Source organism: Calonectris borealis, chromosome 19, assembly GCF_964195595.1.
Source record: "Calonectris borealis chromosome 19, bCalBor7.hap1.2, whole genome shotgun sequence".
In the NCBI taxonomy this organism is placed as follows: Eukaryota; Metazoa; Chordata; class Aves; order Procellariiformes; family Procellariidae; genus Calonectris; species Calonectris borealis.
Window position 1 is genome coordinate 13235550 of NC_134330.1, and position 68648 is coordinate 13304197.

At 53.8% G+C, this 68648-nt stretch overlaps 4 protein-coding genes and 2 long non-coding RNA genes across 7 annotated transcripts in view; 3 read left to right on the forward strand and 3 right to left on the reverse strand.

Annotated features, from left to right (window-relative positions):
* Window positions 1-2106: 2106 nt before the first annotated feature.
* On the reverse strand, window positions 2107-6896 carry LOC142090735 (fibrinogen-like protein 1-like protein). Its single transcript, XM_075169093.1, has 3 exons — window positions 6765-6896; window positions 4631-4693; window positions 2107-3525 (listed from the first exon to the last, which is right to left on the reverse strand). The coding sequence occupies exons 1-3, from the start codon at window positions 6793-6795 to the stop codon at window positions 2897-2899; spliced, it is 723 nt and encodes a 240-aa protein (XP_075025194.1). The 5' UTR covers window positions 6796-6896; the 3' UTR covers window positions 2107-2896.
* LOC142090737 (fibrinogen-like protein 1-like protein) lies at window positions 2252-16195 on the forward strand. The gene is made up of 3 exons (XM_075169096.1): window positions 2252-2293; window positions 14247-14366; window positions 15466-16195. Exons 2-3 carry the CDS (start codon window positions 14309-14311, stop codon window positions 16098-16100), a joined length of 693 nt encoding a protein of 230 aa, XP_075025197.1. The 5' UTR covers window positions 2252-2293; window positions 14247-14308; the 3' UTR covers window positions 16101-16195.
* Window positions 16196-17288: 1093 nt separating this feature from the next.
* LOC142090780 (fibrinogen-like protein 1-like protein) lies at window positions 17289-23342 on the reverse strand. Its single transcript, XM_075169140.1, has 5 exons — window positions 23300-23342; window positions 20544-20666; window positions 19996-20034; window positions 19333-19464; window positions 17289-18383 (listed from the first exon to the last, which is right to left on the reverse strand). Exons 1-5 carry the CDS (start codon window positions 23340-23342, stop codon window positions 17755-17757), a joined length of 966 nt encoding a protein of 321 aa, XP_075025241.1. The 3' UTR covers window positions 17289-17754.
* A 1258-nt stretch (window positions 23343-24600) lies between these two features.
* SPACA6 (sperm acrosome associated 6) lies at window positions 24601-30233 on the reverse strand. Its single transcript, XM_075169141.1, is given in 9 exon segments — window positions 24601-24742; window positions 26984-27152; window positions 27486-27639; window positions 28135-28238; window positions 28503-28580; window positions 28667-28690; window positions 28918-28986; window positions 29321-29395; window positions 29960-30233. Coding segments are annotated over 9 exon segments (1089 nt in total).
* Window positions 30234-42884: 12651 nt separating this feature from the next.
* Window positions 42885-43870, forward strand: LOC142090398 (uncharacterized). The gene is made up of 3 exons (XR_012676518.1): window positions 42885-43008; window positions 43337-43494; window positions 43765-43870. It is a non-coding gene; the product is annotated as an uncharacterized LOC142090398 (long non-coding RNA).
* Window positions 43871-44072: 202 nt separating this feature from the next.
* The window catches only part of LOC142090795 (uncharacterized), a 25725-nt gene continuing 1149 nt past the window's right edge, over window positions 44073-68648 (forward strand). Inside the window, exons 1-4 of one of the 2 annotated variants that reach the window (XR_012676634.1) lie at window positions 44073-44218; window positions 44694-44831; window positions 45006-45130; window positions 45429-45539. This is a non-coding gene — a long non-coding RNA (uncharacterized LOC142090795). Of the gene's footprint in view, window positions 44219-44693; window positions 44832-45005; window positions 45131-45428; window positions 45906-68648 lie in introns of those variants that run through there. The other variant, XR_012676633.1, reaches the window with a different exon arrangement.

The window sequence follows — 68648 nt, forward strand, 5'->3', positions numbered from 1 at the left end:
ACTAAATGTTTGCAGGGATTCAGAGACACAAAAGAAAAATTCAGGGAGCAGAAACCTGCCTGGGGACTATATCAGCTCTGCTTCAGAATATCTCTGTGCTGGAACCTCTCCTTGTATCCTTGCCCTGTTCTTACTCTTTAAGTAAAAGACGTGGCGGAGAAGCTGAGGAAAAGTAGCAAACGAGGAGCTCATGGAAGGTGGGGATTACTTCCCGGGGAAGTTCTACCATAGTGGAAAACCACAGCTGCAGGGAGAGCCATGCACTGCCACTTGGGCAGGGACTGCTCTGTCCTGGCCAGGACATTTCCATGGAGCAAATATCCGTGGGAGACAGCATTTAATGTCCACTGCTTGACTTCGGGTGTCACCTCAAACCAACACTGGCTGCTGGAGCTGAGTGAAGGGAAGCTGCCAGGGAGCTGCTGGTGGCTGGAGGTCACTGCTATTGGGTGGCCAAGAGCCTGTCAGGATTTAGGAAACATTTGGATGGGCAGCTTGGAATAAGGGGCTGTGTGGAGCTGGTGCTGTTGTAGGAGAGATGAGAACCTGTCTGTACACTGGGATGTGCTGTGGTGGAGGGACTAGACAGTAATGCAGAGACACCCACTCGATGAACCCATCCTCCTGGACCGGTGGGTGCCAGCCCTGTTGTACTGTGAGGATATTTTAGGATGCTCTCCTGCATCTCCTGGCCGGTGTCTCTCCACTGCCTTTGGAGAGCCCTAGCAGAAGACAGCACTGCTGGGATGAGGATCATTTGCTCCTTAGTCCGGCAGTACAAATGCAACTCCCAATTTTGCCTGTCACTTGGAAACCCCAGAGGCCCAGGAGCGGCAGCAGTGTCATTTCACAGTCTGCCCAGTGCCACCTGATGTCATCGAGCCTGCTGACTTTGGAAGCCAAATCCACTCTGGGGGCACCAGGGGTGGGGTGGGGGCACCTTCTGACAGCCATCCTCCTCACCTGGTGCTACCATCTCATGCCCCTGGTGCAGGAGAGCCTCTCTTCCAGCCAATGTCAAGTCCATCATGGAGCTGCCTTGTGCCCCTCACCTCCGCCCCCGTGCTGTAGTGCCCATTGCAATGCAGACATGGCTTTTGCTCAGGCTGAATGACCCTCTCTGTCTTAGAGGATAACTAGTGTTGGGAGAGGCACTTCTGGGATTTCTAGTGCAACCTTTGCATGGCAGAGTTGATTCCAAAACCAGACCAGGCTGCAGAGGGCTATGTCTCATTGAATTTGGGTTGCCAAATTCACCACGAAGGCTGGAGATACTCCCATGTCTGGAGAGGGCCATCTCTGCAGAGTCCCTGAAGGGACAACTTCCAAGGCCAAGTGGGGACTCCAGCCAGAGCAGGAGACTCTGGCATGGGCTATACTCTGAGGTCCCACCAGTCCTCTGTGCTCTGGTTTGGGGGGGCTCAGTGCTTGGTGCTGGAGGCTTTCAGGAGAGCGAGTGCATCCTGCTTCACCTGAGAGCTGCTTTCTGTAGAAGTAGCCCTGAGCTCTCTTTTTCCTCAGACATCCCTAAGTGCAGGTGCCCCCCATGCTGTGCAGTGCTGAGGGCAGTTCTCTGGAGCAGTGTAAGGTACTTTCTGGCTTGGAGATCCTCCACTGCTCACTTCTTTCAGTATTTTCTAATTTCTCAAACCTTTCTGGATGGCTCCCAGTGGGCACTGAGCTCTGCAGCTGGCAGGTGAGGGCTGGGTTTTCCCTTAGCTGTTGGTCCTGGAAGTGGAACTCACTGCTGGTGCTGTGCTGCCCCAAGACAAAGCCAGAAGTGGTTTATGAAGGTGAAAGTGCTTCTCAGATAATCTGTCCTGGCAGTGCCAGAGTGTTGTGGGATGGAGGAGCTGTAGGGGCCTTGTCCTGCAGCCTCACAGCATCAGCTCTGTCTGCACTTTTCCTGGCAAAGATTCATCTAAATTGGTCTCAGAAACCTGGATATGGTGAGCCCATTCCTGTAATGAGCTCTTCCCTCATTAGTGTCTCCTAATTCAAGTGCTTCCTAACCTACTTCTCTTTTGTTTCCATTTAAGTTCACTGCTTCTGAGTCAGAGCAGACAGATCTACTGATGACTTTGAAATCATGTTTCTGCAGGATCAAAGCATGACTGTGCAGACGACAGATAGCCAGGAACAAATCCTGACAGACGCAGCCTCCCAGCAGGAGCGGGACCTTGGCACCAGGACATTGCCACAGCTTTTGACTCTGTACTGTGAATGTGGTGATGATGTGGGAGGAGTTCTCCCACTGACAGGTCCCTTCTGAACCCTCCTGTGCAGATCACAGGTCCTTTATCTCAGTATAACTGGTTTAATTTTCTTACATCCATTCCTGTGAGAACCACTCAAGGCTTTTTTCCTCCATATGCCCCAAGACTCCAGTCCTAGCACCTGACATGGGATTCCTTGGGTCTCAGTGGGAGCACATCAGAGATGCAGAACAGACGTTCATTAATGGAGAATGAGCTCAAGGAAGCAAATTTATTGGGATGCTTTACCAGACACTGCAAAGAGGCACAGAGTATATGGAAATTTGTGACGTAGCTTTTTTGCTTGCTGTGAGTTCTAGAGGTAGCTAAGAAACTCTGATGAAAAGTCACTCCAGGGCTGAGTGTCTTCCTCCCGCAGGGAAGGTACATGAATCCACAAATTTCACAAGTGATTTTTTTATTCTTGATTATGAACATAATAACAAGGAATCATTGGCAAGCACAGGGGAAAAGAGCTGAGCAGAGGGGGAGCCTGCACTCAGAGAGGGGAAATGCAAAGTGGCATTTCACTAAAACCCTACTACCTTTGGGTTCCCCTCTTAGCTCCAGAAAGGCTCAAGCTCTTTGGCCATGCAGAGCCTTTGCAGAGTGTCCAGTGTGGACAGGAGGGGGAAGAAGCACTAACAATACGGAGCTGGTTTGATGAGGATAAGGGAGGATTTGCAGTTCCCTTTGCACAGGCTGCCCCATGTCATGCCGCCCTTGAAATTCAGCCGTACAGAATAACATGCCGAGTACCACCACCCGCCCTCATAGCTGTAGGCACAGTTCTTACTGTAAGTGTCCTGATCCCGATCCTTTGTGGAGAATTTCATGTTGTCATGCATGGTGTTGGGATTGTCTGAGGTCATGGCATCCCCCGCCGTCCCTGTGTAGGAGCCCAGCCTCAGCCGGTAGCCGTGGGACTCATCTTCCACACTGAAGAGGTTGTAGTCTGCAAAATTGGTGTTGTCTGTGGAGTCCTGGATGATAAACCTGACCTGGTAGACCTTCTGCTTGGCAATCTGATGGATGTACTCAGTGCCCAGCCAATACTCGCTGCGCACATTCCCAAAGCCGTACTTGTAGGTGCTCCAGGACTCGGCCCAGGTGACTGGTGTGTCTTTCTGGTTCCTCTGGATGACCGTCCAGCCCCCGTTTGTCACATTCATTTCACAGTACACCACGAGGTGGTGGAGCCCTTTCGGCTGGATGATGTAGACACCACTGCGGCTGCCAGCGGGGATCTCGCTGCAGTCCTTGGGCCAACCTGGGGCAGGAAACAGAGACGGTTATTAAATCCCACACAATGAGACACTGAAAGCACCTGATACTTCTTTTGTGCCTATATCCTATTGCACACACATTCTTGGGCTGCATTCCTGCCATGTGCTCACAGGAGTAAATCAAAGTCTTGAAATGATCTATGTAAGAGTTGGGTTTCATATCTTCCCAAGACAGGATTCAAACTGATGGGGACACACTGCCAAAATGTCTTGGCCTGGTGAGACCAAGCCAGACATTGCCTTCACCCAGCACACAATGCACCCTAGCCCAGGCTGGATTCAGTCTTGCAGTGCTGTGGTGATTTGCCTGTAGCATGCAGGTGATGTATCACCACACAGACAAATGCATATCTGGGTTATAAAGCCATTTGCTGTTACAGCATGGAGGCTTAAGAGCTTTATAGTAATCTCAGAAACCCTGGAGAGAGTGTGATCAAGACATCCATATTGCTAATAATGAAATCAGCCCTTGTGATCTCAATAGGGCAAATCCATCGGTTTTCTCTGGGCTTACCTGAGTAGCTCTTCAGAGACTTCCTGACTTGTTTGATTTGATTATGATATTTCCATGCTCTAGAGTGTCAGCCCCTTATACAACAAACAGCTGAATGTACCTACACACTTCTGGGAATGGACTTGCTCCGCTCCCAGTACCTCTGCTACTGGTTATTCCTACACAGATAGGAACTATCTTGTGGTCCTATGGGCTAATGTTGACTCAGTCAGTTCAGTAACACAGTCAGTCCCTGTCTTACAGTCTTCTCATCAACTGTATAGTGAAAATAGGAAAATAACCAATCACCACTTCCCAAAGGCCAATAATGAATCATCACTTTCCAGTTTGGGTCTTTAGGTGGAAAATTCCCCATGCTAAAGATCCTCATCAACTACTGAGATCAGGACATGGCTGGTAATAGAGTCCCCCCGAGGTTATGAGCTGTGGCATGTCTGCAGCCTATCAGAAAATCGACATTTTTCCTGGGAGGAGCCAGTGCACATGCAGGACATGGACTGAGATGGCTGAGAACTCTATGAGCCCAGCAACGGTGAAACCTTATGAGCAGATGTTCTCCTTGAGAAGCGACTTACCATGGCCTGCCGGTGGGTGGGGGGCAACGTCTCTGACCTGTCGAACATGTTTGCCACCATTATCTGAATTAACAAGAACAGAGGAGACAGGAGTGAGTGTTGAGAGTAGACATGTCAAATGCCTGCTGGGAGAGCATGACCTTCTCCAGATGATATTCCTGTTTTTCTGTTGTTGCTCCTAATTCCAGAGGGACTTTGCCATTTCAGATATCAGCCAGTTGGTAGTTTAGGGAAATTTACATGGTGTTAGAATGGGGCAGATGCTTCCTTGGTGAGAAAGATTTGGGCACACTGTGTGGGGGAAAGACCCTGAATGGTGGTGGCAACACTGGAAAGATGGTTGTTGAAGTGTGGTAGAAGGGACTCAGGAAGAAGAGGGATTAGAGGGGGAAGAAACGTGAGAGCAGACACAGGTGCAGGTATCAGGAGTTGGGAGAGAGGCTCTGCTCAGCTGGGTCAGAAGGGAATCTGAAGTGTGTTGTTGGAAGAGAAGATGGTTTAGAGTGAATTAATGCAATTCTTTTACAAGGACATCTTCTGTGTATCCACTGATGGGTATAAAACAGAGGAATGAATCACAGGTTTATGGAATCACAAAAGTCATTCCTGTCCCCTCTCTGAAACAGCCACCTAACCCTGCAGCCGCTGCTCTCTGACATCCTCAAATATCTGCTCCCTGCTTTCACTCTCAGCTGGTGCTTTCCTATCCCCTCCCTTATGAAGTGCTTAACTTAAGCCTCTTGCACTTTGTATAAATCCATTCCTTCTCTTGCTACACCCAGAGTACACTTTTTCCTGCACACAGACTGTAATATTGCTATCACTTCCTCCTCCGTGGTCTTCTGATTTTGGGGCTAAACCATTCCGTTCTTCAGCCTTTCCTGACACAGTCTACCTGCCAGATTTTTGACCCCTTTCCTTTTGACTCTCTCCAAATGTGTCTCGAAGTCCGCCAGTGAACGTGGTGGTTGGCCTGAGCCACGAGTGTGGGAAACACTCATGTAATGTGGTCTAGAGGACTTTCCTACCATGGTATTTACTTTTACTACAGCCATATGAAGCTGTTCACGCATGTTCGTTTTGTAAGCCACAGTCTGCCCCTGCTCCTTTCTGCCTTCTCTTCCCATCCATTTGGAAGCACTGCTCCACAAGTCAAGACTTTCAAATGTTAGCCTGTCTTCTCTGGCATGCCTCCCTGCTTACCCATCTCGCATTCATATTGCTCATGTTTTCGGAGCACCCTACCAGTGGTCTGCGTGAGAGATGAGTGTGAAGCCCAGAGCACACCCCCTTTCTCTACTCAGACTTGCAGTTCTTGGTGAAGCCCAAGCTCTTGTGTCATTCATGGGTGCTCCCTGTGTTGGCAGTTTCCTGACAGCTGACCTTTGCAGTGAAGGCTGATATGAAACCAGCGTCAAACACTTGGACCTTGAGCTTTTCTGCCAGGAACTCTCCCTCCTCCCTTGGAAGGGAACCAGGTCTTTCTGTCATGTCATGTCCCACCTGCAGCCCCCAGTTTTATTCCAGGAACATTTCTTGGAGGCTTCCTCATTGCTCCAATATACCCTGGTATTTGTAGGTTACTCTGTGCCATCATCTGGCTGATTGCTTTGTGTCAGTGCCACTGCTTAGACTCTCTGTATTAACCTCACTTAGTTCCCCTTTGTATTCACTTCTTTCTTGAATTCAGTTCTCCACTGACCTTGTGATTTCCAGAGGCTACTGTTCTCCACGTCCTCAAAACACACTGTGATTTTTTGCCTTAGCATCTTTAACACTGCTTCTCCAAGGAAGAGCCCATCGCTCACAACGCCCTTGGCTTGGCCTTGCTGCCAATGAGACCAAACCTGTCCCTTATCCTGGGATCCTGTGAACTCTGGGCTTTGGACTATTGGACTCACTTATGGGCAGAAGAACTTCATGCCAGACAGGAGGAGAGACGGCAGCAAGCAGAGGAGGACTCTGAGACGATTCTTGCTCCAGTAAGACATTGCATTGACATTGCCCACACATAGAGCAGTGTTTAGTCCTTCCTCCATGTTACAGGGGTGTGGTTAGGCTGGTGAGGAGGTCTGTGTAGGATCTGACTGAACGTGACCTTTTTTGCCTCTCCCTATTGTAGTGGTATACTTACCGAGCTGGGAGGACTCTGGGGGAACATTCATAATTTCATCCAGCGTGCCATTGAGGAGATGCACGTTTTTTATGTCAAAGGCAGGAAGAGATGCTGCAAGGGCCAGCAGGCAGGTGAAAAGCAGGAGACAAAGGTGCTGGGTAGCTGAAATGGGAAGAGATTGGAAAAAGAAGAAAGAGATCATAACTCTTCCGTTAGAGAGCCATGAATCCCACTTGACTCCTTTATTTGCAGAGTAAAATAAGAAAATAAAATTCTTTATGTGTAGAGGTCCCTCTTGGAGCCATAAGTCCCAGTTCACTCATTTAGATGAGCTGTCATATACTCATTGGCAGGAGTCATTACTGGTGGCACCTGGTGTTGGTGGTTTTTGAGACAGAAGAAGTGCGAAAACTTTGTCCAAACCCAAAGCGACTGTAATGAGAAATCCCTGTAAAAACCAAGTCTAGGGGCTGGAGATAACAAGCAGGGTGAGCATGGAGGGAGGAATCCCCTTTTCTCCCAGGTCCCATCACACTCCCGTGACACACTCACATGGTGTAAGCTGGGACTACACCTACCTCCAATCCAGGTTTGTGGGCAGTAAGAACCCAGATGTCTGGGTGGGAACAAGCCCCAGGCAGGGTTGTGTGTATTTCTCTGCTCTTCATGAAAGCAGCATGACTGAGAGGGGCAGCACAAACTTTCAGGAATTAGTGCCTGGCTGGTGCAAATTATGTCCCTTATATAGTTACATGGTTACTTCAAAATTTCCATATGTAGCCAGTTGCTCTGGTTTATTGTTCAGAGCAGCTAGGGAAACCCCCACACTTTTTGCAATATTAAATCTAAATAAAACAATAGAAAGTTTATCATGATTCCTAGAGAGTGGGGCATTGTGGAGACACCTGCCCATGGGGAAATCTGTTCATGTTATGATAGATGTAGCTCATCCTGGCAGATTACCAATGTGATCCCTCCACTGTTCAAAAAGGAGCAGAACCAAACCTATTGCACTGCCCTAGGATACCTGGGTTTGGCACCGTTCCCATGACTGAGATGACTCAGAAGGAAAACAACCAATGATGCTGGCCTGGAACCGCTGTGTGCGATTGCAGCCACCCTAGAGACAAGCACCCCTTTCTGGGAATACTCAGAGTCGTCCCAATCATTTGTGCTGGTTACAGCTTTACAGCAAAGGTCTTTTAAACACACTTCAGTTCAACTGATTTGCTTCTCAATTCCTACATAACATTTAGTGTCTTGATACACTTGTTTTTAAAGGCATGTTTAGAGATGTCTCTTCTTTAGGCCACCAGAGAAGCAGTACTCCCTCCACTGCTGGCCCATTCCCCCATGAATGGTCATGAAAGGTCTGGGTAGGAAGGAGATGCAGAGGAGAGGATCAGTCTCTCCTGGGTGTTCTTCTGGAGACAGCAATGTGCTTTTGAGCATCTAACCTCCAGATCTTGATACCTGTTCAATATCGCTCCTTAAGCAAGAATATCTAAAAAATCCGTTTTCTATTCTAGGGTATTTAATACTTTTCTTGGAGAACTGAAAATTACAAAGAATGTTTGGTAAATATGAGGCTTGTAAAATGGACTATCTGGCACTCCAGGGCTACACTGGTACAGCCTGAAAATAGCAGAACATGCAGACTCCTGCTCCAGTTCCCAGCCCAGAGCACAGCAAGCCCAGACAACATAATGGACTTGGTGCTGGGATAGCTGGGGTGTGGGGAGAAGGGAGCCCTGCAGAAGACAAAGTGCCAAGATGCCCTGTGACCCACAGCCACACGCAGCAGTGCCGACCCCTCCCATCCCAACCCACACTCACCCATGCTGTCTCTGTGGGGACCCTGCGGAGCGGGAAGCTGAGCGGGTTTGGAGGGGTGTCCAGCCGGAAAGTTATAGGGCTCAGCAGGTGAGGGGGTGGAGGCACGAGACCCAAACCGCAGCACTTGTCCTCTGGTTGGCAACAAGACTAGTGGTTTACAGCTTATTTGCTCTTCATCATTAAGTGATATGTCCTCAGACAATGAAGCCTGTGTCTCACAAAGGTGAAGAGCTTTCTTCAGAGGCAAAGCAAATAATTTGGTGCCAATAAGCAAATGCCTTAAAACCACCATGATTTACAGTGCCTGGCTGCCTCTCTCCCCTGGCAGAGTTTCCCCAGGGAACGGCATCCTCTGGGCACCTCTGCACATTTCAACTCGTAAGTAAATATCCAGATGACATTCCCCTTCCTGGATGGAAATCAAACATCAGTCATAAATCACTCTCTCCAGAGCAGGCATTGAGCCCAACAGCCGTTGGGGACCCCATTATACTCTTCAGGGAAGAGGTACTCTAGTGTTCCTGGCAAATTGTGCACCGAACTTCAGAAAGTGCCACTCCAGGTGCCTCCTGACGTGCCTGGCCTGCCACCACCACGCTGCCTCTTGTGCAACGTGCACTGTGGTCTCCCCTGGCACCGCAGCCCTTGCAGCAGTCACAAGGGGGTTTTGGGAACCATGACGTGACACTGATGTAAAATGGTCTCACTTTAGGCCCCTCTCTGCTACTAGGAGTGCTTACACCATGGATTTCTTACAGAAAATGCCAGACCATCCTTTTCCTAGGGATTGATACCTGCAGTATCCTGAGTTATGAGGACTCCTGTACCCCAGCATCCACCTTGTGCTGGACAGCACAAGATGGCCATAGCCTGCGGAGGAGCAGGCTGGGCTTTTGTCACAGGCTGTTCGCTTGCACTGTGGCTGCCTGGTCATGGAGGCTCCTGTGCATGCCCTGCTGTGCTGCTGCTTCTACTCAACAGCAGATGCAAGCAAAGGCAGGCAGCAACCCTCAGCAGAGCTTCACCAACAGCTTCCAGTCCCCAGCCAGTTTTTCCAGGAGGCTGTGGCTGGTGTTTGGGTTTGTGCAAAGCAGGCAGGGGGAAGGCCATAGAGGGGATTTCTCTGAAACCCCAGCTGTGTCCTGGGGCCCAGCCTGTGCTCAGTATATGTTTGATATTGAAAGAGCCACAGTTGGGGCACAGATCTGTTTATTGCTGCATCGTGGGCTGCATCTGGAAAAATGCAACAAGGAGGGTGAGGGAAGGGATAACTCACTTCCACGACAGCTGGAGTGCTGTGTCCTGTGTGGGCCTCCCCTGTACACAACAGCGATTAAAGCTCCAGAAGGAGTCCAGCTAAGACCACCAAGACAATAAGGCAGGAGCACATGACATATGTGGACAGGCTGAGAAAGATGGGCTTGTTCAGCCTGGAGAAGGGAAGGCTGAGATAGGATCTTGTTGCTGCCTCCAGCTACCTGGTGGGAGGGTGGAAAGCAGACGGAGTCAGGCTCCTCAGAGCACTGTGTCTTGTTTTGGACCCCTCATTACAAGAAACATGTTGACAGACTGGAGCAAGTCCAGCAGAGGCCACCAGACTGGTCAGGGGCCTGGAGCTCAGGATGTGTCAGGAGACTGAGAGAACTGGGCTTGCTCCACCTGGAGAAGAGCAGGCAACAGGGAGGTCTTATTGCTGACTACAACTACCTCATGGGAGGATACAGAGAACATGGAGCCAGAGTGTTCAAGGGGGTGCATGGTGGTGGGATGAGAATCAAGGGATCTAAGTTGGAACATGGAAATTCCAGTTAGAAATAGGGACTTTTTTTAACATGAGGTTGGTCAAATACTGGAACAGGTGCCCAGAGAGGCTGTCGGATTTCTATCCTTAGAGGTGTTCAAGCCTTGACGGGACAAGGATCTGCTTTGAGCAGGGATTGGACTAAACGGTCTCCGGAGGTCCCTCCCAGTCTAAATTATTCTATAATCCTATGATTCTATGACTCTCCTTGGAGGTGCACAGGGATAGGATGAGAGGCAACGGACATAAGGGAAGGGAGGGAAATTAGAATTAGATAAAAAAAATTTCAGCCTGAGGGTGTTCAAAGACTGGAAAAAAAAAAAAGAGAAGTTGTGGGGCCTCCATTCCTTGACATATTCACAACTGACCCAAACATGACCCTAAGCAACCCATTCTAAGTTGTCCCTGCTTTGGCCTTGAGATCAGACCAGAGACATTCAGAGGTCCTCCTGGTCTCGGTTGCCCTATGTTTCTCCGGTTCTCTGAAGAGCCCTCTCCCCAACCCTTATGCATCTGTATTTCTGCAGGAGCACAGCCATGGTGCCAGGCCTTGTGCAAGACACAGAGCTGGCCGCAGCGGAACGTGCCTTGAGAAGCCACTTCATAAGCCCAAAGAGCTATAGCAAAAGCCTGAGGACCTATGGAGCATGAGAGACCCGTAAGCCAGCCAGGTCGGTGTGATTTGCTCTTTCAGGATTAACTGCTACTGTGATGGCCCTGAGTGTACCAATAGGCCTTAATGGCTGGTGACCAGTGCTACCTGGGACCTTCGCCTGGGCCCATGAGGCCTTCTTTCAGCTCGGTCCTGGGCTTTCAGTCTTAACCTGAGCCACACTGTATGAGTACTGATCTCCAGTCCCCTCTCTGGCCTTGTTTTCTGGATGGATCTTAAACCTACACTGTAGATGATAGCTTATTTCCTGGATGGACCACTCAGGTCCGTGTTGTAGCTTATCTCCAGCCCTGCCTTTTGCACTGTGTTCTTTTGTCCAGGATCTTGGGCCCAGTTGACTGCTTGCCTTGCTTGGAGCTGTTGCCAACACCCATCTCTGCCTGCTGTGCTCAGACCCGGCAGGACGGAGCCCCACCAGCAAGGGCGTTGCCTCCTGGGGGTCCACCCTTGGCTTCTGACTTGCCTGCCCGTGGGGAGCAGCCAGCCTTTGCTACTCCCAGAGAGCTGGCTCATGCCTTCATTCTCCTCCCTTGAGTCCTGCACGGTGCCCCCTGCTCTGCCTCTCTGGAGTGCAACCACTGGTGTTGTCCTCAGCTCTGCTTCCAACCTGTATCTGCTCAGAGGTCCTCTTGCAGCTGTCTTCTTAGAAAGAGGTCCCACATCAGCATGATTTAGAAAATCACCATCAACTGGAATATTTGAGCTAAAGTCAAAACTGGGGTCTCTGCTGGACTGTAGATAAGCTGTCCTGTTGACACACTGTTTCTTTGAAGGAAATACCATTTGCATCCATTCGGAGCAGCCCAGTGGAGCCTGATGGGGCAGGGGAGGACTTCCTCTCCATGACCTGTGGGGCCCATGTTCCCCCTGCATCTGGCAGCCCTGTTACCAGCAGTGACCCCAGTGATGGCTCACCAGCCGCAGCCTGCCTGCCAGCCCTGGCACAAGCACCCCACCATGCCCCGAGGCGTTGCATTGCTCAGTGCTGGCATTGGCTCCGGCAGCAGCCCATGGGAGACCCTAAGCCACCCACTTCCTCTGCCCGCAAAGAAAGGGGACATGGCCCCTCTGCTTGGGGTCCTTCTTTCCAGGGCAGCTTGGGCCCTCCTTCCTGCATAGACTTGGGAGTGCTGCTTTTATGATTCCCCCAAACTAAAAAAGGCTGCAGACAAGGGCTCCCAACCTCTAACCAAGCAAGCAGGGGTTACATCTAAGGGTGCAGGTGGAAGCTGATCCAGGGATCCCTTACCTCAAGAGGTCTGGATGCCACAGGTAGCACTGCTTGATGTGAGGTACTGCAGTATGGAAAGTTTGGTGGGAGCCTCAGCTTGGCACTGGCTTGCTGTGAACACCAGGTTTAAAGCTGTGCCATGAAGAAGACATCTGGTCAGTAGGCTATTAAAACCAACACAGGAGAAGAAAGTTGAAGGGCCACATCTTTATCCTCTTAAAATTGGCTTGACAAAGTGATGAAGCTGTCTGCACCTTCTGGCACCAAGAACAGCCCTCCCAAACAAGCTGTCCTGAGAGCCTTTTGCTCCTGTAGAGGGGCCAATCCCTAGTCGACATTGCTGGGTCTGGTGGGGGATCTACAGGGTCTCACCAGGCCAAAGACTGGGATTGGGAAGGAGAATGGCAAAGGGACCCACAGGCACCTGCTTGTTACCTGGAACTCTTGCCTTCTACTCAGAGTGTGCAGATTGGGGTGCCAGGGGACACTGAGTATACAGTGACTTCTGGCTGCTGGACACTGGTTCCAGCCCAATGACTTAACTCATAGATCCTGAAAGCTGCCAGTGGAGAGTTATCAAGCAGGCACATCTCTTGAGGACCTGTCCTCATCTTTCCAATCTCCATCTCCATCTCCACCTAATCTCTCCTCCTTTGCTAGTTTCTGTGTGTATGTCCTTAAAAAGCTGGGTCTCTCCACTTCAGTTTGTTCATGGCTCTCCAGAATTTGCTCCGAGCGGGCAATTCACAGGTAGTGTTTGTGTAGCTGAGAGAGTCAATAATTGAAAAGGGGATTATTTTGTACTTCTCTGGCTGGAAAGGCATGCCTCTCTCCCCTCAGGGTGTTTAGTTGTGTTGTCATGGGATCTGAAATCTGCAAGTGCCTCCTTGTGCCTCTACAAATTACAAGTGTGAACACAAGTGGGTGTATGCAGTGCCTATAAAGTCACCATGGAAAGCTCAGCATGGGAGGGTGCACCACTGGGTTCCTGCTCTCTGCTCAGCTGTGCTGTTGTGATGGGTGAGTTATCTTCCCAGCGGCACACTGCATTTATGTGTGGTGCTGGGCTCAAACAAGACCTGACTGGGGTGAGTATACAAAGGCACAAGATGATTAGCAGGACAGCAGCCATGATCTTGCCTGGGTGATGCACGCTGCCAGGCACCCTGGTAGCAGAAGGGACGCAAGACAAAAGCACCAAACAACACACATGCTTGGTGCCAGCCTATGCTTTCCCCAGGCTACCTATGCCCTGTATTCCCATGTCCTGTCAAGGGAGGTTAATGTGGAGACCTAGATTTCAACTTGGTCCTTTCCCTTCCTGACCAATGCATGTGGCACAGGGGCCCTTCCCCAAGCATGATGGCATCTCCCCCAGTAAGTGAGCTAGTGCAGGGTGTAGGGTGTGCTGGTGGCCAGCACAGAGGGTTTGGGCTTGTGTCACTGCGTGGGCCCAGGAGACTTCCTCCTGTCTGCTTGGGAGCTGGTATCTGTGCAATAGGACCCATCCTTTGGATCTGGTTTCCCACCAGCTGTCATTGGGTTGGAGTGGCTTATATAAAAGGCTTAAGCATGATTACTTCAAAAAAACCTGGTTTTTGTGATCCCTCCACTCCTGGCAAACTACTCTCCCCAGATCTAGCTGTATCATTGTCCTCTCCTAGCTATTCTTGGGCTGTAGGTTCTGAGAACAGATCTGCAGATTGCTGTCTGGTGCAGGGAAGGGGCTCATCAGGAGGGTGACAACGCCAGTTCTCACCTTACTTCAGCCCTGCGGGGCAGAGCCTGCACCGAAGCTGCAGCTCCCACCACCCTGGGGAGCTGTAGCTCCTCGCACCACAGGCTCCTGCCTGTACCGTGTGGCTCTGCCTTCCCTGGTCTGAGCTCCTCAGGGGCCGTCAGCAGGGACAGAGGGGACTGCCCAGGGATCCTAATGGTGCTGGGCCCTTTCCTCCCCAGGGCTCCAGGCTGGGACAAGTTGGCTCCGTGGGGACCTTGTCCTCCTACCCACAGTGGTGGCGATGCTTCTCCTCTGTGCAAGTGCTGGCCCAGCAGTACCCACTGCCAGCTCCCGGAGTGGTGAGTATGGAGTGGATGGGGGGCACTGGCTGGGCACCAAAGTGCAGAGCAGGAAAGCGTCTCCCTAGCTCAGCACCGACTCTCAGGTCAGTGGAGCCTGGAGCTAGGAAGTGCTAGGAAGGCCAGCTAGGAAGGCCAGCATGCACTCAGGTTGATGCATAAAACAAGAGCTGCTCACACACACAAACCCCTGGGCCATGGCTTGTAAGGTAAGCAGCGTGACACCTGCCAAGCCATCCTCACTCCCTTGGTGGCTCCATGCTGAAACCGAGAGTGTTTCTGCCAAAATACCATAACTTGGCAGGATTGCTCTGTAGTGCTGGTGTCTTTTTACACTTCAGTTCTAGGAGAGATCCTCCCAGCACTTTTTTTTTTTTTTTTTAGCTCTTGTGGGATTAGGAGTAGTCCCTTCCTCCCTGCAAGGAAGGGTTACAATCCCTGCAAGACCTGTGTGCTCAAGACAAATAGAATTTCATGGGCTGAATCAGAATTACCCACAGCAGATTGTCCCTCATCAGACACAAAACAAAAAAAAAAAATTAGGCAGCAAATTAGTTTGGCAAGTAAGTTATCAGTCCTGCTAACAGATAAACTGCAACAAGCTGGGGGAAGAGATCACTATGAGATCAAGATAGAACTTAGCGTTCTTTTGCAATGCCATGACCCCCAGGGAAAACATAAATTTTCATTACATATCCTCATCCAGTGGATCATTTTGGACACTTCTGATGCTTGCAAGAGCTGCAGCTCAATATATCCAGGGCCTTGTGTGAGAGCCAGATATACTTGGAGGACATCACTGGCATCTGGAAGATTTTTTTCCTCTCTTTTCTTAGCCAGATGCATTAGAAGGCTCCAAATGAAATAGCAAGACATGAGAAATAGATCCTAGGGCTCTTACCAGGGCCACTGTCTTAGAGAGCTTCAGTTGCCCTGTGGACGAGTCAGTGGAAAAGCCACTCTACACTGTGGAGTAGACTACAGATAAAACCAGCCCTTTTTGTCCTGAGTTCTCCCCTACAGAAGCAATTTGCTGCCCTGACAGACTCATATGATCCTTCTCTCTCCCACCCTGTGTCTGCCACTGCTACTGTCACAGGGTTCCCCGCAGACTGCAGCCATCTCCGCAAGACCAGCCCCAGCGGGGTGTACGTCATCCAGCCGGCAGGGTCACCCCCACGGGTGGTGTGGTGCGACATGGACACCGAAGGCAAGGGCTGGACTGTTGTCCAGAGAAACTCTCATGACACTGAGATCACATGGAAGCAATCCTGGACCACCTACAAGTACGGCTTCGGGAACGTGCGGGGCGATCACTGGCTGGGCACCGAGTACCTGCACCTGCTGACGCAGCAGGGCACCTACAAGGTCCGCTTCATCGTGCGGAATAAAGCCAACGTCACCCATTACGCTGAGTACGACATCTTCAGGGTGGAGAGTGAGGCTAGTGGGTATCCGCTAAGGCTGGGCCGGTTTTCTGGTGATGGGGATGACTACCTGACCAGCTATCACCCCAAGAAGGGGGGCATACATGACAACATGAAGTTCAGCACAACTGACAGGGACCAGGACCAGTACAGCGGGAACTGCGCCAACAGCTACGGGGGCTGGTGGTACGACAGGTGCCAGAACGTTCTGCTCAATGCAAAAAAACACATCCTTTGGCCAGGATTCTGCGATAATGGTGACTGCACGTCCTCCCTCATCCTGGTCAAACCCACAGACGTGTGCTGACCGTGCCGCAGTGCCCAGCCTCCCAGGAGTTTGTGAGAGTGCCACCGTCCCCATCTCAGTGCTCTGCTCCCGTGCCTGCCAACAGCCCTGTGCCATCTCCGGTGCACGTCCTGCACTACCCACAGCTCCCGCACCATCACCAGCTGAAACACAGCAGCTCTGGGGCTCAGGAGCAATCGCTCGGAGCCCCGGGCACGTGGGCAGCTTTGCCCAGTACCGTGGTGCTGGTCGGCACTGGGACACAGGCACTGGTTTGGGGTGGGTGCTCCCTCTCCTGTCCTGGGGAGGGGGAGACAGTGCAAGTTCCCTTCCCTGTGCAATTGGTGCACCCCTGCTTTGCTCAGGTCCTGCTCCTTCCCTGGGCCCCATACGCCCCACAGCTCCGCTACCCATGGTGGGAGAAATCAGCTGCAATAAACCCTGAAGCCAGACTTTGCTGCCTTGTGTCTACCTGCTGCCGCAACACTGCACATAAGTGTGGGGGGATCACTCTGTCCAGTCTCCGGGGTGGTGGACCTGGGGGAAAAGTAGGTGTATTATGCAGGTCCCCTCCTGGGCAAGGGGAGAGACCTGCGCAAGGGATGACAGCTCTCCCTGGGACATGCAGAGCTCACCTCCCCCAGGTGGCTGCTGGGTTCAAGATGATTTGCTCAGGCAGTGCTGGGCCAGCTCAGCTGTGGAGCAAGCCCATATGGACCCAAGCTGATCCAGGCTTCTTGAACTTCTGGGATCCCTGCCATGACAGGCTGCCTCAGCTCTTAACCCTGCCCGAAATATCCCAACCATGCAGTGCTGTGTAGCCTTGCAGTGCCATTGTCCCTTTCTTCCCTGTCCACTCTTCCAGTTACCTCCCAAGGCCTGGGCCAGCATTCATAAGGTTAACAAGGCAGGATGATGCTGGCCTGGCCTGCTGTCTCTGGTTAGCTCCAGGTCATGGCTGGTAGGGCTGAACTGTGCTTGCTCTTGGCCCTGTGATACTGCATTCCCTTTGGAAAGACCCCCACCTTGAAATCCAACTCTCCTCTTTAAGTGAAAGTTTTGTCTTTAATTCCTCATTTAAGTCTTATGAAAAGTTTTCCTTTTGGACGTTTTTTCTTACTGCATCAGGAGCCTCAGGTCTGCTCCTGGCAAGAAACTGGCAGCAGTTGCGAGAAGTTCCCAAACAAATGAAGGACATTTATGCATGTCTGCACAGGTTCTGAAAGCAACTTTATTCTGCAGGATGAACACAGACGACAACAGGGATATGGTGCGTACATGGCCTGCCTGGGCTTAGAGAAGCTTAGATCAGGTTAGCTAGTGATGACTGATATTTTTCTGCTGAAGTCATCTATACCCACGAAGCAAAAAGAGAATAAGATCTTGCTGGATCAGGAGGGTTTTAGGTTTCTGAGCACAGTTTTCTCCCCAGAAGGAACATGCTTGGAAACCGCAGCATTTATAAAGACCTGTTCCAATAATGATCCCTAAAAACCCACCACAAGTGAAAGGCCAGAGACAAAGCAGGGAGCTTTGCTACTTTTCAAGAGAAGAGGAAAAGAAAACAGCTCTTGATATACAGGAACAACCCTATTCACCCCCAACCAGCAAAATGGGCCCCAGCAGGGCACTGGTCTGGCCATGTGCCCAGTGCAGACAGGAGGGAGAAAGAGAACTAATGGTACAGAGCTGGTTTGATAAGGATGGCAGAAGCTTTGCAGTTCCCATTGCACAGGCGGCCCCATGTTATGCCCCCCTTGACGTTCAGCCGTACAGAATAACACGCCGAGTACCACCACCCACCCCCAGAGCGGGAGGCACAGTTCCCTCTGTAAGTGTCCTGATCCTGATCTTTTGTGGAGAACTTCATGTTATTGTGCACATTCCTGGGATTATCTGAGTCCATGGCATCCTCCGCTGTCCCTGTGTACGTTCCCAGCCTCAGCCGGTAGCCCTGGGACTCATCTTCCACACCGAAGAGGTTGTAGTCTGCGAACTTGATGTTGTTTGCAGCATCCCAGATGACAAACCTGACCTGGTAGACCTTCTGCTTGGAGATCTGATGGATGTACTCGGTGCCCAGCCAATACTCGGTGAGCACGTTCCCAAAGCCATACTTGTAGGTGCTCCAGGACTCAGCCCAGGTGATGTCCGTGCTCTGCCGGTTCCTCTGGATGACCGTCCAGCCCCCATCGGTCACGTTCATTTCGCAGTACACCACGATGGGGTGCAGTCCTGTGGGGTAGATGACGTAGACACCACTGGGGTTGCCAGCAGAGACCTCGCTGCAGTCCTTGGGCCAACCTGGGGCAGGAGAGAGGGTGGTTTAACAACAGCCTGTGCAACAGGACAAGAGCATGTTTCACCTTGTGGCAGGATAGAGGGACATCTGGCCAGAGTACTGGGTGATACTCAGCTGTCCCAGCCCAGAGAGGTCAATGTGTGCTTGGCTGGAGGTGAGAGAGGGTTGGCCTCAGCCCTCTGCTTCTTTTCCATATGGGACACCTAACAGGAGGCAGCCCCAGTGAAAGGCCCCAGACCCACTGGGCTATGCTGGTTTCAGGCCAGGAGACTGATAGGGACACTAGTGGGCTCATTTGGGTCCCCTGAAAAAAGGGGTTGTGTCACTAAAACAGGGTCGCTGGGGAGGAAGGTGAAGAGGACCTTGCCCCTGCCTGTGACTGGGGGAACAGGTGAACAATGATGCCTTCAGGCACAAAGACACCCTTATCAGTCTGCATGGTGCGCGCACACACACACATGCACACACACAGCACTGCAGCCTGCGTGGGTACACCTCCTCACATCCACCATCCTCCATCTTGGAGCAGGGCCAGGGCTAGGGACGGTGTAGGACCCTTCCCCACCCGGAGCTACCCGTACATGAGCATACAACACTGGATCCCCCCTGTGCTAGCAGGTGTGGTCTCCCCATGCCTTCAGCTCGCTTGCTGCAGGACCTCCACTGCAGTTGAGGTCATTCTGCAGGATGGGCAGAGCTCCTCTCCCCAACTGACCAAGGTCTGGTGTTGATGCCGCCTCTCCCCAGCCCGCCTGCCTGTATACACTATGGAGGTGGTTTTTGGATCTGAGGCATCATAGCACACCCTCTCCCAAGTGTCATTTTACCAAGCCTCCACTGGCCCAGAGCATGGGCTGGGGCTGTTCACCAGCCAGGGCTGACCCAGATGAAGGAACTGAAAGGGGTTGGTAAGATGTGATGCCCATGGGATGCCCATGGGATGCTACATACTGGTTTTCTTCAGAGCACTCGCCGAAGCATTGGAGGGAGATTTCTTGAAGATGTTTAGGGTTTGTATATGCATGGAGTGGCCTGGGGCAGCCAAGACCAGCACACAAGCAAGGAGTAGAAGGCACTGGGCTGCTAGAAAGGGAAAAGATGGAGAAAAGATGAAATGTGACCCTCCCTCCAGAGAGGCGGGAAATCCCATGGCTCCAGCACTGCACAGTGTAACATGACCATGTGAGATGCAGGAGTGCACCAAGCATGTTGGGCAGCATCATGCTGGTCTGTGCAAGCTGGAAAGCTTGCCAAAAGGCCTCAGCTCTTTTGCCCAAGGGGTAGACAACCTTGCCTTTTCCCCTTGACCAGCTCCCAAAAAGTCATGCATGACATAGTTTTGGATGGAGCAAAGCACCCAACAACCGACTGAGCCAAGTTTCATCCCTGGCCCCTGAAGCAGGGGACTGGCTGGGATAAGCCAGAAGGCAGGGCACAAGCTGCTGGTGTTCGAAGGGGTGGCAGGTGAGTATGCCCTCAGAGGGCACCAATGCCACTGCTCCCCATTGGTGTGCTAGGACCAGTGCACAGTGCCTCTCCCTATTGCTGGGCTGCCCTACCTGTGCTCCTCCCATTGCTAGCAAGGAGCGCCCCGCTTCCCAGCCCAGTACTCACCCATGGCGTCCATGCGGGAATGCCGTCTGGAGCACAAAGCTGTGGAGTGGGAGGTCTCACAGAGGCATTTGTAGTGCCCTCTGCAGTGGGCGGAGTGAGTGGGTCCTACCCCCCCACCCGGATTCCTTTCTCCTGGAGGAGGAAATCAGGCTGGGAAACCCAGCTTTTGTGCCCTTAGAAAAACCAAGCCGTGATGAAGGTGCCTGTGGTTCTAGGTGCATAGCTTCCTGAGCTGCAAAGAAAATAACCCCCGTGCCAGCAAGAGTCCTTGAAATGGTCTCTTCTGTGAGTGCTTATCTCCTTGGATGGAATTTCCCCTGGGAACAGCATATTTGGGAGCTTTGAAGAGTGCAGCTCAGTAAATAAACACTTGAGTGCCCGTCACAAACCAATGTGGAGAGCAAACACTGGGGATGTCCCCGCCTCCCACCATTACCGCAGGGTGCTGCCAGGTCAATTGGTTCTTGTTTAATGTGCTTTTGACAAGCCCAGCCTAGCTCTTGGTGGGGAAGTCAGAGCAGCCCCCAGAGACTCCCAGAGAGACTGACTCTTGTGGGAGCAGCTGATGTTTTCTGGACTGCTTGACAGCAGGCAGAGGGTTGTGGCAGAGGTGATCTCCATCTGGGGGAAGCAGGAGAGATCTCTATTCTCCAGCGGGCCACAGTCCTGATCTGCAAGGACACAGCTGTATGGGCCTGCTGAAAGACACTGGTTAAAAGGTTTCTGTAGGCCAGCTGAGACAGCTGTGGTCTCTGGGGCACTGGGTTTGAGAGACTAGTCATGCAGGATGGATGGCTACAGAGGAAAGCAAGTGTCTGCACAGGAATGGAGCAAAACTGGGTGGATGGAGGGCAGCAACGGGGATCTGAGCATGTACAGAGGAGAATGGAGGAGTCTGAGTGTGCACAGAGGGGAAAGCAGAAAGCCTGACCCTGTGTGCATAGAGAGGGAATGGAAGGGATCTGAGTGTGCATGGAGGGAAAATGGAGGGGAATTGAGGGTGCACAGAGGGACTGGAAGGGATCTAACGGCGGAATCCATAGGAACCGAGCACACACAGAAGGGATGGGTGGGATCTGAGTGTCGATGGAGGGCAACAGTGGGAATCTGAGGGCACTTGTCATGGAAAAGAGGGATGTGAGTGTGCACAGAGGGGAGAAGTCAGCACTGAAAGGAACAGAGAAGATCTGAGTGTTCAAGGAGGGGAACAGAGGAGATCTGGGTGCATACAGAAGGAAATGGAGGACACTTGAGCGTACAAGGAGGAGAATGGAGGGGATCTGTTTGTACAAGGAGGACAACAGAGCGGTTCCAAGAGAGCACAATGAGGGGGACAGAGGAGAACTGAGTGCATACAGAGAGAAATGGAGGACACTTGAGCGTACAAGGAGGGGAATGGAGGGTATCTGTTTGTGCAAGGAGGACAACAGAGGGGTTCCAAGAGAGCACAACAAGGGGAACGGAGAGGATGTGAAAGCAGCTGGATAGGAATGGAGAGCATCTGAGAGTGCTTGGAAGTGAACAGAATGAGTGTGAGGGGATCTAGAAGCACCCAGAAGGGAACAGAGGGAATTTGAAAGCATGTAGAGGGGGCATGGTTTGGATGTAAGGCACTTGGAAAGGATGGCAGGGACTGGAGAGTGCACAAAGGGGAGTGGAGGAGATCTGAGCATGTGTGGATGGGAACTGCAGGGTTCCAAGGCACAGGTAGGGAGCAGAGAGGATCTACAAGCACTCAAAAGGGAATGGGGGGTAACTGAGGGGAACAGGGGGAGCCTGAGCACTCATAGAGAAGAATGGAAGGGACCACAGTGGCATGTCAGGGAATAGAGAGTGCATGGAGGGGAATGGAGGAGATCTGAATGCACACGGAATTGAATGAATGGTTTTGATGTGCCCTCTGATGCTCCCCAGGGTCTTTTATTTGCCCTCTGGTGCAATGCAGAGGTTTCCATTTGGTCCTCTCATCCCCTAAGAACCACTCCGTTTGCCTTTTGGTGCACCCAAAAGAAGGTGCACCTTCAGAGGCCTCTGATTTCCCTCCTGTACACCTCAGATGCCTCCATTTGCCTTCTGGTGCCACCTAGAGCCCCCCATTTTCTCTGCAGTGCATCCAGTGTCCTATATTTGCTTTCCTTTTCATGCCAGAGCCTTCCTAAGCCCTCAGGTGCTCCCCAAGCCCTGCACGGCCTTCTCATGCACCCTGTTTCCCTTTGCAAATCCTGTCACCCCAGAGGCCCCAGCAGGGTCCTGGGCAGCAGGGACCTCTTTGTGCAGGATGTTCAGTAGAAAGTCAGGATAAAAATCCAGTCTGGAGATAGGGAGAATCCATTGCTTGCTGGGGCCACAGACCCAGCATGTCTGCAGAGATGGGGAAGGTCTGAGGTCAAGCGTGGAGGCCAAGTCAGCCGGTCCCATCAGGGGCAGAACTGGAGGAATGAGACTGGGCGCAGACGTAGCTGCTGCGCAGCTGCCATGTAGCCAGTGGTAAAGGCGCAGCTTAAAAGCAGCTCTCCAGGGGAAGGAGGAGCAGGCCCTCACTTCTGGCTTTTTTCACAACAGCCCTTTTCAGTGAAGGAGCTGACTTTGGACGTGGCCAGCTGAACTCCTTAACTCAGCAAACTACACTCTGAGAAGCGGGAAAGGACTCAAGGGCGCTGGCATCGGCCCGCCCTCACAAGTAATAATATGGGAATCTCTGGAACAGCCCATCCAGAGCCCTGTGGTAGGGCTCCTGGGGCCAGCTCCTGCCTCGGGATCTGCGTCTTTCCTTCCCACAAGGAACCACAAGGATCCCAAGTGCCAGTTAAAGACAGGTTTGTGCTTCCTTAACTAGGGCCAAAGGACAGAGTCTCTGGGTGCCCAAGTACCACGGTTACTCTAAGGTCTCTTGGGTTACAGCTCCACCATGTCAATTTGTGTATGTCAATTTGTGCCCATTGCCTCTTGTCCTGGCACTGGGCACCACTGGAAAGAGCCTGGCCTCCCACTTCTTTGTTCTGTCCCTTTAGGTATTTATATACATTGATAAGATCCCCCTCTGAGCCTTCTCTTCTCCAGGCAGAATGGTCCCAGCTCTCTCAGCCTTTCCTCAAAGGAGAGATGCTTCAGTCCCTTTGTGGCCCTTTGATGGACTCTCACTAGTATGTCCATGTCTCTCTCGCACTGGGGAACCCAGAACTGGACTCCAGGTGTGGCCTAACCAGTGCTGAATAACGGGAAAGGATCACCTCCCTCGACCTGCTGGCAACACTCCTCCTAATGCAGCCCAGGATGCTGCTGGCATTCTTTACCATGACCATACATTGCTGGCTGATGGTCAGTTTCTTGCCCACCAGGATCTCCATGTCCTTTTTCACAGACCTACCTTACAGCTGGGTGACCCCAGGATTGACTCTGGGAGTACACCACTGGTGACTGGTGTCCAGCTGGACTTTGTGCCACTGATCAGCACTCTCTGGGCCTGTCCATTCAGCTGGTTTTCAGTCCACCTTCCTGGTCACTTATCTAACCCATATTTTGCCAGTTTGTCTGTTAGGATGTTTTGGGAGACAGTGTCAAAAGCTTACTAAAATCGAGGTAAACAGTATCCACTGCTCTCCACTGCACCCATCATGCTAGTCCCTCATTGTAGAAGGCTATCAGGTTACTTAAATATGATTTTCCCTTTGTAAATCCATAATGACTACTCCAGATCATCTTCTTGTCTTTCATGTGCCTGGAAATGGTTTCCAGGACTAGCTGCTTCATCACCTTCCCAGGGATTGAGGTGAGGCTGACTAGCCTGTGGTTCCCTGGGTCCTCCTTCTTGCTCTTGAAGACAAGAGTGACATTCACTTTCCTCCAGTCTTCAGGCACTTCTCCCAGTTGCCAGGATCGATCAAAGATTATTGAGAGTGGCCTTGCGATGATATTGGCCAGTTCCCTCAGCACTTGCAGGTGCATCCCATCAGGCCCCATGGACTTCTGTATGTCCAGTTTGCTTAAGTATTCCCTAACCTGATCCTTTTCCACCAAGAGTATGTCTTACTTGCTTCAGACTTTCCCCCTGATCTCTTGAGCCTGAGATTCCTGAAAGTTGACCTTCCCAGTAAAGATAGAAGTGAAGAGGTCATTGAGTACCTTAGCCTTTTCCATGTCCTGTGTCACCAGGGCCCCTGAATGGGGATTCAGCAGCAGACCCACATTTTCCCTAGTATTCCTTTTGTTTATGTACTTGTAGAAATCTTTCCTGCTCCCTTCACATCCCTTGCCAGATTCAACTCCAGACCAGCCTTGGCTTTCCCAATGCCATCCCTGAATGATTGGACACCATCTCTTTATTCCATCAGCCATCATACCCTGCTTCCATCTCTTGAACACTTCCTTTATATGTCTGAGTTTAGTCAGGATCTCCCTGCTCATCCACACAAGCCTTCTGCTACTTTTGCTTGATTTCTTGCTTGTTCGCAGGAAATATGTAAGAAAAACATAATGTAAGCATATATAATACAAACATGTCGCCTGTCTCCATCTACATTTTTGCTTTTGGGGTGAGGAGTGTCCCCCACTTCCATGGGTTCCTCTGCTTGGGGTGGCAAAGTAGGTGGTGCAGAGCATGACACTTCACCTCTGAGGATACTGGTACACTCTCTGATGCACTGCCAGCCTCCTCTCCAAAGTGATAGTCAGGCCTGAGAGCTGCCTCAGTCTCTGGGGAGGGGCCACTCTGGCCGTCTCATCACTGAGACCCTCAGTCAGCCCCAACCTACAGTGGGCCATAAGGGCTCATTCCCCTGGGTCAATCCCTTTGGACAGTCTCAGGAACTGGATTTTGTGCTTGGCAGCCGATGGCTTCTGTGCTAGAGCTCCAGCAAGGCTGTCTGAGCTGCTGCTGTACCACTGAGCCCCCCGCCGAATGGCGGGAGGAGTCAGGGTCCTGGAGGACAGGGTCACTGCACTCCATGTAGCAAATGACCATGTAGCAAGCCCTCCACTGCAGCAAACCAGCTCCCTTTCTGCCCTCGGCTGCTCCATGCCATGCTGAGCCCCTCCAGCGCTCACTGTGGCCTGCGGCAGAGACAAGAAAAGAGCCCAAGAGGTCTGAGAGAAAGGGAGAGCCCGTGCTCAATGGCTGCATCTTTCTGTCACCCTCCTTTGCCAATTGCGTATGCTCCTGTCATCAGCATTCAGGATGGGAAAAGTTCCATCCCCTTCCCTTTGCTTCACACAGCCATCCACCTGATGGAAACCTGTGACTGAAAGGAGTATGATTTCCACCCCCAACCCCCCTAGTCCACTTGCTAGCAGCAGCAGAAATAGGCAGGGATCACAAAAACACAGGGTGTTCCTAATGGGAAATGTTATTACTACTTGGATGAGAAATGTGAGCTGCAGCCTCCAGGATGAGCACAACGGTGGCTCTGTTGTGTTGCTAGATGACTGCAAGAGGAGAAGGTCCTTGCTCAGGTCAGGACCGGCCTCTGCGTGATGGGTGAGCACAGGCTGGGGCTTCAGCCCAGAGATTGCAGCTCAGGCTCCTCAACCATAACCAGCACTGACAGCACCGCAGATTTAAATACAGCTGGAATGTCAACCCAGGTGATGGAAGCATTTTACCAATTGCCTGGGGCCAAATGCACCAAGGGATATGGGCATACTCTGCGTGTACTGCGTTTGCAGCCTGTTTTGTCATATTTTTCTGGTAGTTGTTTTTTCTAACATAAGTCTAGGTACATTTAAAGGCAACATAGAGCACTGGAGATACCGTGATCACAGTCTTAAGGGTTTGGGTTTTTTTTTTAAATCACTTCTTCAAGGAATCATATAGCATTCTTCCTCTACTGTTTGTTTGTTTTGTAATAGATATAATGTCTAAAAAATTTGTAGCAGCAATTTATCTAAATTACCGAATTGAACTTGTATAACCAACTGGGTTATACAGTGGTATAAAAGTAAATATGTGATAAAATGCTTTTAGGCAAACAATCAGAGGAGAATGTAACTTGGCATTTGTAGTGGCCATGACATATAAAGGTATTATTATACCTGAGTATCTTTGATACAGCAGTATCAAGAGAAAGCTTTCCTACAGGTAGTAGTCTGACCTTCCCTTAGTGCTAGCTGTTGAAATGCAGGGTCAGGAGTGTCAGAACTATATTTTGAACCGGTTATGCGCTGCCCGGTACCCAGTTTTTCAGTATGCAAGCCCAAGACCCCCAGATCTCTATCTCCAGCATAATCCAGATTTTTAGAACTCTGTGATTCTGTTTTTAGACTCTTCCCATTTGCACATGCCACCCCCAAGGCAAGAAAAGCAATTGCAGAAATTTTGGTCCTCAGGGATGGATCCACGTGTCAAGCTCCCTAGGGTGAATCCAGGCATCTGGAATCCCCTGGGGGACACGGTTGTCCAGGACTGTGGGGTGTCCAGGGGTCACTGAGGGCTGGGAGGCTCCGACATTTCCAGGTGGCCCTGGGAGGCAGAAAGAGGAATGGAGAAAGAGGAGGAGGGGGGAGGAGACCCTCTATCCCCATCTGGGGTGGGGGGGATCATGGGGCATCTGGGGGACCCAAGGGACAACTGGGGGTCCTGGGAGCAACTGATGGGTCTAAGGGTGAAAGAATGGGACCCTGGGGGCAACTGGGGGCAACTGGGTCAACTGACTGTAACTGGGGCCCCCAAAGGGAGAGTGCGGGTTCTGGGGAAAATGGGGGAAAGTGGCAGGGTCTCAGGGAATTAGGGAATCTGGGGGAAGCAAGGCAGCCTGGAGTGGTCCTGGGAGCAAGGGAGGGGTCCCAGTATGGGCCAGAGGACAATAGGAGTCCCAGGGGGAAATAGGGGGCCCTGTGAGTAGAAGTCCCGGCAGTCTATGGCCCCCCTTGGACACCCAGGTCCCCTCGTATTTGTAGGGAATCCTGAGGGACTGAGGGTCCAAGGGGTGTTGGGAGCCCCCTGCTGGTCTGTGGGGAGCCCCAGAGGCATGGGGGTTTTGAGGGTGAGGTTTACCAGGTCAGGAGGACTCACACCAGCAGCAGCATGAGCGCCATGGAGCCAAGTGCCAGCCCCAGCCCTAGCGATGCCATGTGGTGCAGGGGGGTCCTGCCATGGTGCCAGTGCAGCACAGCTCTGAACTGAGCCTGGAGTCCCTGCTCTGCCTCCACGCTTCTCCCTGATACTGTGGGGACCCAGGCATCTTGGGTCATGGGTCACTGCCCCCAGGGACCAGGTGTCCCTGCAGCACCTGCTCCAGCCACAAACCTCACTGCCCCCAGGGACCCAGGCATCTGGGAGTCCCTGCTCCACCCCACGTGCCCCACTGCCCCCAGAGGAGCCAGGCATCAGGGAACACTTGCCCCACTCCACCTGTCCACCATGGACCCACATGTCCTGGCACCCACCCATGCTCACACGCCCATGCACCCCCCCCTCCCATGGACCCAGGTGTCTGGGGTCCCACTCCACCCCACACTGCTCACTGCCCCCAGGGCACTCAGGTGTCTAGGCGCACCATTGAGGTAGAAGTACTTGCGGACCAAGGGCTCAGAAAGGACCCCCAGGCGACAGGCGATGGTTCCTGGAGTGAGGTCCTGGAGGGTCAGACTGAGAGGTCCCTCCACACTCCCCTGCAGCTCCTCAAACAGCGCCAAATCCTGCGTGCGCAGCTGGGGCATGGGGGAACACATCAGTGCAGCCTGGTCCACCAGGTACATGAAACAGTATACATGTGCATGCAAAGGCACTCGTGTCCTGCACATGCTCATCATGTCCCCTTCATGCTTCTTGTACCCTTTGCTCATGCATGTGCATGCACCTCATGTCCCACATGTGCTCCTTGTGCCCTGTGCGTGTGCACACAGGGATGCACAAGCAGAGCATACGCAAAAGTCTCTTCCTTCACACACATGTGCACATGAATCTGCAAACACACGAGTGACCTGCTTGCGTGCACCCTTCACATGGGTGAGCACTTGCTTGCATCCTATGCATGCTTACACCCATGCTACTTACAGCGCACATATCTACTGTATAAGTAATACCTGTATCTATTGATAGTCCTCATGCCAAGCGCACAACTGTGTGCATGCAGGCCTTGCTACCCATGCCCAGTTCTCTCATGAATGTCTATGTACACCCTTGCACATGCATGTGCAACTCACATCCTTGGCAAACATCCAGGTAACGGGCAGGTCAGGGGGGGTGACAAAGGGCACATCGCAGTGCAGTGTGATGGCTTCATCCGCATGGGCCCACATGTCCTGCACTGGGAGCATTGACATGCATGTGAGTTCACATCTGCTCATGCACTTACAGAAATGATTGCGCTCCTGTGCGCCTGCACGTCCTTATGTGCTCGCAGTGGGGATGGGTAGGCATGCACCTTGGCACGCTCTTGTGCGCTCATGGTAGGCCCAGCAGGCGTGCCCACATGTGAGAAATGAGGGTTGCCCCCAGAGCCCTGGAGGCACCCAACGCCGGGGCAGGGCTTAGCCCAGCCTGGATGCCTGGGTCTACCATGGCCGCATACCTGGGCAGTCCAGGGGAAACTGGCAGTCCATGAGGCGGCAGGTAGCACACTGGAAGACGCGGGCAGCTGGCTGGTACCCTGGGAGGGAGAGACTTGGTGGTCCCAGGGGGATGGGAGATGTACTAGGGGACAGAGGGTGGCAAGACAGAGGGATGGGCACTCACCACAGGGGGGGATGCAGGCTGGAGCTGATGGGGAGGAAGCAGCATTAGACTGGGGATCATTGGGGATCCACATCCCTGTGATGAGCTGTCAGGGCTCAGCCCTTGTCCAGCCCAGATGGGGGTGCCCAGGGTGGGGGTCCCTGGGGTGCAGATGTCCAGGGTGGGGGGTCTCTGTGATAGTTCCTTGAGTGGAGGTCCCAGGGATTCACCAGGGTGGGAGTCCTGGGTGGGTGTCTCCACTGGCCTCATACCTTCCTCCATCTGGCTCAGCTTCACCCAGATTGTGTTGATGGCTTCCTGCAGAGACACCTCAAAGGGCTCTGGGGTGTCCCAGATGTCCAGGTGAGACAACGTGCTCTCCTCCGATCCCTATAAACCCTCCCCGGACCCCACACATCCCCTATACAACTCACCTCGACCCCATATATCCATCGTGGAGTCCAATATATCCCCAAATACCCCCTCAAAACCTCCCAGAAGCTGTATAATTTGAAGCCTGTATTCCCTCAGGATTCCCCAAATATCCCCTTACAGTCCCCACACCTGCATATATCATGTATTTCATGACACCCCCTATTCAAGGCCTCCACATCCCATCCCCCATACCCCATGTCCTGGCCCTACCCCCTCCCATGTCCCATATCCCCTGCTCACTCATGTCCCTCTGCTTCTCCAGAAAATGCAGAGCATCCATGATGATCTCCCGAAGTGCCTCGCGCTGCCCCGACCCTGGGACCAGTACAGGGGCACTGGGACCAGTACAGGGTTGGGGTTGGAGGTTCAGGGATGGGACAGTCCAGTAAGGGCTGGGGGTTTCCGGGGGTTCCTGCGGTCCTGATCAGGGTTTAGGGATACTGGGAAGGGTCAGGTATCCCTGGGGATTCCTGAGGTCCTAGGTAGGACCAGGGGGTCCCAGGGAGTCCCCAGTGTGTCCCTGATTGGGGTTGGGTGATTCTCAGGGTCCCAAGCAGGGCTGGGGTTCCCAGAGGTCCCTGGGGTACAGGTCAGGACTGGGGAGACCTCAGCATGGTTGGGAGTCCCTTGGGTGCTTGCCTGGGTTGGGTCCCTGGGGTCCCTGTTTAGGAAAGGGTCCCCAACTGCTCAGGATCCTGGCAAGTGTCAGTGTGAGGGCCTTGGTTGAAGTGGGGAACCCCAGAGGGCTCTGGGGTCCTATTCAGGGTGGGGGTCCCCCTTGGGATGGAGGTCCCTGGTAGGATGGAGGTGCCAGTCAGGATGGGGGTCCTTGGGCAGGGTCCTTCTTGGGTTGGGTGTCCCTGGGGTCCCATGACGCACCCACAGTGACAGAGGCGAGTGGCACAGCAGCCTGGACAAGGGCCTCAAGGCACTGTTGATGTCGGGGGTCGTTAAGGGGGGCCCCAGTAACGTCACGGCAGAGCCGTGCCCGCTGAAGGGGGGGTCCAAAGCAGAGCAGGCAGGGGTGCACCCCAGGGAGCCAGGACGCCAGGGCTACCCAGTGCCACAAGCCAGGTCCCCCTGCCTGGATGCCTGGGTTTCGAGGGAGGCAGGGGGCCAGCACCAGCGTCAAGGGCACCCACCACCACCCCATGGCCCCAAAGCATAGCAGCCAGATGCCTGGGTCTCTAGGGAACAGCAGGGTTGCTAGGTGGAGCCCGGGCGCCTCGGTCCCCAGGGAACAGCCGGGTTCCTAGGCAGGTCCCAGATGCCTGTGTCCCCTCTTGAGAGGAGTGGGGATACCCAGATACATGGGTCCCCTAGGGTGTATGGGCTGGAAAAGGGGCTCCCAGTCCCTCATTTTGGTCTCCTCAAATCCTCTACCTTCAGTCCCTGCCAGTCACATTACTTGGTGTCCCCAAATCCCCTCTATTTAGATGTCGAATTCCTCGCCTTCACCCCCTATAATTCTGTCCCCAGCACCCCCAGTCCAGTCTCTTGCAATTCCCAAATCCCCTGCCTTGAAACCTACGCAAGGCTTCTCCTTTTCATTCCTTCATATCCCATCCCATGAATACCTCCATACTCGCCCACCAACGCAAGCCGCCCCAGAGCCAGCCCAATCTGCAGTGGAGCAGCAGATCTCAGTGCACAGAGGGGTTTCCTGCGGCAGGGAAACACCAGGGCAGTGGAGAGACCCACCAGGAGCCAGTGTTTATAATCTACTTGGGATTATAAAATGTCCTCAGTTATATATATATATGATTTTTAATGAAAATTAGACTGGCAGGGGATTGTTCAATTTTTATTTGCATCTAATTACTTTGGGTTTCTGTGGTATGTTTAATGAAAGAATATTTGTTTTACTGGTTCTGGTAAGTCAGAAATTATATATCATGCCATATCAGTCAAGCCATAGCTCAGTCTAGCTCAGCTTCTTACCATTGATGCCTCTCATTTTTGTTGGTAAGTTGAGGCAAAGTAACTTATGATATACTTAAAGGAATGCAGATGGCTTTTCAGAACCAAAATCCACATTATAAATGTGTCAGAGTGCTATCAAATCACCTAATCAATCAATAAGTACACAAGTTAGAAAGGGCTATGGCTTATATATTCTTCCATATTATCCAAACAAATATTATGTGAATTGCAATGGAAATAAGACCACTCCACAAAGAAGAGCTATAGAAACGGAGCCGCAATTGTATACCCCTGTTAAAAATCTGAGCTTCTGTTTAGTTGCTCAGCTTCAGAAAATTCACAAGCCATATTGATCATCTGCTTGAACAGGAGGGACTTTTTTGTTTCTTACGGGTCTTTCTTTCATATACCATATTTTAAAGCCCGTGCCAGCTCTATTCTGAAGTGTGGTCAGCAGAGCAGAGACCCCAGCATGTATTCAAAAATATCATGCATCCAAGTGTGTTCATACGAGTCTAGTCCTTTAATATTTCAGCTACACTTTGAACCACCTCCTCACCACCTGCACTCTGACATATGAAAAGCATTTCCATCTATTTATGAACTTCTCTGTTCACAGTAGAAAATTGTGATTTGGCCTTTAGCTTGGGCTGACAGCACAGGCTTGGTAGAAGGGTTCTGAAACAAAACAACATTTCTTAGTAGTTAGTTTCACACTGCGACTTGCTTAACATGTGCTGCCTGGAGCCATCCTACAGGACAATACAGTGGCTGTATGCTTTGTTTTCATTTAAGTAATATGCCAGTCCCTCACTCTGGCTCATTGCACATCTCCCTTTGATGGCAAAATATTTTTTTGTCCTTCTAGCATTCGTGATCAATTTTGTTAAATAATCCAATGATAGGATTTGACTTTGGGAACCTGTCAAAAAAAAAAGCTGTGGTATGCAGCACCATCATCTCAGTTTCCCTTTCTATTTATACTAAATGGACACAGAGGCACTGAAGTGACACAATTTATTTCTTAGGAACATAAACGTTGCTCATAATTAATTTTGTAGATGCTGACACAGAAATTTCAATCTGGCAATCATTATTGGACATTTTACATCCAAACATCTACCTTATTCACCTACGGGTTCAGTCACCTTGTAGTAATAGATTTCTTTTTTCTAGTATCCTGTACCCAAGCAAATACGTAACATGATCTTTAAGAAGTTTGCCTGTGCACTGGAAGAAAAGCAGCAATAGACAGGTTAAACTGTTTTTTTCTGACTGGTAATGATTGGCTTGGATCCCCAAATTGCGGCCAAGCAATGAGAGAGCACAGATTTGCTATGCTTGGATTGATGATTTCTCAGTTTAGACAGCAGCATTTGAAGCTGCATTGTCAGTGGAGAATACAAAAAGCTTAACTCGAAAAGTACTGAGCCCTTTTAATGAGCCCTCAAAGATGTCCAGCATTTTTTGTCCAGTTCTCAAGTGCACACTCTGACATGTCTAAAAGCTGTTACTTTTGTCAAAACAGTCAACTGAAGTCCCCATGAGCCTTTCATATCACAATGTCAGTGCTTAGCTCCAAGTATGCAGGAGCTGCCATAACACATCAAACACGGGGTCCGTCTGGTCCAACAGCCTGTCCCCGGCACTACCTGGCACCGAAGGCCTCAGAGGAGTCTCTGTAGCGGACAGTTATCAGTAACCTCTCCAGCAGGGGCCTTCAGACATTTAGTGACTACTTGTGCATGAGTGACTATTATGGACCACACACAGAATGAGTTTGAGGTTTGCTTGTTCTTTTAATCTCCTCTAATGCAACTTGTGGATCTCTTCATTGTTCTTATAATAGAAATCTTTTGTTTTGTTCTCTTGTTTCTAAATAAGTTGTGTAAGTGCCTGAACATTTGGCAAAGAGTTCATGGAACAACTCTGTTCAGTTTGCTAGTTTTAAACTATCATGTTTTATTTTAGGGGAAGGGAAATATCTATATCCTATATGCCATCCTTTATTATACAGTATGCCTTTGTTCAGCCTTCTCACATTTGCATACTGTATAATAAAGGATGGCATATAGGATATAGATCAAGTTTGCTGCATTTCTCAATATTGTTTTAATTTTAATATCTTACTTGCTTTTTTTATAGAATCATAGAATCATAGAATCATTAAGGTTGGAAAAGACCTCTAAGATCATCGTGTCCAACCGTCAACCCAACACCACCATGCCCACTACACCATGACCCTAAGGGCCTCATCTACACGTCTTTTAAATACCTCCAGGGATGGTGACTCAACCACTTCCCTGGGCAGCCTGTTCCAAGGCCTGACCACTCTTTCATACTTGCTTTTTTTGTTTGGATTTTGACAATGTGACTAGAAGTCAGCAGAATACTTGGGATGGCTTAAGCAGGAATGATGAAGTGCATGGAGCTATACATAGAGCTAACTTACAGAGGGAGATAAATTTCATAATTTAGCTGATCTGAAAGAAGAAAAGGAATCGTCCAGTCTGTCTTCACAGATGCTTTTATTCGTGTTCCTCACATTGATGGTCATTCTTTCTTACTCATTATTCATCATTCTTTCTGCTTCAGAGGTAAATTCTCAGCCCTGTTAATACCAAGGGAATTTTGCAAGTCAACAGAGCCAGGATTTCACACTACAGGTGAAGATGCTGAAGAAACTGGAATATCAACTGTGATTCAAGAAATGATGCAAGCAGGTATGTTGGCACCTAAGTGAAATATTACATATAAATAAAATTTACATTCTCCGCTCAATAGCCTTTTGAAGCACCAGGATACCTAGTTCCAAAGGCACCTAAACCATACCTGTGCCTGCAGCTACCTAAGGTTTGACAGTACTGTGCAAATAACCATCCCAGACTAAATGTTAGCCAGGGACCTGGCTTTGCACTCCTTCCCTCAGCTGCACAGCCAGATGTAAAGTGGCAACCTCAAAGCATACCTACCACATCAGTTTCAGGCACTGTTTCAATTAGAGTTTATATAGTTTATATGAAACAGGTATCACATAGGACATTGAAGGACAGAAATCCAGGTCTTTTCTTCCATGCAGGGAAGTGTTGTGATACCAAACTGTCCCTTTCTATTGGGACAAATACATTTGTTATAATTTCCTGCAAATTGAAGCCTTTTCAAGAAGAGGCAGTAAGGGTCCTCTCTTCTGAATTGATCTGATTGTTAAACTGTTTGCAAGAGGTGAGAGATACAGATTTACAACCTCTCAGGCAGAGGAAGAAAATGATCCTAGCTTTTTGTTATCTTGGTGAGAATTTTAAATACTGAGCTACTAGATAAAAGAAAGTTACTGTATCTGTCTCCTTACATGCACTTTATATAATAGTCTCTTCTTCGTAAAGTAGAGACTTGGAGAGAGCTTGAAGAGGAAGAATCAGACTTGTGAAACCCAGAATAAATTGTTTAAGGCCAAGACAAGAGCAGACCCACTTGTTTGTCAGTGTTTCCTGTGGCTGATTCCTGCTCTGCACCCATCGGTATCATCTTGGGTATCTAATTCTTCTCATGCATCACAGAGGAAGCCTAGGCTCCCAGCTCAGGACTGTGATTTTCCTGGGAGAGAGTAGGTACCCTCAAGGTTACATGTTGCACTACTAAGTGTTGTACAGCCAGATGCACTTTTATGTTTCTAAATTTGAACTTGTTTGCAGTAATAATAATCATAATACCACAAAGAAGAACCCAGGTTTCATTAGATGGACTGATAGGGCTAGAAAAGAAAGAGGCCAAAGTCCTAGACCCATAAGATCTCCCAGCCTAATATATTCCTTCTCCTTACAAACTTTGCTGACTATATTCTTGGTAATGGTGCAGTCTCACTAGGAGATTTGGAATGGATCTAAAAAACAAGAGTTATCACTCAGGTGCGGTTGACACGCCTGAGGGATGGGATGCCATCCAGAGGGACCTGGACAAGCTCGAGAAATGAGCCCATCTGAACCTCATGAGGTTCCACAAGGCCAAGTGCAAGGTCCTGCACCTGGGTCGGGGCAACCCCCAGTATCAATACAGGCTGGGGGATGAAGGGATTGAGAGCAGCCCTGCCGAGAAGGAGTTGGGGGTATTGGTGGATGAAAAGCTGGACATGAGCCAACAATGTGCACTGGGCCAGAAGGCCAACTTATCCTGGGCTTCATCAAAAGAATGACAGCTAGCAGGTCGAGGGAGGTGATTCTGCCCCTCTACTCTGCTCTGGTGAGACCCCACCTGCAGTACTGCATCCAGCTCTGGAGCTCTCAGCACAAGAAAGACATGGACCTGTTGGAGCGGGTGCAGAGGAGGGCCACGAAAATGATCAGGGGAATGGAATTCCTCTCCTATGAAGAAAGGCTGAGAGAATTGGGGTTATTCAGCCTGGAGAAGAGAAGGCTTTGGGGACACCTGATTACAGCCTATCAGTACCTAAAGGGGGCTTATAAGAAAGATGGGGACAGACTTTTTAGCAGGGCCTGTTGCAACAGGACAGGGGGGAATGGTTTTAAACTAAAAGAGGGTAGGTTTAGACTAGATATAAGGAAGAAATTTTTTACAATTGGGGTGGTGAAACACTGGCACAGGTTGCCCAGAGAGGTGGTAGATGCCCCATGGCTGGAAACATTCAAGGTCAGGTTGGACCTACGCTGGTCGCACTTGGACAGGACTATACTGGGAAACAGAGGTGAGATAGCATCAGCGATGACACTGGCAGTGCAATAGTAGGGCCAACACTGGAAAAAGTGTCAAGGAGGCTGATGAACTTCAGGGCTGTGATGACATAGATCCTCACAGCTGGGTTTGCAGAGGAGCATTTCAGCAATATGCATCCCCCTCTGTTAGGAGTAACCCCTGTGGTCTGCTCTTAGGGCAAAGGAGTGCACTTCATTTCCACTGTGAGGACCCTAAAGGCACCGTTTGAAATGGATGCATGGCCCAAGGGTCCTTAAACACTTGTTTCTCGGGGGCAAAAGTGCTCTGTGCTGAGTGTGGATGGCAAGGGCTGAGCAGCAGGAGCTGCAGTGGGACCAACGTGGGAGCAGGTCAGGTTCTGCTGGGGCCAGTCGGAGACGGCTCCAAAACAGGTGTGAGCAGCCATCGCCTGCCAAAGCTCTGCCAGTCAGCGCAGCCTGCCACTCCCGGCTGCAGACACGTTGGGTAAGAGAGGCAGGAAGAAGCAGGGAAGGGTAGGAGGAAGCCCATAAGCACTTACAGCCCCGTGTCCCCATGTGCAGGCTGCTCTGTGACACAGCCTGGGGGTCACAGTGGGACAGCCCCACATCACAGTGGTGACAGCCCCCCTTTTCCCATCGCGACCAGCATCCGCCCCACACACCCCGGCGAGGCCGAGGGGACTCCAGGCGCTGGGGCTGCTCTCGCCACCACTCTGCTCCGGAGGAGCTGCTCTGCAGCGAGGAGGAGAAGGCAGAGAGAGGCAGCAAAACAGCACTGGGGGTGGTGAAGGGTGGAGGACAAAGAGGAGGAGGAGGAGGAAGAGGAGGAGGAGGAGGAGGAGGAGGAGGAGGAGGAGGAGGAGAGCAGAGAGGAGGAGGAGGCTTTTTGCAGCAAGCCAGCCACTTGCTGCCGTTGTTGACCCGGAGCAAGGGTGGAACTAAGATGGCAAAAGACCTCTTCTTGCAGCCTCACTTGTCTCCAACAACTGAGAAGCTCAAGAGTTCTGGTAAGGCCTTCAGAGCCTATTTCATGAGTGTTGTCAGGTCAAGGATATCTCTGAAAACAGGCATGGAAACCCTGAGGGCTGTGGGGGTGGCTGCTCAGGACTGCTGACTGCCAGGAAGGACCTGCTTGACCATCCCTAAGGGCTGAGGGGCTGATTTGGCAGCCAGGGCTCCTGGTTCTCTTCCTGATGTGGCCCTTGCCTTCCAGGGGCACCCCAGGCAGAAGTCCCTGGCCCCAAAGGGCTGCTCCTTGCCTGGTGGTGGGCATTGCCCACCCTGAGCTCATGTCTGAGTGGAAGAGCTGAAGGTGCTTGTGGGCTGTGCGGAGTCGGTGTGTTCGGAGATGCGACACAGGGAAATTGGCCCCTGCTGGAGGGACACCAGGGCCTATCCTGAGCCTCCAAGACTTCTGTGGAGCACAGCACCGTGCCCTCGCTGGCGTGGCAATCCACTGCTGGTTTCCCATGGGAGCAGGGTCACACCCTGGAGAGCTGCACCTGAAAGGAAAGGAGCCCTCTTGGAGGCAGGCTGAGGTGTCCTTTGGTTCTTGCCAGGCTCTGGAGAGACCATCTGAAATGCTTGTGTTAGAAATGCATTGGTCCTTGGACAGGAGTGGCCTGAAAGGTTTTGAGGTTGCTGCCTCCGAGCATGACACAACTTTCCCTTGTTTTTCCAGAGTTCGCCAAGATTTGGGCCAGCGCATCACGTTACCTCAGCCAACAGCTGGCTCTCCACCAGGTGGGACTTAGCTCCTTCTCCTCCCCTCACGTCCTGATGAAGGTTGATGAAGTCCTGGCAGCCCTCAGCCATGGAGTGCAATTGTTCTTCCCCTCCTTTGAAAGCGGGAACAATGCCCCAGCACGACACTGCAACGCACAGATGTGCGACGGACCACCTCCTCTGTCCATTCAGATGTACAATACGGTCCTGGCCTAGTGTCAGGAAAAGGGCTGGACTTTTTCTGGGGCTTCTAGAGTCCCCACGGTCAGAGTTGCAGGACAAAACTTGGAAGCCTGGGACACTTCAGGGTTTACTCCAAGTGTGGGAACCCCCCTGCCTTTTATCTTCCCGAGCCAAAGGATGTCTGTCAGCTTTGCCTGAGCTGTCTAGTTCTTCATGGGTGAAGGGGAATGAGAGGGAAAAGCGCAGACCCTGTTTGTCTTCTCCCAAGGTTTCCAAAGAGCCCATCTTGCTCCTTTGTGCCTCAGGCCTGGGCAGGGCACTATCACCATTCTCTGACAAGTCATCCGTCTGTCCCTCCAAGACTTCTTCTGATCCACCATGTCATCTGTTTCAGGCTGTCCGCATTCCTGGACTTGGGACTTTTGCGGTTGTCAGAGAGCGAGTAGCCAGCAAGGAGAAGGATCTGGTGGTTGTGGAGAGACCCGTGTTTCGTCTTGCAAACACTGTGGTGCGGGATCATGACCTCCGATATGGTTACATAGACGTTCCTGGTAAGCAGACAGACTGAACGCGGCGCTTGCCCTTGAGCAGAGTGGGGAGGTGTGCTCTGCTGCACAGAGGTGACCGAGCGGAGTACCAAACTCCTGCCGCAGTCCTGAGAACAGCTTCAGCTCGACAAAACCAGCCTGCTGTGAAAAGGACCCTGCCGACCTATTAGTTTTAAATAATCACCAGAGGACAATACAGCGTAACAGCACACTCTCTTTGACCTGCTTCAGCAACAGGTTTCCTTCCAGCTTTATGGGTGCTGTGTCTTCTCGTTACGTGGTGTTTCAACTCTCCCTCCCTTTTTCTGCTGCACTAGACCTCATACAGGCAAATGCCAGGGCTCTTCCCGGCTCTCACAGCCTCTTTGCAAGTGGGAGAAGCAGGGGAAACCCAGGGGGGAAAGGCGGTTCGTTCCAAAACCCAGTGACCACGATGCCTGTGCTTTCAAGTCGCTGCTGCCGTTGCAGCAGCTGTCGTAGGACCCTGGGAGGCACCAAGAGCTTGGGTCTGTGTTTGGGGTGCGTTTCTCTCTAATGACAAAGAGAGCACCGAGGGTGGGCACGGCTCCAATGGCCTGGCACCCTCCAGCTTGCTGTGGGACCTGGCGCCTTTCTCCCCACCTTGTCCTGCAGTCATGGCTCTTTTTCCTGCCAAGCACCTAAGACTCTTTCTTTCTCTTTCTGTAACAGAGAAACCATAGCTGTCTGCTCCGCACCTCACTTTCCACTTCTAACAGGAAGGGACGACGTGAGCTACTCCTCAGAGGCGCTGTACCAGCTAGACAACTCAGTAGCAATGTATTGCCTGAGGGCCTGGAAGCTGCAGACCTTTGATTGTAGCCTGCTTAGCAGCTCTGCAAGTTCATGTGTTCCTCTTCTCTTGTTTTTCAGGTCACCAACATTTTGAGCAACTGCCGTATGCTCACATAGCCTCAGACAACGCTGTCTCTGAGAGCACGGTGCAGCTTTGCATGGAAGAGACCATGCGTCTTTTCCGTGTCTGCCTAGAGAACAGGAAGAACGTTGCCCTCGTTTGGAGGGACGTGGGCATGCTGATCGTCCAGGGAAAAGACGTAAAAATGAGATTTTACACAGACTTTTTGAAAAGGCTGAATGGGACTGACGAGATGCTGCAAGCTGTTCTCGTGGTAGGATTTTCATTTTCCCAGCACCACTCCTGGTTCTTCCGAAATGCTTTCTGGGGGCTGGGGGTCTGCTTTCTCCTGGCCTGCCATGCCTTGTTCAGCCACTTGGGCTCCTCGTGGTCTACAGTAGAGCAGGCTCTCTGTAGAGCCCTTCGCCTGCGTGCAACGGTCAGGCTTTGCAAGAGATACCCCCAGAGGGGCTTCACTTTGTGACAAAAGGCCAGCGTTGATGGTGGGGAGCGCTGCTTGCGCCACTCTCGGGGTAGGGAGCAGAGGCACAGGCAGAGCAAGGCTTGCTGAGGCCAGAGCCCTTTGGCTGCTCTGGCTCTTTGCTTGTGTTGGTCTAAGGTGGACGGAGCAGCCAGCCCTTCCCAGTGTCCCCATCTCCCGTCATCTGTCTCCGTCCTCGTTGCAGATGCCAGAGATGCAGGACTCGGTCATCTCACGCCATGACACTGCTGCTTCCCAGACCTCTTCTGGACGCGTTATCGTCCTAGCAGGGTATGTTTGCAGCTTCTCAGCTCATGCTTGGGAGGGCTGCCTTGCCAGGCGCTGAGAACTGTACTCGTGATGGCATTGAGGACGGAGTGTTTCAGAGGCCTTCTTGGCAGGGAACTCCCTGCTTGCTCTTGTTCAGTTTGACTTCATTTGGAGGAACATGCGACAGCGACAATGCTTTAGGCATCTGTCCTACTGTGGACCTAGAGAGGCAACATCCTCCACCAGGTTTCTCCTGCTCTTTTTCTTTCCTGTGCACGAGACTGCCTTCTGCTTGGGGCCAAGGGGTAGAGGGGTGGTTTCTTGTCCAAACAGGAGCTTGCATCTGGTGGGGTTCTGCAGAGCTCTGTCTCGTGCCAACATTGCTGTGCAGTGCCGTCGCTGACTCAGGGGAGGGAGGTGACTCCTTAGAGCTGCAAAGGCATTAATCTGCGAGGCGCTACAAGAAACTTGGAGGACAAGATCAGAATTCCAATGGGTGTTGGCTAACCAGAGCACTGGAGATTAGTCTGCTCTCCATGTGTACTATGAGTAAGAGAGGAATCATTTTCCCCAGCAGCAGCAAGGGGGTTTTGTGGGAGGACGACCATTCTCACGGGAAGGACGGAAAAATACTGGCACAGGCTGCCGGGGCCTCACCTGGAGTTCCTGGAGTTCCTACTCTGGTCCTCTGGGATGGGCTGCTTCGGGAAACCATGCGGTGTCCTTTCTTCAGCCTGGTGCCTTCTTCCTCTTTCCAGGTACAAGCTTGAGACCGTGCCTAAAATGCCAACAGTGAAAGCAGACCTGACAGGACATGTGAAGGCCGTCCCAGAGCAGGGCTGGGGGACAGGTGATGGCAGTGGAAAGCAAGGTAAGGGACCAGCGGGTTGCTGTCAGGGGGCCGTAGGTTTTCCTTCCTCCACGTCTGAAGAGGATTAGAGCTGAGGTTACCGCAGGATGCCTGGAAGAGGGAGAGGCACCTCCTGTGACCCATTATGGTAAAGCTCCAGTGACCCATTGTGGAACAAGGTCTCAGGACAGCCCTGCACCACAAATGGCCGCTGGGACTGCTGAAGGACACCTTCCCAGTGGCCACCACTCCCCAGGCTGTGCTGCAAACAGTGCAAAGCTGCTTCTTTCCATCATATTCTCAGCTGCCTCAGAAGCAATGCCTTTGGTGTGAGTGTGCCAGCAGCAAATCTGTGTGCATGGGACCAATCCAGGAATCCAAGAGCCAGCTCCTCTTGTGCTAAATGATTCCCCTCCCCAGAATGACTCTTGGAGACCGCCAGCATCTCCCAGGGAGCCCCGCATTTCAGCACATGGATGGGAGAAAGCCGTCAAAACAGTTTTCCCCAGGGAATGATGGTGCACTGTAGGCATGAGGAGCTGGACAAAAAAACAGTGTCGGAAAAGGCCTAAGACCTCCCAGGAAACATGGCTTTCATCCAAGGATGCTGTTCTGAAGAATGGTCTCATTTCCTGTTTCTAGAGGATCTTGCCGAGAAGCGCCTCCTTCGTCGAGCAAGGCTTTCTCCAAAGCGGTTACCTGCAATGACTGTAAAGTCAGAGCAGGGTCAGAAAGCGGAGGGGAGTGAGCCTCGTGCCAGGTGAGACGCTTGCATAAATGGATGAGGGTGACCCCGTGCTCTCGTCTCCGTGGGAGCAAGATGTTTCTCCCAGACACAGAGGCTAGACGAACTCGAATTGCGGTTATCCCTCGTCCCACTAACCAATGGTTTCTTGGTGTATGGCAAGCGTCTTGTAGCTTCTTGGGAGACTCTGCTGGCAGCATCATTTCTTTCTTTGTTCCTGGTGTGCAGATCCATTGAGTAACTAACTGCAAATGCTCATTCCAGGCGCGGGAGGCCTTTTCGGCTTTCCCTTCAGCTTGAAATGACCCCGACCTTTCCGTTTGCTGAGAACAGTGTTCTGCAGTTAGTTACTGCAGAGGATTCCTCTGGGTAACCAGAAGCCTCTTCTATGCTAACGCCTGTCTTACGGCCTGCAAAAGAGAAGGGCCAAAGAGAGCTCAGGGGCAGGATTGCTTTCCTCATGGGCTCGTGTCCTCCTCCTTTTTGACACTGTGTCCCCAGCGCCCAACCTGCTCGTACAGCCCATGAGCACTCTGTATTTTGGACCACTGAGCAGACTTCCATGCACTGACCTGGAGGGCGTAGAGGTATAGGGCATAGGGGCATAGGGCAAAGGACCCTGTTCCTCTCGTTGCTCCAGCAAGAGAGGGCCTAGACCTGGGCATCTTGAGGTTTAGTGGGGCTGTTGGGCACATCTGAGTGTGACAGCTTGGGGTCTTCTCTGTCCCTGTGGACTTGATCACAAGGAGGCAAGTAGAGCGCATTCTGCTGCAGAAGCAGGTGCGCCACTTGGAAGCACAAGATGCTCCTCCTACACTCCTGCCAACGCACCCTATTGTCTTTGCAGGCAGCTACCGGCCATCCAGGGGAGCTCCTTGAAGGAAAAGGAGGAGAAAGAGAAACTGATTCCTCTGATCAAACCCAGAACAGTAGACTTTGTTGCCACAGCTATTGAGAGGAGACAAAAGGTACCTGACACGGGCTGCTGCACTGAGCGTGTCGTACTGGGCTGTAGGGAGGCGTGGCACCATGCATGCCGATTCTCACAGGGTTCCTCACTGCGTGTTCACGGCACCACTGACTAGTTGCTTTGGTGCTTACTTGAAGAGAGGCGGGTTACTCTGTCGTTTGAGAATATACTTTTCACTTCCATTCGCCTCATGAAACACACCCAAAGACCTCACTTGTGCATGTTTCTGTCGGCAACGTGACTGCAAGGCTTGTCTGGAATAGCCAGCTGCCAGGTGGTTTTTAGCCTGGTGGTCACTTAGCTCCCTGGTCATTACAGACAGGCTCTTTGGTGGAGCCTGCAGGAACCTGGGAGCAAACCAGCATGGACAGAAAGGCAGAAGAGAAGGGGCAGAAGGGAGGGTAGGAAGGAAAACAGCTCAGCCCTCTGCAGGGCAAACTAATGCTGCCTGCTGTTGCATTTTGGTCGTCCTCCAGAATAAACGCTCGAAGAGGAAGGAGAAGCTTCCAGAATACATCCAGAAATACCTGGATGAAGAGGAAAAGAATCAAAGACAGCTGGCGGAAGAGAAAAAAAGTAAGAGTCAAACCTCGCCAGTGACCAAAGCGAAGAGAGCAAAGGAGACACCCAAAGCAAAAGCTAAGAGACAAGAGGAGACACAGAGGAGCCAGGTACTTTGAATTCCTGCAGAAAAAGAGCATGTTCTCCTTCAGGGGGGCTGTGATTGCAAGGTGCCTCTAGCACCCAAGCCGTCATAGCAGTGTTGCTGCAGCAGAGCTGGGCGGGTGACTGCTGCCTTTCCTGAGCAAGAGGGGTGACAGGGAGTTGTAGTGAAACCCTGGTGACTGTCAGGCGTCACCCTAAGGGCGTGCTGAGGTCCTTCTGCTGGTTTTTGCTGTCCCGCTAGGGTCCCTGCCAGAAGTGGTCTGGGGGTCTGCATGCTGGGAAGCAGCACCCTCCGGGTGTGGGGTTGTTGTACGAGAGTGTCTTCCTGCGCAGGAATCCAGTTCCTCTGAGCAATCGTCAGTCAGCCCCCCGACTAGCACGGAGGCGGGGGAGTCCAGCCCTGACCTCCTGGAGACAGTGACGGAGGAGTGGGAAGAGGCCGGAGAAGAGCCACCCACAGTCCACGAGGACGACCCTGTCCCCCCTAAGCGGTAAGAGTGCGCCAGCTCCAGCCAAGGCCTGGGGCAGTGGGGTGGTGGGTCAAGGAAGCCAACCCCTGAGCCATGGGGCCATATAGAGTGCCGGGGGATTTCTCCAGCCATGGGAATGAGCTGCTTAGGCCAAAGCAGGTGCTTGAAACTCCTCCTGCCTCAAAGGGGCTGTGGGGCCGAATGAGGCCACGTTTGTGTGGGACTGGGCGTGGGAAGAGGCAGGAGGGTCACAGCTGAAGGGTCAGAGAGACCTTGTCCTTGCTGTTGCAGGAGCCTTTCCCCACGGACACACCAGGCCCTGCGGGAGGTGGTGACGTGCATCCTGGGGCAGGTCGCCCACAAGCGCAGGGGGCAGAGGGATGACCAGACAGATCTGCAGGACAAGCTCAAGTGGTAAATCTCTCCAGACACGGGCAGTGCTCCCTCTCCCGCAGTGCCCTTCCTCCCGCTTCCCGCAGCACCCGGGGAGAGAGGCGCTTTTCCTGGCACTGGCCTCTCGGCAGAGGCGCCTCCTGCGGCCACGGCAGGCGCCCAGCTTGGGAGCCCCGGCTGCAGAGCTGTCTCCCTGTGCGCACACCACCTCCTCCCACTGTGTGTCTGCAGCGAGCTGGCAGTGCTGCAGTGGCGTCGGTCAGGGAAAGAGGCACGCAGCAGCCAACAACTGTGGGAAGCTGGACCCCAACCTGCACCCCCTGCTAGGCCAGGGAAGAGGAGGGCAGGACCGGTACGTGGCATGGGCTCCTGGAGGGACTGCGTCGTATCCACGTGTAGAAAAGCATAGTTATACAGATGTCATGTCTTCAAGACCCCTTACCGTGTGCTTAGCTGAAGGCTGAAGCACTTCTCCCGAGGCTTCCTCGAGAGGCAGCAGGTTGTTCTGTCCATTTAGAAGACAGCCTTCACTTCTGTCATCTCCAGAAACTCCCAAAGACTTGATGTGGTGGCGTTTGTAATAGCGACGGCACTGCCAGGCTTGTCTGGGATAGCAAGCAGCTGGGTTGCTTTCAGCCCCATGCTCGCTTGGCTCAGGGCTCATTGCAGAAAGGCTCTGCAGTCGGGCCTGTGGGGACTGCGAGGAAACCAGGGCTGATGGAGAGGCTGAAAAGAAGGGGCAGGAGGGAGGGGGAGAGCTAAAATCCCCCCAGCCCTCTGCCGGGGAGACTAACGCTGCCTGCTGCTGCATTGCCGTGGCCCTGCAGGCACAGCGCCGCGTGTGCACGGAGGAGGAAGGACGCAAGCTCTGGGACTCCTTGCGCAAGAAGTGGCAGCAGAAGGCAAGGGCAGAAGGGGCACCCGCGAAGGCTTGGAAAGAAGAGCAAGAGCAGTGGGAGGCCCAGGTACTGCAAGCAGGGAAAAACAATTAGGAAAAGAGCATTCCTCTCCTGCCAGGGAGCCAAGGTGGGAAGGTCCCTAAGCCCTAGGAGCTGTCCTGTGTGGGGCTGTACCAGCTCAAGGCGCCTTCCCTGCTGCCCAGCGACACCTCCTGTGCTCACCGCTCTCTCTCTGTGCAGGGCTCCTGCATTCGTGGCACTCCAGAGTGGTGGGGAGAGGGCAGAAAAGAGCCATCCGTGGAAGATGAGGAGAGCCCAGAGGACAAGTTGAGTCTTCGCCTTTTGGAGTCCTCACCTCTGAAAAGGTGAGTGTGGGCCAGCTTCAGCCCAGACCTGGGCCTGCTGAGGGCTGGTGACCCAGCTGTGGGTGGGGGAAGCAAATACCAGCGCCACGGGGCTGGACACGGACAGCATCCTCTCCTTTCTCATGCCATGGGAATGGCACGGGTCAGTCCCCGATGCCAGGTGCCTCGCTGCAGCCCCAAGCACAGCCAGAACCGAGGGGGCTGGGGGGTTGAATGGGACCATGGGGGTGTGGGCGACTGGGAGAGGGGAGAGGCAGGAGGGTCTCGGTCGAGATGTGAGACTTTGTCCTTGCTGCAGTAGGAGCCTTTCCCCACGGACCCGCTGGGCTTTGCGAGGAGCAGCGACCCACCTTCTCGAGAAGGTAGAGGGAAGAGCCCATTGTCGTGGTGGTGAGGAGGACTTCCTCAGGTAAGGATCTCCAAACATGCCCGGTGTTTGCCCCTGCCCGGCAGTGCCCTTCCTTCCTTTGACTCCCCACAGCCCCTGGGCAAAGAGGGTCTTTTCCTGACAGCCTCGTGGTGTGGAGAGCAGCAGGCTGGGATTGCATTACAGGGACCATGGGCCTGCTCTCTCCAGACAGAAGCAGATCCCACCACATGTGTCCTGACGAGACTTGTAGTGTTGCTCTGAACGTCTCTGTGCATACAAGACTACAGAGCTTTATATTCAACTCCTCAGCTCTGGGGAGCAGATCTAGTCCACATCGGCGAGTGCCAGGAGAGCCTCTCGGGCACAGAGGCTCCTGAGAGAGATGTCCAGCAAGAGCCTCCTCCAGCCTGACGAGCGCCAGTGCCAGCCAGCCAGGCTGTTAACACCAACGCTTCCGTCTGTTCAGTAAAGCCCTGTCTGCAAACCACTGGGTCTGACACTGTGGGTCTTTCCTTGGTGGCTGTGAAATCTGCACTCGGCAGAGGGTGAGCTTTGGAGGGGCAGGGAAAGGCCACTGCAGGAAACAGGGCTGGAGCTTCAGTCCTGCTCCGAGGGCAGCCCTCTCCCAAGGCTTTGCTGTACCGGCTCGGCTGCAGCCCTGCTCTTTGTGCATCTCCCGATGAGCAGGGGAGGATCAGACAGCGTCGGACACGCCGCTTCCTCCCTGGGGGCTCCAAGCACCGACCTAGAAAGCATCTCTGCACCCACCTCTCCCATTGCCCCGGCCAGGAAAGCTCTTTCCCCTGGTCCCCCACTATTGATGCGCCAGCAGGGCCGGAGAGAGGGTAGCTGGGCTGCAAGCAGAAAGAAAGGCTGGGTGAGACACCAAGCCCCTGCTGTGCCTTCCCCCTCGCCATGTCCGATGCCCCAAGGCGGGGCACAGCCTCAGCACCGACCGTGGGGCTCCCTGAGATGAGGGAAGCTGCGTCACGGCCAGGAGCCAGCCCTCCAGTTCGCAGCGCTGAGAGCAGGGACCGAGCGATGATCTCTGGTGGGCTGAGGTGAGCCTTGCCACCCCGCCACCCCCTCCCTCCACCCCCAGGGTCCTGTGGCAGGTAAAGGCATCACTTTAAAAAAGCAAGGCTGAGCAACTCAGCCCGCACTGCCCAGGAGCTGGCACAGGTCTAGCCCACAGTACGCAGGCACCCTCTCTTCGTTGTACGACAGCAGCTGCCCCAGGCCGAGCAGTCACAAGGAGGTGAAGGCAGCAGACGGCTTGCACAGCCCTGGAGCAGTCTTTTGGTGATGTTTTCTTCCCAATGACTCGGGACTTAGTGAACGTGCTCCCCCTCAGACGCGGGTCATGTTACCACCAAGCTGAGGGCACAGGAGAGGCGGTGGGCGCAAGAGTTAAGTGGGAAGTGCCAGTGAGGGTAAATCAGGCTGTACCCCTCACTCCTGCTGACGGCATGCTGCTCCGCCTGCAGGGCCCACGCTCCTGCTGGAGAGCTGACCTCAGGAGAGCCCAGACCTCTTGGATTATGTTTGCTTCTAAAGTTGCAAAGCATTTCCCTTGCAGAAGCAGAAGACATCAGGCTGATGCTTCTGCTCCCCACCACTCCCAGAGGGCCGCTTTCCCCTGCTGGTGCCTGCCTGCTGCTGTGCTGATGCACCCAGCAACACCTGCAACAGCTACAAGGAATGGTCAGCATCCTGGTTTTGTTGAAGCGTGGCTTTCTGGTGACCAGTGTTCCTTTCTAACAGCTTAGGCTTTAGTTAGGTCTGTGCCCCAGCAAATAAGAACAAACCACCCAGAGAAGGCAGGAGTTTGGGCCTGCCCCTTGAACTAGACTGCCCTGGACATGACCAGGAGCTCTGCTGAGTTCCAGGAAAGTGGGAAGACCCAGGAAGGCCATGGCCAAAGAGGTTCAAGCCCCAGCAGGATGTTCATTGTGAAGGGAACACTGGACCCATGGTTGGGATGCTCTCTGTGCAGCCCAGGGTACTTTTGGGACATCACCTCTGAGCTACTGTGGCTGCCCTGTCCTCACTGCAGCTCCCCACAGCAGAGCCCAGCTCGCCCTAGGCTGCTGCTGACTGGGTGCGTAAGGCACGGAGGCTTGGCCATGCTGGTGGCCTCTTTTGGGATCTTTCTTTTGGGGCTAGCAGCAACTTCGCATCCTGAATCCCAAAGGTCCTTTTTATCTCTCCCATACTGCTGCTGGGCTCACTCGGCTGATGGGGATGCCAAGGGCCTGCGGCCAGTGGGCTGGGTGCCTCACAGGGGTGCAGGGGTCCCTGGGAGTGCCAAGACACCTCGCTGCTTCTTCCTCAGTGTCCTCCTGCAGCCGACGTGAGCTATGCTCCAAAATGTCCTGCAGGCTGGGACTGTGCAAGGGAGCAGTGGTGGTCGTGGCGTTTTGGGAACAGTTACGTCCCAAGCAGAAGAGGTGTGCCTTGAAAGTCGGTAAGGGGAAAGGCCCTGAAAAGTTGAGGCTGGGTGACCAAGAACGGTAAGGACACGATGTTCCCCAGGGGTAGCTCCTGAGGTTTTGGGCAGGTCCCAGTTCATAAAGGAAGAGTTTCTCTGGGACTCGCTCCCCAGATGCCTGCGTGCAGCTGATGAGGCAGGGGTGGTACAAAGGGGTACCTCTCCCTCTGCGAAAGGAAGGAGAGAGGCAACTTCTTCACTCCCAAGGGAAAGCAGACTCGTGCGCTCCTGTGGGGAGGGCAGGATCTCCAGGCATGCAGTTCTTGAGCCTGGACAGTTTTTAGTCTTTCCTTCTTCTCTCTCTGAGTGGGGAGGACATTGACCCACGACACCTCGCTTTGTGGAGGGGAAGCAGCCTTCTGAGGGGAAGGAATTGGGCCTTCCATGGTGATGGGCCCAGCAATGCCTGTGCTCTAACTGACTTGCATGGGCTTTCTGACTGTGGTGGGCACTGACTTTATGGGCACTGGTTTTTAAAGTGGTCCCACTGTCTCTTGCCAACACGGTAGCTTCTCTCTGTGCTTCCTCTGGCAAAGATGAGCCACCATATTTTATACCCTGTTTGGTAGAAGTAAAGATTGGAAAACACCATGCATAAGACTGACAAATGGTGAACAAGGGTGGCTTGCATTTTGTTAGGTGAATCTAAGCAGGTGAGGAATATGTCGAACGTTGACCCCTCATAAACTAGAATCTTCTCAGAAAATTTTATAGTGTCGATTAAGAAGATGGGTTTCGATGAATTATATAGTGAGAGCAGGGTTTTAAAATGATTTTTTACCAGTAATCTTTTCGTCTGTAGGTTGAAGGTCTCTTTTTACAATATAAATGCAATGAGGAAAGCTTTTAAAAAAATTCTTAGCGAGGCTAAACAAAAATACTGGCAGCTGTAGCAGGTAACCGGAAATAAGAGGCTCCAATTTTATCTGGTGCCATGGAGAGCATTGGGGTTTTTCAGAGGGACTGGCATGGGTGTGGTGTGGGTTTTGTGGTTGTTGTTGTTGTTGTTGTTGCTGGGTTTTGGAGGTTTTCTAGTCTTTGTTAGTGTACAGTGTCAGGTAACTGTCCAATTTAATACAGAAAATGCAGAGGAGAAACAGTGTAGTCAGTCTAGTACTATTACTAGGAAGAATTCCAGCAGAGAAATGGGGATAGACTTGAATGAGTGAACTCTCCCTGAGCTTGGGCTGAACAGAAGCCAAGCAAAAACTGTGCAAGAGCATTGAGGTTTGGCTCAGTGTGAAAAAACTGATTGGCAGTTTCGCCTTCTTGAGAAAAATCAGTTTAGCTACCCGATGTCACTTGCTCTTACTGGGTGCCTTTGTTGCATCTTGTGCCATATGCAGGGGCTTTGCACGCAGGACCTACGCAATTTAACCAAACAACCCGCTTCACACTTTCAGAAAACAGAAAAGACAGGACAGAGTAGCAAGACATTATGCGAGGTGTTGGCATGCTCTCTGAAGGAGGTACTTCAGAGTCTTTGCTGGCCAGGCAGGCTTCAGCCAGGGGGTGAAGGATGGGGGTCCGCTGCTCCGTGCACTGGCCTGATGGGAAGTCTTGTTGAGTCACTGTCTTCCAACTCATTGGTTTTTTCCATTAGGATTTTTACGTCTTTTTATGTTGATTTTCTCCTCTTGAAGTCTTGAGTTCCTCACTCTGCAGATTACAACAGTCCAACCTCTCTGCAGTTTACCTTTCTCACTTTGCAACTGTTGCCCTTCCTGTTTTCTCCCCATCCCACTGGGAGGGGGGGAGCAAGCAAGTGTGGGGGGCTGAGCTGACTACTGGGGATAATCCACAACACTAGCAAAGACCAAAACTGTTCAGCCATTAATTAGCTGACGAGCTGTTGAGAACCTCAAGGTTCTTACCCTTGACGAGGGTCAGCATGGTCTTTGTAGCTGGAACAAGAGGACAAGAAGAAACGGCCTCAAGTCCGCGCCAGGGGAGATATTGGGTTGGATATTGGGAAAAATTTCTTCACTGAAAGGGTTATCAAGCATTGGAACAGGCTGCCCAGGGAAGTGGTCGAGCCACCATCCCTGAAGGTATTTAAAAGACGTGGTGTAGATGTGGCACTTAGGGACGTGGTTTAGTGGTGGACTTGGCCATGTTGGGTTTATGGTTGGACTCGACAATCTTAAAGATCTTTTCCAACCTTAATGATTCTGTTCTATTCTATGAGGACTACAGAGAGCGGGGCGGGGGGCCTGTGGGAACATGCACGATTCACTAACACATGGTTAGGGGAAGGGTCGAAGGTGGGGGCAGCGGAGGAGACGGGAGGAACACAGGGTGGAAAATGGAGAGGAAGCTGAATAGAAAGGGTGAGTCTCATGTCATCAGTGGCCAGTCAGTATTTCTGTCCGACAGCCCTGTGCCTGCTCACCGCAGTGTATCCTAGCTTACGATATCCTTTCTTAACTGTCCGTCTGTGTACTTTCACTCTCTGTCCCAGGTGTGCGTGCTGCTAGGTCCAAACGCCAGCAAGTGGAGAAGAGGGCACAGGTCCCAGGGCTCATAGCAGCTGGAGAGACCAGCGTGTGCGTGTATGTGTGTCAGGTCCAAGGACCAGTCATGGGAAGGACCTGGGTGCCTTTGTATTTTTCCCTAGCGCATTTAGCTTCGTGTATGTGGGTGTATTTGCACAGTTCGCTAGCAAATTTCACAGCCTGCGAGCAGGGGGGAAATCTGTATCTGGAAAGGCTCAAAGCCTGAGCCCCATGTGGGTAGGGGAGCCCGGGGTCTGGGAATGGATATGAGGCAGGCTGAGAGCCTGGGTTAATCTTCGAGCGATCCAGGAGTGTGCGGGCGCTTGTGAGACGAGCTGGTGACTGCACGCATCTGTTTGCTGGCAACCGTCGTCAAACTGGACTAGCTGGCGAGCAGGAGGAGACATGCACGGCAAGTGAAAGGTCCCAGGATCTCGGCAGGGATGTTAGATGGACAGAGGGCCCACACTGACGTTTGAGGGATGCGTGAAGCTGGGTGTGCTTGTGAATCCAGTGCGATGCTATGTGCGTTTTCACTGGTGAGCTTCAGTCCTGTTTAGCCGGAGAGGAGGAGAGGGACTTGACTGTCTCCACTAACCTTTTATGCAAGTTCTGCTTTCTGACATCATTTAACACATGTCCTTTACAGGAACTTACCAAGTTTGGGAGACATATTGTGACAAAAAATAGTAGGATCTAAGACATCACCTCCACTAACTGCCAATGAAAACTCTGGACTGAATGGAGTGCAAGCCAGTGTGGGATTCGTCTTTCCTAAATTTTGCCATCTGAAAGTTTGCTTTTGAGGTTAGATTTTTTTTTTCCCCCTGGTCAATGGAGGTAGACTTCTCCTGCACTAATGAGAAAGAACTAGGCACCTAATTTCAAAGTTCTGCTTTTTAGATTAACGTACAGTCATGCAACATCCTTTTCTAGAGCCTTCCCCTGTAGTAAGATCATGCTATAAAAATAGCAATAGGCTGGGTTATGAGTCATCCCTCTCATTATCCTGGCAATGTTAGACAGAAATAGGTCTCCCAAAGGAATATCTAAAAAAATATTAACATGTTTCACGAGCAAAGAACGAAACGGAATCCAGAGAAGAGCTGGTAACTTCTGAAAGTCTACCTCAAGCTGTCCACACTTGGAGGGAGAGAGAGGAATGGGGTTGTGACTGCAAGCATCCTCCTGCACGGGTATGGCAAACTGATGCCATGCTCAGATTTCTGTGTAGATCCTGGCAAGGATGTTCAGAAGAAAAAGAAACAGAACAAGAAGAAAGAGAAAACAAACTAAGCGCGACCCGTGCTTAGGCCTGTGATCTGAACGGAGGGCCATTTCATAAGTAGACAGCAAGCTGACGTGTAACACAGTAAATACACCTGTTCATCAGCAGAGAGTAAAGGAGAGCCTGTACGGGAGTATAGACACAGCCAGTTTCCATGTGCGGTCTTAGCAGGGGCAGTCTTAGCCCATCAGTACAAACAGGACGAATCCAGACCTTCCCTTTACAACTTCAGTGTGATTTGAAATGGTTTTCAAGACAAAGCGATGTAAAACAAGGAAACATTCACGTGACTTATTTCTTCTAATGATCTGATCTATGGATCCTTTTGGCATTTTTAATACCTACAAGACAACAGAAAGCAAAAGTCAGTGGGACCACCCCTTTCCTGTCAGATATCAAGGTCTGCATCGTTGAAGAAGCAGAGACCAACAAAACCCTTGGTAAGGGAGGCTTGATCCCTCCTCTGTCCTCTCCGGCATGCCCCTTCGCTGACGTTGGGGGAGCACTCCAGTCTGCCTGACTACAGAAGCAAGTCAAACACATGCGCTACAGTCAACGCAGCAGGTTTATTGTCTCCTTTCGTGGTCTGCCACCCCCAATGTTTTCTCACTTTGTTACACTGTAAGTTTAACCTCAAGGTTAAACTTGCTTGCACATCCTAACGTATTTTAACAAGGGAAACAACCCAGAGGCATGTGATATCTCATTTTTTCCCCTTTGTCATAGCTCTGGAAATTAAAAGAGAAATAAATAAACATATATATATATATATATATATATATATATATATATATATAAAAATCAAGTGGACGGAGCTACAAACACATAGGAGTCCTTTTCCAGGGAAGTCAGAGGTGAATGAGAGCTTCTGTAAGCAGTGAGACTTGCCAGTAGGTCGAGGGAGGTGATCTTTCTCCCGTACTCAGCACTGGTGAGGCCACACCTGGAGCACTGTGTCCAGTTCTGGGCTCCCCAGTACAAGAGAGACATGGACATACCAGAGAGAGAAGATGATGAAGGGACTGGAGCATCTGTCCTATGAGGAAAGGCTGAGAGAGCTGGGACTGCTCAGCCTGGAGAAGAGAAGGCTCAGGGGGCACCTCATCAATCTGTATCAATATCCAAAGGGAGGGTGCAAAGAGGATGGCGACAGGCTCTTTCCAGTGGTCCCCAGTGCAGGACCAGAGGCAATGAGCACCAACTGGTACACAGGAGGTTCCCTCTGAACATCAGAAAACACTTTTGTCCTGCGTGGGTGACTGCGCCCTGGCAGAGGTTGCCCAGGGAGGTTGTGGAGTCTCCACCTTTGGAGATACTCAAAAGCCATCTGGACACGGTCCTGGGCAACCAGCTCTGGGAGTCCCTGCTTGAGCAGGGGCTTGGACCAGATGACCTCCAGAGGTCCCTTCCAACCTCAACCATTCTGTGATTCTGTGATCTGTGACTGCAGATATCATCAAATAGCATTCGTCCTCTCTCCTGCCCTCCTTAGAAATCTCTAGAAATCTCTAAAGGCACAAATAAGGAGCAGGTTAGATGCTGTCCAAATCAGCCAACTTTTATTTGGATCCCAATGAGATCCGTATGTTTAAAGAAGACATTCCTGAACCACCCTTCAAGCTCTCTGTCTCTTAGACTGTAGATGAGGGGACTGGTTCAAAACGTTAAGACAGTTTAGAAAAGAGAGCGTCTTTTGTTCAGGTTTCCTATTCTGATAGCATTGGGTGAGCAATACACCATGTTAAAGTTCCATCGACAGTTGTAATACCAAACAACGATCAGACAAGAGGAGCAGGTGTAAAGACCTTCTTTCTGAAAGCGATTTTCAGAACGGAAGAAAGGGCGTGAATTGTGAGATGCCAGAAATTGTAGAAATGTGAAGAGAGCATCTCGTCACATCTGTGGTGAACTCTGCACTGTGGCCAGTGTAGTATCATCACAGGAACGATTAAAGATTAGCGTGAGATGACAAAAGAATTGGTAAATTTCATTAGCAACATAAAAACTCAGTTGGGATACTAGCCTTCCATTTTCTTATCCGGCTTCGAGCTTAAAGCAGAAAGTGGTATTTCCTACTGTGCAGCAGGGGAGAGGTTTCCATATTGCTAAAAACGAAGCATAAGACACCCCTGCCTGGAGATAACATTCCCCACAGGCCAAAACACTCATATTGTAAAACTTCTGTGCAGCCCTCGCAGAAATGGGCTTCCCGCCGTTCTGAAAGCGGGGAGGAGGAGCAGGCCATCAGGCAGGAGAAATGGCCCAGAAGGGAGAGAGGCAGGGTTCTGGAGTGCACTGGAGAGAACGGAAGGAAGGTCGTGGGGGCATGTGACACGGGGCTTTGGGACAGCTGGAGAGCAACAGGGAGGTCTCCAGGAAACATGAGGGCAAATGTGGGGCTTGGGGCACCCCAAGAGGACCCAAGTGCCCAGGGGCGAGTGGGCCTCGTGCCCCCTACACGCTGCCCCTCCCGGCCTGGGTGGCGAGTCACAGTGGTGCCCTTTGTGACCCGCCTCTGTGACACCCCGTGGCGCTGCATGTGGTCAACACGGCCACGGCCCCTGCCCCGCAGTGTCTGGGTGGGACAGGGCGGGAGTGTGGAGCTGGCGAGGAGCCCCTGAGCACAGCCCACGTCTTTCCCCACCACCCCCGGCAGCCCCGCGGTGCCGAGGCATTTCGCCAAAGCTTCCCCCTTCCCCACCCCTACCCCTTTCCTCTGTCCCGCACGATGGCGCAGAGACCCCCCAGACGCCCGAGGGCAGCCTGGGAGGAGAACAGGGCTCCCCAGGAGAACAGCTCTCCACCGGAGCCCTACGAGGTGTGCGGGCCCAAGCTGCTGCAGACCAGTAAGTGAGGGGCCCCGCCCGGCTGGGCAGGCCTGGGGCCAGCGACCGCACCCTGACCGACACCAGGGTCCTGTTTCCCCGGCACACCGGCAGTGGGGGAGCACAGCACTGCCGGGATGCTGCTCAGGGCTGGGAGCCGGCCCCAGCACAGCCTCCCCCAGGGCGGGAGAGAGCAGAGGGGACCCGGCTCCTGCTCCGGGATATGGGCAGCAAGAAGCAGCTGGCCTGGCAGGAGGCAGCAGTGCTGGGGGATGGGGACTTTCCCAGCCTGTCTGCAAGCGAGTTCCTAAGGCCGGTGCCCTCGTGGCTTTCTGCGCCATGCTGTGCTCCAGCATCGCAGCCCGTCTGCCGGGCACCCTCCAGCCTGGACACACACAGGGAGACTGTGCCAGGGGAGCGGGCATGGGGCTGGACAGAGGGCAGAGCTCCTTCCTCTCCTCGCATTTGCCTTCGGCCCCTCTCTACAGCCCTCCCTGCTCTCCTCCTTTACTAGGTGCCTGCACTGCTGCGTCCAAGTGGCTGGCTCTGTACAGAAAGGAAAAAGAATCCGTGCAGTTCATCCAGGCTTTTCTAAAGAGCCCAAAAAAGGTAACCGCGGCCATTTCCACGGTAGCTGTGTTTGCGTCTCCTGACAGGGTCGCCGGCTCTGCTGCCTGCTGCCGGGGCTGCTGGGGGGCTGCTGGCTGGGCACAGCTGCTCCCCCCAGGTCTCCTGCACAGCACTGCAGCCCCAGTGCTCCAGTCCTGCTGGCCATGTGTCTACCTTCTCATGCTCCCCGTTTGTCTCTCTGTCCCCTGGCTGCCAGGAGGAGGCCCAGAGGATGCGGTTCCTAGAGACCATCTGCACCCTGTGCAAAGCTGCCAGGTGCACGGGCTTGTCACAGGGCCTGAATGCGTTCTGCCGCAGATTTGAGCTGGCAGAGAATATCAAGGTGAGGGGACACCCAGCGGGTCTGGGGAGGGGGGCAAGGTCCGCGAGCACCGGCACAGTGGGGACAGCGCGTGGGCAGGGGGAGGGCAAGGACAAGTGCACGTGGACACTGAGCTGCCCCGAGGGAAGCCCTGCCAGCAGAGACCCCAGCACCGGGGGTGGCAGGCGGCGCTCCGGGGGCCAGTGCTGGGGCGGGGGAAGAGGGACTCCGCCAGCCCCGCCGCCTGGTGCTGGGTCTGCTAGCACTGGGTGCTGGCGGCTGCAAGGTCCCATTCTGGTTGTGCTCTGCAGGTGCTGCTGGAAGAGGAGCCCAGGGACCACCTGCACACAGCGGTGCGGCGGCAAGCCATGCTTGCCATCGCTGCCTTGAGGTAGCTGCCCAGCCCCTGGTTTGGCTGGCACCTCCCCACAGCCCGGGGCATCCCCCATCCGGGCAGAGTCCAGTGGTGCCATCAGAGGGCCTCTACTCTGCCCTGCTCGCAGCTTGTTGGGAGGGCGCAGGGGAGGGCAGAGGGATCCTGCAGCTCCCCGCCAAGTCTCGGCTCTTCCCCAAAGTGGGAGGCGGGAAGCTTGCCTGCCAGGACTGTCCTTTGGCCCAGGCCATGTCGGGGAGGGAGGACGTGCCTCCTGGCGGGGCTCCCCGCACACCCTCCATCCCGCTTGGGGACCGCTGCTCCAGAGGTCCGTGTCCACCTGCCCAAGGCATTGAGGCACCGCTCCCAGCACCAGGGTCCAACAGGTCCCTCTCTCTCTTTGCAGCAAACTGGAGATGGTGCTGGAGGGCGAAAAGAAAAGCCTTTTACAGGCCTGCTTCACGAGCGTCTTCTTGCTTCCTCCACAAAAGGACATGCAGGGCCTGGTCACTACTCTCTACTTTGAGGTAAGTGCTGGCTGAGCTACAGGAGCCCCCAGTCCCTCTGGGCTGCTCCTTGGCCACCACGTGCTGAGAGACAACTGGAGATCCAAGGCAGGGCAGGGCCTCGGCTTTGCTTTCCCACCCTCAGCCCTTCGTCCCCTTCCCATGGGCTTGGCCATGTCCAGTGCCACAGGCTGCTCTGCCCACAGCAGCTTGTCTGCCCTGAGGCCTCTCCTGGGCACCGCGAGGCAGCGCGGGTGTCCTTCCTTGGTGCGGGGAGTTCAGATCTGTCTCCGGGGGTGAGAGGGACCGCAGAAAGACTGCCACAACTCTTTGTCCTCCCTGCAGACCCTGGATGCCATGGACACCATGCTGCGGACGTTGGTGCTCAGCTCTCCTGCCTCCGGCTTCACGGAGCTGCAGACAATCTTACAGGTCTGGCATTGGCAAAGAATGGGGTTCGCAGGGACTGTTCCTCACCCTAGAGGGAAGGGAGTGTCCACTCTTGAGTGGACGGTCCCCACCCCAGTGCCACGCACAGAGCACGCTGCAGGGAGGGTGCCCAGCTCCTGCTTCTGGGAGCCCGGTGTCCCCTGGCTGCAGTCAATGTGACTTCCCCTCTGCAGCCTCCTCCTGTGTCACGGCAAAGCCTTGCCCATGACACTTCTGGGCCAGCTCCATCCCCAGAGCTTTCCTTGCACCAAAGCAGTGCGAGGCATTTGACCCGTCTCCTTAGGCACCGCAGCGGTGGCAGCTGGCGCTGCTCTTCCCCTCCCTCACGGTCCCCCAGATCTGACCAGGGCAGAGACCCACTGGGACCTGCACAGGGAGCCCAGTCCTGAAGCTCTGTACTCCTGGCTTCGCAGGGGGCCGTATCCCCATTCCCCCATTGGAGACCCCCCAGGCAGGCTCCTGCCCAAAAGCCCAGCTTTCATGGAGAGGGGACACAGGGCTGCGTTCTGGGGGAGGGCACGGGAAGGAGCAGATGCTGCCCTGGGGGTGGCATCTGCCTACCTGCCTGGCCTCAAGGACCACGCGAGTGCAGCCAGGACTTCAGCAGTGCTGCTTCTGCTGGCGCGGGTGCCAGCTCCCCGGGCACATCAGCAGTTTCTCTCCTCCCAGATGCTGCTGACCTTTGCCAACTGCCAGGGCGCAGCTGTGTGCGAGAGGGCCGTGGGGAGGATTGGGAGGCTGAGCGATTTGCTGGCCCGCTGTTCCTCAGTGGAGGTAAGGAGCCAGGCACCCTCCAGCCAGGCTGTCTCCCCTTCCCTGCACACCGGAGCAGCCTGCAGCTCAGAGATGCCTGTGAGGCAAGCCTTGGCACCGGTTGAGGCATTCAGCAAGGCTCTGCCCTGGAGCGAGGGTCTTGGTTTCTTTCTTTTTCCCATGGTATTCTCTCCCCAGTTCCCTTTGCCAGGAGCCATCTCGGCCCCCAGTCCTCTGCAGGACAGGACTGCCCAAGGAGCATGGTGGGAGCCCAGGCCTGGCAGCTCTCCCTGCCCTGCTGCCCAGCTAGCTGCTTTGGGAGGGCACTCCAAAGCTCTGAGTTACCAGGGATCCTTCCCCAGGCAGACTCTTGGGTTCAGGGCTTTGGTCGCAGCTGCTGCCCCTCAGCCTTTCTGCCTGTCCTGCCTCCCTCGCCCAGGTCTGGAGCACCTTTGTAGCAGACGATGACAACCCTGCCCGCCACACAGAGATCCATATCCCCATCATGGGACAGCTGCTGGGACGTCTCATCCTTTGCCACACTTGCAAGAACTGGGAGATCAGCTGGAGGGCTTTGGATGCTCTCCATTACCTCTTCAGATTCATCCTGCAGCAAAAATGTAAGAGAAGCTGTGGTGGGCTGCGTCCCTCCACACACAGACATCTCCTTATACGCCTGCTTGTTTCCCCGAGTATTGCAACGGACCGTTCTTGAGCTTGCTGGAGGCTGTCCGTGAAAGTCTGCCAGCTTCCCTGACCTCCTTTGCCCCTCACAGCTGCTTCCCGTAGCATCCCAGCTATCGTTCTGCTGCAGAAGCTGAATGCTCACAGGAAGCCCAGGACCTGTTCTTTGCTGCTCTCCTTCCCCACTCCTCTCAGGACCTCTCAGAACCCGGCTGTTTCATGGTCCCCACAGCCAAAGCTATCATTGATTACCACATCCCCAAAATAATTCTTCCCTATTGGAGAACAGCAGATCCAGCTGTACATCACCCTGGCTGGTCCCTCCAGTGCCTGCAGCAAGAAGCTGTCCCTGACGCCCTCCAGAAATCTCCCCGACTGCTTGCGTCCTGCCATCTTGCAAGCAGGTCTCAGGGACGTTAAAGTTCCCCATGAGAATCCCAGGGCGTGTGACACAGGGACTTCCCCACGTGCTTTCAGGAAGACTTCATCCACATCCTCTCTCCGAGTAGGGGGGTCTGCAACACACTGCCACCACGATGTCACCAGCACTGCCTCTCCTCTGCTTCTGACCCACATGCTCTCTCTTGGACTCTTGATTGTCCCGTATATCTGAGCTGCTCCTTCAAACACGAGGCACCCCCCCTCCTCCTCTTCCCCATCTCTCTTGAAGAGCTTGCATCCGTGCACCGCAGCACTCCAGCCATGCGAGCCGTCCCCCACATTCCAACAATGTTTTATTTGTGTGACTGCATGCAGAGCTCTAGTTCCTTTGAGTTTCCCAGGCCGTGAGCATTTGCACATGTACACTTGAGGCAGGTGTCTCTCATCCTTCTCCATCATCCCTGAGGTCCCTCTTGTTCCCTTCGCCTGTCAACCTTTGCCTTACACCTCTGTCCACCACCTCCTCCCCGGACTGTGGGTCGTAACCTCCCTCCTCAGCCTTTCCTAGTTCAAAGCTCTCTTCACCATTTGGTAAGCTTGTTGGCAAAGACGCTGTGTCCTACCGACTCTTCTGTGATCCCCTCCTGGTTAGGCACGACGCTGCCAGAGGATAATCCAGAGCATCCACAGCGACAAAGGGAACGAGAAGCTGAGAACACCTCCTGGCTTTCTTCGCCCAGCACCAGCAACATTACAATGGTAATGAGCTCCTCCCTTGCTGGGCCTCTTGTCCGTGGCATCAGCAGGAGACCTGTGTGAGCAAAGGGATCCAGAATCAGCGGGGTTGGCATGGCCTCACTGTCCCTGGTGAGAGGGTTGCTGCTGTCCCCGGGCAGGTATTAAAAAGGGCTGCACTCCAGTGTCCCAGCAGCAGCTCCAGCCTCCTGGCTGCCAGCAAGCCCTGGTTCTCTGTAGGCCAGCACGCTGTGCCCACGACCCCAACCCTCCTCCTTCACCCTGAGGGCCCTCTCGTCTCATCCTCCACCCTGCAGTGACTGCAGCCCCTGCTTCCAGCTTTCCTGCAGGCACTGCTGCCGGCACTGCCAGGCCGTCTCTCGCCAGAGCTGCTCTCACTGCTCAGCTAAGCAGCACCATCAGGGCACTCAGTGTGACATGTCTTCCCTGCCTTCCTTCCTCCCGTAGGCGTTTGGAAAATACCTCCAGCCTTCTGAGAAGACAGACATTGTCCTCATGGCCATTGAGGCCATGAGAGACTCAAGCATCTATGACAAGGAGGAGGCGAGCAGCATCCTGGATGTGGCCATGAGAGAACCTGCCTCCTGGCTGTCGGAGGTAAGCGGCCTGTGGCTGCCCTGCCCTGCCCCGCCCTTGAGCCCTTTCAGGCGTTGTTCCTCCCTCTGTCCCTCCCTCCCTCAGGCACACTGAAGCCATTTTAAGCCAGCAGAGTGGGATGGGAAGGGCAGGCATTTCAGAGGCGGCTGAAGAAATGGCTGCACTTTAGTGGGAGCACCATCCTCACCTGTGTGCCCTCCAGGTGCCAAACATCGTGAGGTGCGTCTACGAAAACATGGAGTGCATCCGCACAGCATCAGCCCGGCACAGCCTGGACTTGCTGCTTCTCCTGATGACTGACCAGTGCCCTGGGGAAGTGGTCACAAGCCTGTTGAAGCTCTCTCCATCATGTGACAGGTACTGACCCCAACAGCCCCCGTGGGCTTGTTCCATGTCGGGAGAGGGGCCTGGAGACTTTCTGGCTGCCAGACCCACGGAAAACTAGAGGACATCCCTGAGAAGCAAGGCCCTCCACCCCACCATGCTTTCCAGCCCTGGTGGATCGGCCAGGCCCACAGCAGGCAAAGCTGGCCAAGCCAGCCCAGAGCCCCACCACCAGGTTCCTCCCTGCCCCACGGGGAACACTATCGCAGCCCCCTCCTGCTTGCCCAGGCAGGGAGCCGGGCACTCCAAGCGAGTGGTGGGGAAGGGCCAGGGCTGCAGGACAGCCCGCGTCCTGCAGGGCTGGCCCGGGCACAGTGTGGTGGCCAAGGCAGCCCTGCTGACAGAGTGCTCTGGGCCTGCAGTGCTGCTCTGGCCATGTGGGATGTAATGCTTTCCCAGCCCCACACGTTGGAGCAAGTCTTGAGGGAGCTGCTCAACAAACTCCAGGACCAGCGGCTGTGCAGGATGTTCTGCTCCAACACAGAGGTCGCCTGCATCCATCACTTGGCTGTGAGTGACCAGACCAGTCCTTGCTCACCCTCAGGGCTGTGCCTGCCTCTCCAGGAAAACAGGCACAGCCCTCTCCCCTCCCGTCTGCCCCCAAACAGTCACCTCCTCCAGGACATATGGACACAGACCCTTAGGGCCAGCAGGGACCTGCCCAGCACCTGGTTCCCCTGCGCCAGCCGTACAGGGCCACCCCACGCTGCTTGGGCCCCGGTGCACAAACACGAAGCCCAGGCAGCCCCTGCCTGCCCAGCCAGCACTCTGCTTCCCCTCTGCCTGCAACCCCCTGCCCTGCTCTGCAGACTGGAAACCTGGGGCAGGGCATGGGCTGGGTCAGGGGCAGAGACGTGACCTCTGCACAGGCGGAGTGGGCTGCAAGGTTGGGGACAGGAGACACTCGTCACCACTCGCGTGTCGTGCCTCCTTTGTGCCAGCTCTCGCTGTTCGATCGCTCCTCAAAGGCGTGAGAGCAAGAGGCTGCTGATGCTCAGAGGACAGGAGCTGGCACAGACAGCCATGTGGTGTACGGCAAGGCAGAGGGCACGGGGGCACCAAGCAGCCCTCCACGGGCAGAGCTGCCCCCAGGATGGGCTGTCTGGCCCCGGTGCCCTTGCCCTGAGCTGCCAGTGGGAACCAGGAGCTGCACGGTGCAGGGAGCCCTGCAGGCTCTGCCGTCTCTCACCGCCGTCTTTGTTTCAGCTGCTGGCCACCAGCGACATTAAATCAGAGGAGTTTGCTGGCCTGTACAAAGTCCAGAGGTACTTGAGGCGTCCAAGCCTGGTGCTGCTCTCGCTGGTGCTCAGAGGCCTCATCACGCTGTCGCAGAGACCTGAGACGGTGAGCAGGGCATAGTCACGTGAAGCCATGATGGCAGCCTGGGGCTGGGTCAGTGGGTAACGTGATGGCTTGGCCTGGGCTAGGAGTCAGGAGATGGGATGACAGCTCCAAATGGCTGTCCCCTTCACGGGCCCTCGGGTCCTTCAGGCTGGGACCTTGCCGCTGCAGCGCAAGGAGAACAGCTCCCTCACCCACCTGCAGGAGCTCTCGCTCCTGGCACATCCCCGTGGTGCCAGGCAGGAGTTTCTGCTGCGCACCAAGACAGCCAGTGCCAAACTGCCTCAGTCGAGGGAGCACTGTCCCCAGAAGAAGCATCCTGCTGAGAGGGGGAGGATGAGCCAGAGGCCAGGGAACTAGAGCTGATGCTACGGGCTGCCTCTGGGGCCTGGGGCAGTGGGCCTCTGTCATGAAGGAGTCCCAGCCCGCTCATTGCCAGCTTGGAGATCTCTGCCCTTCCCCGCACCCTGAGGTGCGTGAGCCATGGCAGTCTGCAGAGCGCTGCCATGAAGGGGCCTGGTGTCTGCCTGGGGAGCTTTCCAGGCCCAGAAGGCCAGTCGGAAGAGGGGGTGGCTGAGCAGGGACACAGAGACTTTGTTCTCCTGCCCTAACATCCCTAACCCCTGCTACCCCTGTGTCCCCATCAGTGTGCCCATGGCCACCGCCTGCCAGGAGGCTGCTGCAGGGATTCCTGTGCCACCTGCCAGGAAGCCGGACGGGAGGCTGGTGCTTAGTGGCCAGAGCATTTTTGCCAGGGTGGTCTTTCACCACTTCACAGAAACAAAATTCTGTGCTTCATACAGGCAAGAAAAATGCTGGTCCTGCTGCCTGACATCATGGAGACCCAGCAGAATGCCAACACTGACAACAAGGTGAAGGCCCTGCTTGTCTTCAGAAATGTCATGGGTCATATGAAGAGGAAGGAGGCCAGCCCCATCGCTCTGCAGCTGGTGGAGAAGCTCCTGCCACTCTTTGATGATGTAAGGCTGCTGTGGGAGCCTGAGCCCCACTGATGGGCCCCCTCTGCAAGGACAACTGCCCGTCAGCCCAGCCCTGCGGCAGCACTTGGGCAGGGCTGTTCCCCTCCTCACGCCCCTGGGCTCTCGTGGGGATGGCTTCTGGGCTCTGCAGCCCAGAATGGCTTCTCCCTGACAGGCTTGATGCCTCCGGGCGACCTGAGCGCCCTGTGCTGGGGCCCAGCCCAGCCACTGTGCAAAGCACCTGCAGGCCAAGAGCTGCTCTCAGATCTGCGAGGCCTCCCCAAGCTGCGCTGCCAGACGTTCTGGACCAGACATTCTCCCCAGGCGCTGCGGCGGGGGGCTGAGGCTGAGCCACCGATGTGTGCCCCGGAGGCATTGCCGAGGGCCAGCCCGGTCTCCTCCTCAGCCCGTCCCTGGGGAGCTCTGCGCTGGTGTGGCTAGTGTGGCTGGTGGTGAATGCTGGGGGGCTGGCACAGGCACCGCCTGATGGCAACCTCTTCCGTGGCCCTTCATGGGCCCGGGGCCATTCAGCCACGGCTGCAGATCTGGCCCACAGGTCCTGTGTGCAGAACCTGACTCCAAAGCATCTCCCCTCACGCTAACGCCCTTGCTCAGGCAGTAGCTGTTGCTGAAGTCCTCCTGTCCTCCTCCCTACCAGGAGTCCAGCCAGCTGCGAGAGCTCTCCATCTGCCTCTTCAAAGATGTGGTGCAGATGGGGGTGGGGAACGACAAGCAGCAGATGAAGAAGAACGTGGGGAGAAGCTTGCTCCCACTGTTCTTCCACATGAGTGACCAGACCGAGAGTGTGGCCAAGGTACAGATTTCAAACCTGACCAGTGATGCAGGGAAGGGCGTGCTGACACTACAGGGGTGGCCTGGGCATCAGGGAGGGGCAAGGGCCGCTGGCAGTTGGACTCTTGGAGTCTGTGTCACCTCAGGGTCCAACTGCCTGAGTCACTGAGGACAGGGCAGAGCTCCCCTCTTTCCCTGCACCGGTCCACCACTGCCTTCCTCCTCCCTCTGTGCCTCCTGCTGCAGAGGCGGACGGGGAGGTGGGGTCCTCTCCCATCCCTGCTCCCCCCATTCAGCCCTCCTTCAGCGCACCCCAGAGGAAGGGTCCCGGCATACCCAGCGTGAGAAGGGGCGGAGAAGCTGGCATGGACATTTCCCACACCTGCCCTACCTGGTCCAGCGGGGCTCAGCAGCAGCCACCAAGGCCTGAACACGAGAGTCCCTAGAGGCTTCCCAGCTGTCCCTGCAAGCGTTGGAGGCCAGGGCTTTGAGCCCCAATCCCTGTCCCGCAATCCCTGTCCCCAATCCCTGTCCCCCTCTGCAGGCCTCTCAGGAAGCCCTCCTCATCGATGCAAAGCTGCTGAAGTGGAAACAGCTCGAGCACCTGATCCAGACACAGCAGACATGCAGAATTGGGGAGTGCTTGGTGAGGACAACCCCCAAGCCCCAGGGGCTGGGCTGGACAAGGGGTGCCCCCTGTGCAGCTGTGCCTCGCCTGCCCTGCTCCAGCCCAGAGCTCGCAGCCCAGAGCCCGCAGCCTCGAGCTGCATCCTCCTTCCCTGCCCTCAGGCACAGAGCCCCCCAAGGGCTCTTCTCCAGGCCCCTCTTCCCTCCCTGCCCTCAGAATGTTGAAGGAGACCCTAGCTCATCTGGGCCCTGGCAGTGGGACAGAGGGGTCTCAGGACCTGCAGACCCCTCTTCTGCTTGAGGCTGTCTCTGAACCTCAGCCCCACATGGCTCCTGGCTGGGAGATGGGAATGGCCTGAGGTGGAAGGGGAACAGGGGGTGCTGGGAGGAGGGAATGCTCCGGCCGACTGGGGAGGGTCTGTGCCAGCCCCATGCCCTTGTGCTCTCTCCAGCTGGTGCAGGACAGGAGCAGAGTTGAAGAATACCTGAGTCAGAGCCTGCCATACTTGAAGGATGCTCAGGTCACCTTGCGAGAGGCAGCCGTGAGGTTCATTGGTGAGCCACAGCCCCCGGGGTCCCTCTTTTGGCAGCCTGGCCCCAGTCCCAGTCCGCTGCACTGGCAGCAAGGGGCAGCCCTGTGGCTGCCAGAGCCCTGACTGCCCCGGGCAGGGCCTGGGCAGCCAGGGGCTCTGTGCATCCCTCTCGCACCCCTGCCCACGCAGGTGGGCTTGGTGACAGCCTTGCTCAGTCCCACCCCACCTCGGGTACTGTCCTTCCCTCGGGTCACCCTGCTGAGGGGGAGGAGGGTGTGCAGCCAAACCGGCAGAGCCGGGAGCTGGGCTGCTGGGAGCATGCTGGGGAGCGGGAGGTCTGAGGGAGCTCTCTGCCTAGGGCTTGCTGCGCGGCACCTGAGGAACAAAAATGAGGAGAAGCTGTCTGAGATCTGCAACGGTGAGTAGGGGCAGTGCTGCGTGTGCCGGGGCTGGTGGGGCAGGGGACAGAGCTTCAAGGGCAGAGGAACATTTGGGGCACTCCTGAGCAGCAGCTTCCAGCTGATCCATTTGTCCCACCTGCTCCTCCTGGCCAGGGAAAGGGATGGGTGGGGCTGGCATGGTCTGGAGGGGATGCCTGGGGGTCTCTGCAGATAGGTGGGTTTCAGCTCTGTTCTCTATCCTTCTGTTGCAGCCCTCCAGCTTTTGGAGAAAGACGCCGAACTCTCAGTCTCGTCCCTGGCAGCTCAGACCATGCTGATCCTGAGATCTCCAAGGGAACAGCCAACATCGGGATGGACCCTGCGGGCGCTGTGCTGCTGGCCCTGCAAAGCCAGGCAGAAATGAAGCTCTCTTCAGGAAAATGGCTCTTTTTGATTAAAGGTGGAACCACACGCCCAAGGCCATGGTGTCCTTCACACAGGAACCACCCTGACCGTGCTGAGCAGACAGCGTTGTTCCGGGCCTCTACCGCTGCGTGCAGGGCAGCTCACCCCTCAGCACACCCTGGCCCCATTATTGGTTTAGAATTTCACCCCTCTGTTAGGCTTTCCCCCAAAAGAAGTCATGTTTGTTCACCCCCTGTGGAAGTCTTTTCTCTAGGGAGGCAGAGGGCAGAAGGGAAAAGGCAGACCCCGAAGGAACCAGGATTGCCCTGAGGGCTGCCTCACGCCCAGGCTTTCCAGCAGCCCATGGCAGCACAGCACACGCTGACCCAGGGTGTCCTTGCAACAAAGCCCCAGCTGCCCTGCTGGACTGCAAAACCTGGAGGTTTCATCCCGGTGTTCAGACGTGGCCACCGCTGGCATGCTCTGGGCTTGCACATCCTTGCCCATGAGCCAGGGGAGAAGTTTCCCGGCGGAAAGGGAAGAGCTGTGCCCCCCGGGGCACCCTGCCCCACCTCCTCTGGTCTGCTGGCGCCAGGCTCCCAGCCCTTTGGGCAGCTGGGCTGCTCTGGCCTTCTCCCGCCACAGCAGCAGCTGTCCCCTGCCCTTGACACATCCCTCTTGCCAGTGCAACAGCATTGGCCAGACCCCAAATTCCGCCATTATCCCAGCAGCTGCCAGGGCTGAGCAGAGCACTGCATCCACAGGACAGGGCCAGGCCGTGCCCAGTGCCATCAGCCAGGCAGTGGGGCCAGGGTGCGCCAGGCTCCACTCAGCCACCTCCCCAAGGGCTGGGAAGAGGGAGGACATCAAATCCCCGGCAGGAGAGAGCTCCTCACCACCCCTGGCCAGCAGCTCCCCTCCCTGGGGCCAAGCCCAGGCCATCCCCTCGAGTCCCTGGGAAACCTCTCTGCTCTCCGGAGCTGGGCTGGAGGGCCCCTCCCTGCTGCCAGCCGGCCTGGTGCGGGGCTCTGCCCTAACCGGGGCTCTCCTGCTGCAGGCAGCAGAGCCCTGCTCCGCACCCAGTGCCCTGGGATATAGGGGCATGGTGCTGAAGGAGAGATGTGGGCCGGCCTGGGGTCACAGCCCAGCTGCACGCCCCCGCAGCCGTCCCACTCAGGGTCCCACAGCTCAGTCTTTATTTCTGGCCTCATCCTGCCCTGAGAGGAGTCAGAGCTGTGGCACAGGGGCTGCGGTCCCCTCCATCGTGCAGCCAGGATGGGCCACAAGAAGGGTGGCCCCAGCTCCAGCCACCCTGTGGGTCGCCGGCCACTCTGGCGGGGCCACAGCAGCCATTGCTGTCACATCCCAAAGCCCCGTGCCATGGCTGCCAGGGCCCTCAGGCCTCCTGCAGTGTCGTCCATCCTCGGGGCTCAGAGAGACGAGGCCCCACACCAGGACATGGCCCCTGCGCCCCTTCTGTCTTTCAGGGCTGGGCCCTGGAGATGCACCGCAGGAGACGCCCGAGCACTGCAGGTATGCTCCCTCCCGGCGGCCCAGGGCTGACGGCTTGGCCCGGGTGAGCCAGGTGACAGAGCTGGGAATGGTGCCCGCTGTCATGGTTTAACCCTAGCCAGCAGCTCAGCACCACACAGCCGCTCGCTCACTCTCCCCTTGGGGAATGGGGGAGAGAATCAGAAGGTTAAAGTGAAAAAACTCATGGGTTGAGAGAAAGATGGTTTAATAGGTAAAGCAAAAGCCATGCGCGCAAGCAAAGCAAAATAAGGAATTCATTCACTACTTCCCATCGGCAGGCAGGTGTTCAGCCATCTCCAGGAAAGCAGGGCTCCATCACACGCAACGGTTACTTGGGAAGACAGGCAGTGTAACTCCAAACTGCCCCCCTTCCTCCTTCCTCCCCCAGCTTTTATTGCTGAGCACATCATATGATATGGAATATCCCTTTGGTCAGTTGGGGTCGGCTGTCCCAGCTGTGTCCCCTCCCAACTTCTTGGGCACCCCCAGCCTCCTTGCTGGCGGGGCAGTGTGAGAAGCAGAAAAGGCCTCAACGCTGCGCAAGCGCTGCTCAGCGGTAACTGAAACATCCCCGTGTTATCAACACTGTTTTCAGCACTGTCGAAGTGACCAGGGGTCAGAGTGGGAGTGTGTTCCCGGAGTAATGATGAGTCCCAATATGGGTATGGTCATTCTCCTTTATTTCAAGATATTGTGCTACTTTTATAAGCCAGCCACACTAACACGCGCACCTACGAATCCTCTATTGGTTACAGTCAGCAAGCACACGAATCTTAATATACACAGATTGGTCAAAAGCAGGTGTCCACGCGAACGCTTCCTGCGCCTGCATTCCGTTACCTAATCTACTGATAGTTACATTCCTCAGCCTGTTTCCCTATTCTGCTATCACTTCAGAGACTCTAAAACTACAATTGCTCTTTAGCAACCCTTTGCCTTATACTGTTGTTAACAAATCCTCAGTGCTTGGAATGTTCATGGGATGTCCGTTATTTAATAAAAATCCTTCCACAAATTCCCCTTTTTGTTTTTGAACAATCCAAGCCTGATTTACTACTTTCGATACAGCCTTTTTTATACAACTAAAAGCAATACAAAAGCATACACACAATATTAAGATGATAATCAATATATGCAAGCCTTCTTTTATCGAAGCTATCAGCCATTGCGGCAACTCTCTAAAAATATTCATGAGCCATTCATCTAAAATGCCATGATTTTGTGGTATCATGCTTACATGGTTTTTTAACCATTGTAATTGTTTATGTGTAGACTCACCATGATCGGATAGGTTCATGCAACACATAAACTCTTCTACCCAGAAACCAGGCACGCCCACCAAACAGGTTCTGAAAGGCTCAGTTGCCGTAGCAAGAGACAAACAAAACGCAGATTGATCTGTTTTGTTTGCCCAGGTAACCCACATATTTTTCCTAGGCTCTATGTGATGTATGGACATGGTCACGGGGACTACCATCACTACTACTAATGTTCCAATCACCAGGTTTCGTAGTTGTTTTGCTTTACTTTCCATGTGAACCGCTTTTGACATTTTTCTTTTGTTGCTACCCATTGGTTAAAGGGTACTTTCCAGATCTCTGGCACCAGGTTATGTCGTTTACACTCAACACCTAAAATAATAG

Bases quoted from the DNA above. Each gene is read 5' to 3' on its own strand.
- LOC142090737 (XM_075169096.1), top strand. From the start codon at position 14,309: ATGCTTCTCCTCTGTGCAAGTGCTGGCCCAGCAGTACCCACTGCCAGC. The intron at 14,367-15,465 runs GTGAGTATGGAG...CTACTGTCACAG, and splicing joins CACTGCCAGCTCCCGGAGTG to GGTTCCCCGCAGACTGCAGC.
- LOC142090735 (XM_075169093.1), bottom strand. From the start codon at position 6,795: ATGAATGTTCCCCCAGAGTCCTCCCAGCTCG. The intron at 4,694-6,764 runs GTAAGTATACCA...TTGTTAATTCAG, and splicing joins CCCAGAGTCCTCCCAGCTCG to ATAATGGTGGCAAACATGTT. The intron at 3,526-4,630 runs GTAAGTCGCTTC...TTCCTGCCCCAG, and splicing joins CCACCCACCGGCAGGCCATG to GTTGGCCCAAGGACTGCAGC.
- LOC142090780 (XM_075169140.1), bottom strand. From the start codon at position 23,342: ATGGAGATCCTGGTGGGCAAGAAACTGACCATCAGCCAGCAAT. The intron at 20,667-23,299 runs GTATGGTCATGG...GTGTCCTTGCAG, and splicing joins ACTGACCATCAGCCAGCAAT to ATCAGGACTGTGGCCCGCTG. The intron at 19,465-19,995 runs GTGAGTACTGGG...TTCCCTTTCTAG, and splicing joins TTCCCGCATGGACGCCATGG to CAGCCCAGTGCCTTCTACTC.